The sequence below is a fragment of the Phyllobates terribilis genome, unplaced genomic scaffold, assembly GCF_046119375.1.
Source record: "Phyllobates terribilis strain yellow unplaced genomic scaffold, ASM4611937v1 Scaffold_1__5_contigs__length_1240528914, whole genome shotgun sequence".
NCBI classification, from domain to species: domain Eukaryota; kingdom Metazoa; phylum Chordata; class Amphibia; order Anura; family Dendrobatidae; genus Phyllobates; species Phyllobates terribilis.
Window position 1 is genome coordinate 780832385 of NW_027362761.1, and position 72089 is coordinate 780904473.

The following is a 72089-nucleotide window of genomic DNA, read 5'->3' on the forward strand; positions in this document are numbered from 1 at the left end:
GGTTGGAGGTAATTAAAAACAACATTTCAATGCCCCTTGGAAGAGCTGAGGAGTTCAGAGTGGTTTAACACGATCATTTTAATGCCCCTTGGAAGAGACGCGGAGGTCACAGTAGCTTAACAAGACGGTTTTAATGCCCCTTGGAAGAGACGTGGAGTTCAGAGTGGTTTAACAAGACGGTTTTAATGCCCCTTGGAAGAGACGTGGAGGTCCCAGTGGAATAAAAAGACGGTTTTAATGCCCCTTGGAAGAGACGTGGAGTTCAGATTGGTTTAACAAGATGGTTTTAATGCCCCATGGAAGAGATGTGGAGTTCAAAGTGGTTTAACAAGACGGTTTTAATGTCCATTGGAAGAGACGTGGAGGTCCCAGTAGCTTAACAAGACGGTTTTAATGCCCCTTGGAAGAGACGTGGAGTTCAGAGTGGTTTAACAAGATGGTTTTAATGCCCGTTGGAAGAGACGTGGAGGTCCCAGTGGAATAAAAAGACAATATCAATGCCCCTTGTGTTATGATCTGCTACAAGCACTAAGGAAAGACAGGAGATCTGTCCCTACAATAGAACTAAACTGGATCCCTACGATGTAACGGGGAACCTGATCCTGTGATCAGACCCGCTAAAGTCCTCGGCTAGTCTGTACGAAGACCTATAGATGCAAGGGAGGGATCCCTACAAGAACTAGGGACTGGGATAAAGTTGGACACCTCCTAGCAGAAATTGTAGCAGTCAAAGACAAACACACAACAAAGAACATAGAGGTTCGAAGACCTAGCACAACTAACAGAGAACAGTAACAGAGCACCAAGCTAGCTCAAGAGCAGTAAATACAATGAAGTCCAGTAAGGCCAGGAGGGCGGAGCCGGATTAAATAGGCAAAAATAGTCATGTGACCAGCAAACTAAAAAAAACCTAACAGGAGAGTTCTAACAGTGCCCCCTCTTCTAAGAGGATCCTCCGGATCCCCTAGGACCGGGCTTATCAGGAAACCTTCTGTGAAACGCTCTGACAAGTCTGGAAGCAGAAACATCATCCGCCCTCACCCATGAGTTATCCTCGGGTCCGAAACCCTTCCAAGCGACGAGATACTGCAAACTCCCTCTATACCGTCTAGAATTTAGGATGCGGGAAATTTCATATTCCCCGTCCTCCACCACCGGAGGAACAGTGGCAGAGGCGTCACCAACCGACACATCAGCTTTTTTCAACAGAGAAACATGAAACACCGGATTAATCTTCCAGGAGGTAGGAACCTCCAACCTAACAGCAGATTGGTTAACTATCTGAAGCACCTTAAAGGGCCCTACAAACTTGGGACCCAATTTTTTCGAAGGAATCCTCAATCGCAGATTCTTAGAGGACAACCAATCCATGTCACCAATAGCAAACGAAACCTCTTGCCGTTTCCTATCAAAGTACCTCTTAGATTTTTTGTTAGCCTCCTGAAGATTATCACGCACATCCGTCCAAACTCTCTCCAAATCACCGGAAAAACTGTCCTCCTCCGGCACAGCCGATACCAATTTGGAGAATGACCCAAAAGACGGATGTCTCCCAGTACAACAAAAAAAAGGCGAAAACCCAGCAGAAGAGGATGTATGGTTGTTAAGAGCAAATTCAGCAAGTGGCAGAAACTCAGACCACCCCTCTTGATTGTCTGCCACAAAGCAACGCAAGAACTGCTCAACATCCTGGTTCTTTCTTTCTGTCTGGCCATTAGACTCAGGATGATATCCGGATGAAAAAGACAAATGAACTCCCAACCTGTCACAAAAGGCACGCCAAAAACGAGCCACGAACTGAGGTCCCCTATCAGAAACAATGTCAGTAGGAATGCCATGTAGTCTGACAATTTCCTTGACAAAGGCCTTAGCGAGTGTCTTAGCGCAAGGCAGTTTGATGAAGGGAACCAAGTGACACATCTTGCTAAAACGGTCCACGACCACCCAGATGACCGTGAAACATTCAGAGGGGGGAAGGTCAGTAATAAAGTCCATAGCCAGATGTGTCCAAGGTGCACTAGGAACCTCCAGAGGGCAAAGCAACCCCGCAGCAGGAGCATGCGAAGACTTAGATCTAGCACACACAGTACATTGACGCACCCACTTAATGACTTCCTTCTGCCATCCAGGCCACCAAAAACTGCGACCCACAAGTCTCTTGGTCTCAGAAATTCCTGGATGACCTGCCAACCAAGACTCATGACACTCAACAAACAAATCTCTCCTAAAGGTCCTAGGCACAAACAACCTCCCATGGGGAGTGTTAGATGGGGCATTCTCCTGAGCTTTAAGAATCTCATCCTCCAAAATGGAGTCCAAAGCAGCAATCACAACACCTTCTTGTAAAATGCTCTCCTCCTCCTCCTCAGCACTGACCATGGGAGAAAACCTGCGAAACAAAGCATCCGCTTTAACCTTCTTGGTACCCGGGATGTAAGTAATGGAAAAATTAAACCGCGAAAAAAAAAGTGCCCACCTAGCCTGACGGGCATTCAAGCGCTTGGCAGCATCAAGATAGATCAGATTTTTATGATCAGTGAAAACCTGAATGGGAAATTCAGCACCTTCCAAGAGATGACGCCAGTGTTCAAATACGAGTTTAATAGCCAGCAATTCCCGATTACCAATATCGTACTTAAGTTCAGTCTCAGAAAATTTTTTTGAAAAAAAGGCACAGGGATGTACTCCATCCTTGCTTTCCTGAGACAACACCGCACCGACCACTACAGAAGAAGCATCAACCTCAACCAAAAACGGCTTAGTCACATCAGGCTGCATAAGGATGGGGGCAGAGCTGAACCTCTCCTTTAGAAACACAAAAGCTTCAATGGCCTCAGAAGTCCACTGAACCGCATTAGCACCTTTCCTAGTGAGATCGGTCAGCGGTTTGACAATAATAGAAATTTTTTTATGAATTTTCTGTAATAATTGGCGAAACCCAAAAACCTCTGTATTGATTTCAAACCAATAGGCCTAGGCCATTCCTGCACAGCTTGAACTTTAACCGGGTCCATCTCAAAACCTTCACTGGAGATAATGTAACCCAAAAAACTAATTCTCTGTACATAGAACTCACATTTCTCTAGCTTAGCAAAAAGCGAATTGTCCATTAATAGCTGTAAAACCTCACGTACGCTCCGCCAATGAGACTCCAGATCAGGCGAATAAATCAGAATGTCATCCAAATACACAACCACATTTTTGCCGATCAAAGGTCTAAGGATGTCATTAATAAGATTCTGAAAAAATGCTGGAGCATTGGTAAGACCAAAAGGCATAACCGGATTCTCAAAATGACCCACAGGAGTGTTAAAAGCAGTCTTCCATTCATCACCCTCCTTCATGCGCAACAAATTGTATGCCCCCCCGGAGATCAATTTTAAAGAACCACTTGGCCCCCACTAACTGGTTAAACAAATCAGGAATCAATGGCAGTGGGTAAGGATTGCGTACAGTAATTTTATTAATCTCACGAAAGTCCAGACAAGGACATAAACCGCCATCTTTTTTTTTAACAAAAAAAAAACCAACAGCCACAGGAGACTTGGAAGGCCTAATGTGACCGGCGGTCAAGCTTGTCTGTATGTATTCCTCCAAAGCCTTTCTCTCAGGAATAGTAAGATTAAATAAACGACTTTTAGGAAGAGTCGCTCCAGGGACAAATTCAACGGTACAATCATAGTCTCTATGGGGAGGCAAAATTTGTGACTCCTCCTCAGAAAAAACTCTCCAAAAATCCTGAATAGGTACAGGTAATTCCCCTTTTTCCACCGCAGCAATACGTCCGTTACAACACTTGTCATAACATTTAGGGCTCCAGGACTTAATTTCATTGGTAGACCAATCCAGTACAGGGTTATGCAATTTTAACCAGGGCAACCCCAATATTACTGGAGAAGGCAAATTATTCAATACTACCAAATCCAAATTCTCTTGATGAACACCATTAATAGTGAGGAGAAACTCACAGACCTTGTGAGTAACACTCTTCAAGGGAGAGCCATCAACAGAAACCACAGCAATAGGGGATGACAAAGGTTTAGGTTTTAATGTAAGTTTTTCCAAGAATCCCCCATCAATCACATTCAGAGTAGAACCACAATCCACAAATACTCGAAATTCAATTAATTCTTCCTGAGCAGCGGTAGTAGCAGATAGGAATACTCCCTTTGTATTTAAACAGGCTATACGTGCATAACTGACCATTTTTTTTTCTTTGTTCATACGAAGCACACAGTTCTTAATAAAATGACCAGAATTTCCGCAATAGAAGCACAAACCTTCAGAAAGCCTGCGGTCTTTTTCCTGAGAGTGGGGTGTCATCGCCCCAATCTCCATCGGCTCTCTTTTGTCAGCACAGACCCTCTCAAGACTCGGAGCTGACATAGCAGAGGATTTGCTCTCATTAACCCTTGCACGCAGTCTCCTGTCCACCCGTATAGCTAATTGCATAGCCTCCTGCAAGTTTCCAGGTGTGGGATAAGCAATCAGCAAATCTTTAACCCTTTCACCTAGCCCCGCAAGAAACAAACTTTTTAAAGCTGAATCGTTCCACCCCATCGGGGCAGACCACCGACGGAAGTGAGAACAATACTTTTCCACATTACCTGATCCCTGCCTCAAACGTCTCAATTCAGACTCAGCAGATGAGACACGATCAGGATCATCGTACAACAAACCCAAAGCAGAAAAAAAACTATCCACTGATCTAAAGCACGGATCACTAGGTTGGAGAGAAAAAGCCCATCCCTGAGGATCCTTGCGCAAAAGTGACATTATGAACCCTATGCGCTGTGATTCATCACCAGAGGATCCGGGTCTTAAACGAAAATACAATAAACAAGCATTTTTAAAAGAAAAAAAATCTTGTTGTTCACCAAAAAATAGATCAGGCAGACGTACCTTTGGCTCTACCAAATGTGCTCCAGAACAGCTACTCACGTGTTGTTGGAGCTCGGCCACCTCCAGAGAGAGTCCCTGCAAGCGTTGAGCCAAATCTTGAACCGAGACCATGATGGAAACTGGAGGTCTTTCCTTAGAGAATTTTTTTGGGCTGGACTTACTGTTATGATCTGCTACAAGCACTAAGGAAAGACAGGAGATCTGTCCCTACAATAGAACTAAACTGGATCCCTACGATGTAACGGGGAACCTGATCCTGCGATCAGACCCGCTAAAGTCCTCGGCTAGTCTGTACGAAGACCTATAGATGCAAGGGAGGGATCCCTACAAGAACTAGGGACTGGGATAAAGTTGGACACCTCCTAGCAGAAATTGTAGCAGTAAAAGACAAACACACAACATAGAACATAGAGGTCCGAAGACCTAGCACAACTAACAGAGAACAGTAACAGAGCACCAAGCTAGCTCAAGAGTAGTAAATACAATGAAGTCCAGCAAGGCCAGGAGGGCGGAGCCGGATTAAATAGGCAAAAATGGTCATGTGATCAGCAAACTAAAAAAAAACTAACAGGAGAGTTTTAACACCTTGGAAGAGTGGTGGAGGTCCCAGTTGAATAAAAAGACAATATCAATGTCCCTTGGAAGAGTGGTGGAGGTCCCAGTGGAATAAAAAGACAATATCAATGACCCTTGGAAGAGAAGTGGAGGTCACAGTAGCTTAACAATACGATTTTAATGACCTTGGAAGAGCTATGCAGTTCAGAGTGGTTTAACAAGATGGTTTTAATGCCCCTTGGAAGAGGCGCGGAGGTCACAGTAGCTTAACAAGACGGTTTTAATTCCTCATGGAAGAGACATGGAGTTCAGAGTAGTTTAACAAGACGGTTTTAATGCCCCTTGGAAGAGACGTGGAGGTCCCAGTGGAATAAAAAGACGATTTTAATGCCCCTTGGAAGAGACGAGGAGTTCAGAGTGGTTTAACAAGACGGTTTTAATGCCCCTTGGAAGAGACGTGGAGGTCACAGTAGCTTAACAAGACGGTTTTAATGCCCCTTGGAAGAGACGTGGAGTTCAGAGTGGTTTAACAAGACTGTTTTAATGCACCTTGGAAGAGAAGTGGAGTTCAGAGTGGTTTAACAAGACGGTTTTAATGCCCCTTGGAAGAGACGTGGAGGTCCCAGTAGCTTAAGAAGACGGTTTTAATGCCCCTTGGAAGAGACGTGGAGTTCAGAGTGGTTTAACAAGACGGTTTTAATGCCCCTTGGAAGAGACATGGAGGTCAAAGTAGCTTAACAAGACGGTTTTAATGCCCCTTGGAAGAGATGTGGAGTTCAGAGTGGTTTAACAAGACGGTTTTAATGCCCCTTGGAAGAGACGTGGAGGTCACAGTAGCTTAACAAGACGGTTTTAATTCCCCATGGAAGAGACGTGGAGTTCAGCGTAGTTTAACCAGATGGTTTTAATGCCCCTTGGAAGAAACGTGGAGGTCCCAGTGGAATAAAAAGACAATTTTAATGCCCCTTGGAAGAGACGTGGAGTTCAGAGTGGTTTAACAAGACGGTTTTAATGCCCCTTGGAAGAGACGTGGAGGTCACAGTAGATTAACAACATGGTTTTAATGCCGCTTGGAAGAGACGTGGAGTTCAGAGTAGTTTAGCAAGACAGTTTTAATGGCCCTTCGAAAAGACGTGGAGGTCACAGTAGCTTAACAAGACTATTTTAATGCCCCTTGGAAGAGACGTGGAGTTCAGAGTGTTTTAACAAGACTGTTTTAATGCACCTTGGAAGAGTGGTGGAGGTCCCAGTTGAATAAAAAGACAATATCAATGTCCCTTGGAAGAGTGGTGGAGGTCCCAGTGGAATAAAAAGACAATTTCAATGACCCTTGGAAGAGAAGTGGAGGTCACAGTAGCTTAACAATACGATTTTAATGACCTTGGAAGAGCTGTGCAGTTCAGAGTGGTTTAACAAGATGGTTTTAATGCCCCTTGGAAGAGACGCGGAGGTCACAGTAGCTTAACAAGACGGTTTTAATTCCTCATGGAAGAGACATGGAGTTCAGAGTAGTTTAACAAGACGGTTTTAATGCCCCTTGGAAGAGACGTGGAGGTCCCAGTGGAATAAAAAGACGATTTTAATGCCCCTTGGAAGAGACGAGGAGTTCAGAGTGGTTTAACAAGACGGTTTTAATGCCCCTTGGAAGAGACGTGGAGGTCACAGTAGCTTAACAAGACGGTTTTAATGCCCCTTGGAAGAGACGTGGAGTTCAGAGTGGTTTAACAAGACTGTTTTAATGCACCTTGGAAGAGAAGTGGAGTTCAGAGTGGTTTAACAAGATGGTTTTAATGCCCCTTGGAAGAGACGTGGAGGTCCCAGTAGCTTAAAAAGACGGTTTTAATGCCCCTTGGAAGAGACGTGGAGTTCAGAGTGGTTTAACAAGACGGTTTTAGTGCCCCTTGGAAGAGATATGGAGGTCACAGTAGCTTAACAAGACGGTTTTAATGCCCCTTGGAAGAGATGTGGAGTTCAGAGTGGTTTAACAAGACGGTTTTAATGCCCCTTGGAAGAGACGTGGAGGTCACAGTAGCTTAACAAGACGGTTTTAATTCCCCATGGAAGAGACGTGGAGTTCAGCGTAGTTTAACAAGATGGTTTTAATGCCCCTTGGAAGAGACGTGGAGTTCAGAGTGGTTTAACAAGATGGTTTTAATGCCCCTTGGAAGAGACGTGGAGGTCACAGTAGATTAACAACATGGTTTTAATGCCGCTTGGAAGAGACGTGGAGTTCAGAGTGGTTTAGCAAGACAGTTTTAATGCCCCTTGGAAAAGACGTGGAGGTCACAGTAGCTTAACAAGACTATTTTAATGCCCCTTGGAAGAGACGTGGAGTTCAGAGTGTTTTAACAAGACTGTTTTAATGCACCTTGGAAGAGACGTGGTGGTCCAAGTGGAATAAAAAGACAATATCAATGCCCCTTGGAACAGTGGTGGAGGTCCCAGTGGAATAAAAAGACAATATCAATAACCCTTGGAAGAGACGTGGAGTTCAGAGTGGTTTAACAAGACTGTTTTAATGCACCTTGGAAGAGAAGTGGTGGACCCAGTGTAATAAAAAGACAATATCAATGCCCCTTGGAAGAGTGGTGGAGGTCCCAGTGGAATAAAAAGACAATATCAATGCCCCTTGGAAGAGTGGTGGAGGTCCCAGTGGAATAAATAGACAATATCAATTACCCTTGGAAGAGTCGTGGAGGTCACAGTAGCTTAACAATGCGATTTTAATGCCCCTTGGAAGAGACGTGGAGTTCAGAGTGGTTTAACAGGACGGTTTTAATGCCCCTTGGAAGAGACGTGGAGTTCAGAGTGGTTTAACAAGAAGGTTTTAATGACCCTTGGAAGAGACGTGGAGGTCCCAGTGGAATAAAAAGACAATATCAATGCCCCTTGGAAGAGTGGTGGAGGTCCCAGTGGAATAAAAAGACAATATCAATGCCCCTTGAAAAAGTGGTGGAGGTCCCAGTGGAATAAAAAGACAATATCAATGACCCTTGGAAGAGACGTGGAGGTCACAGTAGCTTAACAAGACGATTTTAATGCCCCATTGGAAGAGACGTGGAGTTCAGTGTGGTTTAACAAGACGGTTTTAATGCCCCTAGGAAGAGACGTGGAGGTCACAGTAGCTTAACAAGACAGTTTTAATGCCCCTTGGAAGAGACGTGGAGATCACAGTGGAATAAAAAGACAATATCAATGCCCCTTGGAAGAGATGTGGAGGTCCCAGTGGAATAAAAAGACAATATCAATGACCCTTGGAAGAGACGTTGAGGTCACAGTGGCTTAACAAGATGATTTTAATGCCCCTTACAAGAGCCATGCAATGCAGCATATTAAAAACATTATTCCCATTATTGAGGAGTGGGTCTCCCATAGTCTTTGCCTATGCCTTCCAAGCAAAAGCTGCCAAAATTAGGATGGAGGAACTTGCAATGCCCCTTACAAGAGCCATGCAGTACAGCATATTAAAAACATTATTCCCATTATTGGGGAGTGGGTCTCCCATAGTCTTTGCCTATGCCTTCCAAGCAAAATCTGCCAAAAATTAGGATGGATGAACTTGCAATGACCCTTACAAGAGCCATGCATTACAGCATATTAAAAACATTATTCCCATTATTGGGGAGTTGATCTCCCATATTCTTTGCCTATGCCTTCCAAGCAAAAGCTGCCAAAAATTAGGATGGAGGAACTTGCAATGCTGGCAACATGGACCAAGGTCACCCTGGTGGTATAGTGGTGGTAGAGGCTGAGGATAAGGAGAAGAGCAAAAAACAGCCGAAATGAGGAAGCGTATACCCATGTGTGGGTGTGAAGTGGTGCATGGGAATACACCTCCCGAAATAACACAGTGGATTTGAGTTTATGTTAGTCTGCTGTCATTTGGTGATGATGAGAAGTCTGACCTAATCCAGCCCTTGTTCATTTTGATAAGTGTCAGCTTGTCAGCATTGACAGGCGAGTGCGCTTATCAGTTATAATTCTCCAAGCGGCACTAATATCATGTTACGATAACACGCTAGCGGCAGGGCAGGCCAGGACCTCCAAGGCATACAGAGCGAGTTCATTCCAAGTGTCCAGCTTGGATACCCAATAATTAAAAGGCACAGAGGAATCACGGAGGATGCTGGTAAGGTTGGCAAGGTACTCCCTCACCATCTTTTAAACTTTTCCACTCCTTGTGAGAGTACCCCGCGCCTCAAGGCCTGTAAGCTGGGCGGGTCTCAGAAAACTGTCCCAGAATGTTGACATTGATTTCCTGCCTCTGCTGGATTGGAGTTGCGTCTCTCTCGCCTGTACGCTTTGGTTGGGCAACGAACTGTGACCTCTGCCGCTTAGCGTGTTCAGATGGGAATTTTTTTAACAGTTCTTCAGCAAGGGTCTTCTTTTACTGCCCCATTTTTGTAGACCTCTCCACCTCAGGAATAAGAGAGTGAAAGTTCTCCTTGTAGCGGGGGTCTAAAAGTGTCACCAACCAGTAATGACTGTCACCCAACATTTTGACAACGCGAGGGTCACGGTTAAGGCAGCGTAACATAAAGTCAGCCATGCGTGCCAGACTGGTAATGGGCAAGACTTCCGTGTCCTCACCAAGATGATGATAGACCATTCTCTCCTCCTCCTCCTCTCCCCTGTCCTCAGGCCACCCACGCTGAACCGACGGTATGACAATTGTACAGGTACTACCGTCTACAGCGCATGATACCAGCTCCTGTTCTTCCTCCTCCTCCTCCTCTCCCTCATTGTCCCCCAATGCACTTTGGGATGAGATGAGGCTGGGCTGTGTGCAATCGCCCGCTATGGCTTCTTGATCCATCTCATCATACTCTGGCTGCAATGCCTCCTCTTTAATTCTCTGCAGAGAGCGTTGCAGAAGACAGACAAGTGGGATGCTGACGCTAATGATGGCGTCATCGCCACTCACCATCTTGGTGGATTCCTCAAAGTTTGTCAGGATGGTACATATGTCAGACATCCAGGTCCACTTCTGAGGTCTTATGTGTGGAGTCTGACTTGAATATCGACGGACTTGTTGCAGCTGGTACTCCACAACTGCTCTCTTCTGCTCACAAATCCTTTGCAACATGTGGAGGGTAGAGTTTCAATGTGTGGGGACATCACACACCAGTCGGTGTGCCGGAAGCGGCAAATGCTGCTGCAACACAGCAAGGGCGGCGGAAGCTGTAGCCGACTTCCGAAAATGAGCTGACAGGCGGCGTACTTTGACGAGCAGATCTGGCAACTCGGGGTACGATTTAAGAAACTGCTGAGCCATGAGGTTAAGCACATGAGCCAGGCATGGTAAGTGTGTTATCTCGCCTCACCTCAGAGCCACCACCAGGTTACGGCCATTGTCACACACGACCATGCCTGGATGTAGGTTCAGCGGTCTCAGCCACAGATCTGCCTGCTCTTTCACAGCTGTCCACAACTCACAAGCAGTGTGAGGTTTCTCACCTAAGCTTATGAGTTTCAGCACAGCCTGTTGCAGCTTGGCGGAGGCAGTACTGCAATGCTTCCAGCTTGTAACTGATGTGGTGATATCTGAGATGGAGGCTAAACATGAGGAGGAGGAGGAGTATGATGCGCAGGAGCTGTACACTGTGGTGGCAACTCTGACTGACATAGGGCCCGCAATCCTCGGTGTGGGGAGGAAGTGTTCCGTCCCAAGGTCCGACTGGGTCCCGGCTACCACTATGTTAACCCAGTGTGCCGTCAGGGAGATGTACCGTCCCTGACCACAAGTACTTGTCCACGTGTCCGTTGTCAGGTGGACTCTCCCAATAAGTGCGTTGTTGAGGGCACCGCAGATGTTTTGGGACATGTGCTTGTGTAGTCTGGGGATGGCACACCGGGCAAAATAGAGGCGGCTGCGGACCGAGTACCGAGGGACGGCCACCGCCATAAGGTTGCGGAAGGATTCCGTCTCCACCAGCCTAAAAGGCAGCATTTCCAACGCAAGCAGTCGTGAAATGTGCGAATTTAGGATTGTGGCCTGTGGGGCGTTGGCTGCAAGTTTGCGCTTTCGTTCAAAGGTCTGGGATATGGACAATTGAACGCTGCGGTGGGACGTGGACGTGGACGTTGATGCTGTTTCTTGAGAAACTGCCATAACAAGTGAAGACTGAGAGGAGGGGGCATCTTTGCATGCAGTATGGACAGGGGATTGCCTTGCATGCACAATAGGGGGTTCTCTTACACGCACAACAGTGGAAGAAGCAGTGATGACACCCGCTGACACTGGTCAAGGACCCTGGGGTTCACCCCACAAAGTCGGGTGCTTTTCTGTCATGTGCCTGATCATGCTGGTGGTGGTCAGGCTGGTAGTTTTGTCACCCCTGCTGATGCTGGCCTGGCAGGTGGTACAAATGGCCTTTTTGGGGTTATCAGCGGAGTCTTTAAAAAAATTCCAGACTCTGGAAGACCTACCGGTTGTACTGGCAACGTCCCTCGTGTTGGTGTTATGGGGAACGGTTGCCCACCTTCTGTCTGCGGCCACCACACTGCTTCTTCCTGCCTGTTGGGGTACTCTGCCTCCCTACCCCTGTGTGCTGCTGGTCTCGCTTTGCGTGTCCTCCTGCCACTTGGGTCAGTTACTAGATCATCCACCACCTCCTCCTCTTCCACTTCCGCACCACGGTCCTCCTCCTCACTTCGTGGCAATTGTGTCTCGTCATCGTCCACCTCTTGTGACAAATTGCCAGCGTCGCCTTCCTGTGGGCGTGGCTGTTCAAATATTTGGTCATCGCTACATGGGATCTCCTCTTCCACCACTTCAAGCGGAGTAGGCGAGGGGCCTAAATATGGAAATAGACCAGTGAACAGCTCTTCAGAGTGTCCAACTGTGGGATCAGTTGCTGTCTGACGACACTCGGCATGGTGGGAGGAAGGAGCATCAGGGTGAGGAGTAGTAAGCGGTCGAGACTCACGACTATTAAGACTTGACCGTGTGGAAGACAGACCGGAGGTGGTGGTGCCCAGGTGACTGGAAGTATTATCTGCTATCCAATTAATAACCTGTCCTCACTGATCAGTTGGCAATAGTGGTGTTGTGTGCTTCCCTAGTAATTTGGTCAAGAACTGGAAGCAAGAAGATGTGGCTGTTGGTTGTGGCACGTTTTCACCTTGGACAAGGCCCCGTCCTCTGCAAGCACCATCACCAGAACGTCCAGTTCCACGTCCCTTGCCACGCACCTTGCACATTGTAAATGAAGAAAAATAGCTTACACTCGCACTATCAATAGCAAAAGGGTAATAAAAAGGACATTACAACCGTGGAAGAGGAAACCACAGTTCTATTTCTCTGGCCTACACCAGAATCTTTTATGCAGATATATTTGTGTCTGAACAGTCAGAGAGACACTCAAACTGTTTTTTTTTCATGTACAAAAGGCAAAAAGGTGGATTACACCCAGATTTGAACCGTGGAAGAGGAAATCCACAGTTCTATTTCTCTGGACTACACCAGAATCGTTTAAACAGATATATTTGTGTCTGAGCAGTCAGCGAGAGAATGAAACTGTTTTTTTTTATGTTAAAAAGGCAAAAAGGTGGATTACACTCTGATTTGAACCGTGGAAGAGGAAAACCACAGTTCAAGTTCTCTGGCCTACAGCAGAATCTTTTAAACAGATATGTTTGTGTCTGAACAGTCAGAGAGACACTGAAACTTTTTTTAATGTAAAAAAGGCAAAAAGGTGGATTACACCCAGATTTGAACCGTGGAAGAGGAAAACCACAGTTCTAACTTCCTGGCATATACCAGACTTTTTTAAATCGATATATTTGTGTCTGAACAGTCAGTGAGACACTCAAACAGTTTTTTTTTATGGAAAAAAGACAAAAAAGTGGATAATGCAGAGATTTGAACCATGGAACTGCAAAACCACAGTTCTAGTTCTCTGGCCGAAACAAGACTCTTTTAAACAGATATATTTGTGTCTGAACAGTCAGCGAGACACTGAAACTTTTTTTAATGTAAAAAAGGCAAAAAGGTGGATGACACCCTGATTTGAACCGTGGAAGAGGAAAACCACAGTTCTATTTCTCTGGCCTACACCAGAATCTTATAAACAGATATACTTGTGTCTGAACAGTCAGCGAGACACTGAAACTGTTTTTTTTATGTAAAAAAGGCAAAAAGGTGGATAACACCCAGATTTGAACCGTGGAAGAGGAAAACCACAGTTCTATTTCTCTGGCCTACACCAGAATCTTTTAAACAGATATGCTTGTGTCTGAACAGTCAGCGAGACACTGAAACTGTTTTTTTTATGTAAAAAAGGCAAAAAGATGGTTTACACCCAGATTTGAACCGTGGAAGAGGAAAACTACAGTTCTATTTCTCTGGCTTACACCAGAATCTTTTAAACAGATATATTTGTGTCTGAACAGTCAGCAAGACACTCAAACTGTTTTTTTTATGAAAAAAGGTGGATTACACCTAGATTTGAAACGTGGAAAAGGAAAACCACAGTTCTATTTCTCTAGCCTACACCAGAATCTTTTAAACAGATATATTTGTGTCTAAACTGTCAGCGAGACACTGAAACTGTTTTTTTTATGTAGAAAAGGCAAAAAGGTGGATAACACCCAGATTTCAACCATGGAACAGGAAAACCACAGTTCTAATTTCCTGACATATACCAGACTTTTTTAAATAGATATATTTGTGTCTGAACAGTCAGCGAGATACTCAAACTGTTTTTTTTTGGAAAAAATGCAAAAAAGTGGATAATACAGAGATTTGAACCGTGGAAGAGGAAAAGCACAGTTCTATTTCTCTGGCCTACATTGGAATCTTTTAAGCATATATATTTTGTTTGAATAGTCAGCGAGACACTCAAACTATTTTTTTATGCAAAAACGTGGATTACACCCAGATTTGATCTGTGGAAGAGGAAAACCACAGTTCTAGTTCTCTGGCCTACACCAGAATCTTTTAAACAGATATATTTGCGTCTCAACAGTCAGCGAGACACTGAAACTCTTTTTTTTATGCAAAAAGGTGGATTACACCCAGATTTGAACCGTGGAAGAGGAAAACCACAGTTGTATTTCTCTGGCCTACACCAGAATCTTTTAAACAGATATATTTGTGTCTCAACAGTCAGCAAGACACTGAAACTGTTTTTTTAAGTAAAAAAGGCAAAAAGGTGGATAACACCCAGATTTGAACCATGGAAGAGGAAAACCACAGTTCTAATTTCCTGGCATATACCAGACTTTTTTAAATAGATATATTTGTGTCTGAACAGTCAGCGAGAAACTGAACTGTTTTTTTTTATGGAAAAAGTAAAAAAAGTGGATAATGCAGAGATTTGAACTGTGGAACCGTGGAAGAGAAAAAACACAGTTCTATTTCTCTGGCCTACACCAGAATCTTTTAAACAGATCTATTTTTGTCTGAACAGTCAGCGAGACACTGAAACTATTTTAAATGTAAAAAAGGCAAAAAGGTGGATGACACCCTGATTTGAACCGTGAAAGAGGAAAACCACAGTTCTCTTTTTCTGGCCTACACCAGAATCTTTTAAACAGATATACTTGTGTCTGAACAGTCAGCGAGACACTGAAACTGTTTTTTTCATGTAAAAAAGGCAAAAAGGTGGATAACACCCAGATTTGAACCGTGGAAGAGGAAAACCACAGTTCTATTTCTCTGGCATACACCAGAATCTTTTAAACAGATATATTTGTGTCTGAACAGTCAGCGAGACACTGAAACTGTTTTTTTATGTAAAAAAGGCGAAAAGGTGGATTACACCCAGATTTGAACCGTGGAAGAGGAAAACCACAGTTCTAATTCCTGGCATATACCAGACTTTTTTAAATCAATATATTTGTGTCTGAACAGTCAGCGAGAAACTCAAATGTTTTTTTTTAAGGAAAAAGGCAAAAAAGTGGATAATGCAGAGATTTGAATTGTGGAACTGCAAAACCACAGTTCTAGTTCTATGGCCGAAACCAGACTCTTTTAAACAGATATATCTGTGTCTGAACATTCAGCGAGACACTCAAACTTTTTTTTAATGTAAAGAAGGCAAAAAGGTGGATAACACCCAGATTTGAACCGTGGAAGAGAAAAAACACAGTTCTATTTCTCTGGCCTACACCAGAATCTCTTAAACAGATCTATTTTTGTCTGAACAGTCAGCGAGACACTGAAACTTTTTTTAATGTAAAAAAGGCAAAAAGGTGGATGACACCCTGATTTGAACCGTGGAAGAGGAAAACCACAGTTCTATTTCTCTGGCCTACACCAGAATCTTATAAACAGATATACCTGTGTCTGAACATTCAGCGAGACACTGAAACTGTTTTTTATGTAAAAAAGGCAAAAAGGTGGATAACACCCAGATTTGAACCGTGGAAGAGGAAAACCACAGTTCTATTTCTCCGGCATACACCAGAATCTTTTAAACTGATATGCTTGTGTCTGAACAGTCAGCGAGACACTGAAACTTTTTTTAATGTAAAAAAGGCAAAAAGGTGGATGACACCCTGATTTGAACCGTGGAAGAGGAAAACCACAGTTCTATTTCTCTGGCCTACACCAGAATCTTTTAAACAGATATACTTGTGTCGGAACAGTCAGCGAGACACTGAAACTGTTTTTTTTATGTAAAAAAGGCAAAAAGGTGGATAACACCCAGATTTGAACCGTGGAAGAGGAAAACCACAGTTCTAATTCTCTGGCTTACACCAGAATCTTTTAAACAGATATATTTGTGTCTGAACAGTCGGCGAGATACTGAAACTGTTTTTTTATGTAAAAAAGGCGAAATGGTGGATTGCACCCAGATTTCAACCGTGGAAGAGGAAAACCACAGTTCTAATTTTCTGGCATATACCAGACTTCTTTAAATCAATATATTTGTGTCTCAACAGTCACCGAAACACTCAAACTGTTTTTTTTATGGAATGAAGGCAAAAAGGTGGATTACAACCAGATTTGAACCGTGGAAGAGGAAAACAACCGTTCTAGTTCTCTGGCCTACAGCAGAATCTTTTAAACAGATATGCTTGTGTCTGAACAGTCAGCGAGACACTCAAACTGTTTTTTTTATGCATAAAGGTGGATTACACCCAGATTTTAACCGTGGAAGAGGAAAACCACAGTTCTAGTTCTCTGGCGTACACCTGAATCTTTTAAACAGATATGTTTGTGTCTGAACAGTCAGCGAGACACTGAAACTGTTTTTTTTATGTAAAAAAGGCAAAAAGGTGGATTACACCCAGATTTGAACCGTGGAAAAGGAAAACCACAGTTCTAGTTCTCTGGACTACACCTGAATCTTTTAAACAGATATATTTGTGTCTGAACTGTCAGCGAGACACTGAAACAGTTTTTTTTAATGTAAAAAAGGCAAAAAGGTGGATAACGCCAAGATTTGAACCATGGAAGAGGAAAACCATAGTTCTAATTTCCTGGCGTATACCAGACTTTTTTAAATAGATATATTTGTGTCTGAAGAGTCAGCGATACACTCAATCTGTTTGTTTTTTATGTAAAAAAGGCAAAAAAGTGGATAATACAGAGATTTGAACCATGGAGGAAGTAAACCACAGCTCTATTTCTCTTGCCTTCCACAGAATATTTGAAACAGATATATTTGTGTCTGAACAGTCAGCGAGACACTCAAACTGTTTTTTTTATGGAAAAAATGCAAAAAAGGGGATAATGCAGAGATTTGAACCGTGGAACTGCAAAACCACAGTTATAGTTCTCTGGCCGAAGCCAAACTCTTTTAAACAGATATATTTGTGTCTGAACATTCAGCGAGACACTCAAACTTTTTTTAATGTAAAAAAGGCAAAAAGGTGGCTAACACCCAGATTTGAACCGTGGAAGAGAAAAAACACAGATCTATTTCTCAGGCCTACACCAGAATCTTTTAAACAGATCTATTTTTGTCTGAACAGTCAGCGAGACACTGAAACTTTTTTTAATGTAAAAAAGGCAAAAAGGTGGATGACACCCTGATTTGAACCGTGGTAGAGGAAAACCACAGTTCTATTTCTCTGGCCTACACCAGAATCTTATAAACAGATATACTTGTGTCTGAACAGTCAGCGAGACACTGAAACTGTTTTTTATGTAAAAAAGGCAAAAAGGTGGATAACACCCAGATTTGAACCGTGGAAGAGGAAAACCACAGTTCTATTTCTCCGGCATACACCAGAATCTTTTAAACTGATATGCTTGTGTCTGAACAGTCAGCGAGACACTGAAACTGTATTTTTTATGTAAAAAAGGCAAAAAGATGGTTTACACCCAGATTTGAACCGTGGAAGAGGAAAATTACAGTTCTATTTCTCTGGCCTGCACCAGAATCTTTTAAACAGATATATTTGTGTCTGAACAGTCAGCGAGACACTCAAACTGCTTTTTTTTATGTAAAAAAGGCAAAAAGGTGGATTACACCCAGATTTGAATGGTGGAAGAGGAAAACCACAGTTTTAGTTCTCTGGCCTACACCAGAATCTTTTAAACAGATATATTTGTGTCTGAACAGTCAGCAAGACACTCAAGCTGTTTTTTTTATGAAAAAAGGTGGATCACACCCAGATTTGAACGGTGGAAGAGGAAAACCACAGTTCTAGTTCTCTGGCCTACACCAGAACCTTTTAAACAGATATGTTTGTGTCTGAACAGTCAGAGAGACACTGAAACTGTTTTTCTAATGTAAAAAAGGCAAAAAGGTGGATTACACCTAGATTTGCAACGTGGAAAAGGAAAACCACAGTTCTATTTCTCTGGCCTACACCAGAATCTTTTAAACAGATATATTTGTGTCTAAACTGTCAGCGAGACACTGAAACTGTTTTTTTTATGTAGAAAAGGCAAAAAGGTGGATAACACCCAGATTTCAACCATGGAAGAGGAAAACCACAGTTCTAATTTCCTGGCGTATACCAGACTTTTTTAAATAGATATATTTGTGTCTGAACAGTCAGCGAGATACTCAAACTGTTTTTTTTTGGAAAAAATGCAAAAAAGTGGATAATACAGAGATTTGAACCGTGGAAGAGGAAAACCACAGTTCTATTTCTCTGGCCTACATTGGAATCTTTTAAGCAGATATATTTGTGTTTGAACAGTCAGCGAGACACTCAAACTGTTTTTTTCATGCAAAAAGGTGGATTACACACAGATTTGATCTGTGGAAGAGGAAAACCACAGTTCTAGTTCTCTGGCCTACACCAGAATATTTTAAACAGATATACTTGTGTCTGAACAGTCAGCGAGACACTGAAACTGTTTTTTTCATGTAAAAAAGGCAAAATGGTGGATAACACCCAGATATGAACCGTGGAAGAGGAAAACCACAGTTCTAATTCTCTGGCTTACACCAGAATCTTTTAAACAGATATATTTGTGTCTGAACAGTCAGCGAGACACTGAAACTGTTTTTTTATGTAAAAAAGGCGAAAAGATGGATTACACCCAGATTTGAACCGTGGAAGAGGAAAACCACAGTTCTAATTTCCTGGCATATACCAGACTTTCTTAAATCAATATATTTGTGTCTGAACAGTCAGCGAGACACTCACACTGTTTTTTTTATGGAATAAAGGCAAAAAGGTGGATTACAACCAGATTTGAACCATGGAAGAGGAAAACCACCGTTCTAGTTCTCTGGCCTACACAAGAATCTTTTAAACAGATATGCTTGTGTCTGAACAGTCAGCGAGACACTCAAACTGTTTTTTTTATGCAAAAAGGTGGAATACACCCAGATTTGAACCGTGGAAGAGGAAAACCACAGTTCTAGTTCTCTGGCGTACACCTGAATCTTTTAAACAGATATATTTGTGTCTGAACAGTCAGCGAGACACTGAAACTGTTTTTTTATGTAAAAAAGGCAAAAAGGTGGATTACACCCAGATTTGAACCGTGGAAGAGGAAAACCACAGTTCTAATTTCCTGGCATATACCAGACTTTTTTAAATCAATATATTTGTGTCTGAACAGTCAGCGAGAAACTCAACTGTTTTTTTTTATGGAAAAAGGCAAAAAAGTGAATAATGCAGAGATTTGAACTGTGGAACTGCAAAACCACAGTTCTAGTTCTATGGCCGAAACCAGACTCTTTTAAACAGATATATTTGTGTCTGAACATTCAGCGAGACACTCAAACTTTTTTTTAATGTAAAAAAGGCAAAAAGGTGGATTACACCCAGATTTGAACCGTGGAAGAGAAAAAACTCAGTTCTATTTCTCTGGCCTACACCAGAATCTTTTAAACAGATCTATTTTTGTCTGAACAGTCAGCGAGACACTGAAACTTTTTTTAATGTAAAAAAGGCAAAAAGGTGGATAACACCCTGATTTGAACCGTGGAAGAGGAAAACCACCGTTCTAGTTCTCTGGCCTACACAAGAATCTTTTAAACAGATATGCTTGTGTCTGAACAGTCAGCGAGACACTCAAACTGTTTTTTTTATGCAAAAAGGTGGAATACACCCAGATTTGAACCGTGGAAGAGGAAAACCACAGTTCTAGTTTTCTGGCGTACACCTGAATCTTTTAAACAGATATGTTTGTGTCTGAACAGTCAGCGAGACACTGAAACTGTTTTTTTTTATGTAAAAAAGGCAAAAAGTTGGATGACACCCAGATTTGAACAGTGGAAAAGGAGAACCACAGTTCTAGTTCTCTGGCCTACACCTGAATCTTTTAAACAGATATATTTGTGTCTGAACTGTCAGCGAGACACTAAAACAGTTTTTTTTTATGTAAAAAAGGCAAAAAGGTAGATAACACCAAGATTTGAACCATGGAAGTGTAAAACCATAGTTCTAATTTCCTGGTGTATACCAGACTTTTCTAAATAGATATATTTGTGTCTGAACAGTCAGCGAGACACTCAATCTGTTTGTTTTTTATGTAAAAAAGGCAAAAAAGTGGATAATACAGAGATTTGAACCATGGAAGAAGTAAACCACAGTTCTATTTCTCTTGCCTTCACCAGAATATTTTAAACAGATATATTTGTGTTTGAACAGTCAGCGAGACACTCAAACTGTTTTTTATGTAAAAAAGGCAAAAAGGTGGATTACACCCAGATTTGATCCGTGGAAGAGGAAAACCACATTTCTAATTTCCTGGCATATACCAGTATTTTTTAAATCGATATATTTGTGTCTGCACAGTCAGCGAGACACTCAAACTGTTTTTTTTATGGAAAAAATGCAAAAAAGTGGATAATGCAGAGATTTGAACCGTGGAACTGCAAAACCACAGTTCTAGTTCTCTGGCTGAAGCCAAACTCTTTTAAACAGATATATTTGTGTCTGAACATTCAGCGAGACACTCAAACTTTTTTTAATGTAAAAAAGGCAAAAAGGTGGCTAACACCCAGATTTGAACCGTGGAAGAGAAAAAACACAGTTCTATTTCTCTAGCCTACACCAGAATCTTTTAAACAGATATATTTTTGTCTGAACAGTCAGCAGACACTGAAACTGTTTTTTCTTTATGTAAAAAAAGCAAAAAGGTGGATAACACCCAGATTTGAACCGTGGAAGAGGAAAACCACAGCTCTATTTCTCTGGCCAACACCAGAATCTTTTAAACAGATATATTTGTGTCTGAACAGTCAGCGAGACACTCAAACTGTTTTTTTTTATGTGAAAAAGGCAAAAAGGTGGATAATACCCAGATTTGAACCGTGGAAGAGGAAAACCACAGTTCTAGTTCTCTGGCCTACACCAGAATCTTTTAAACAGATATATTTGTGTCTGAACAGTCAGCGCGACACTGAAACTGTTTTTTTTTATGTAAAAAGGCAAAAAGGTGGATTACACCCAGATTTGAACCGTGGAAGAGGAAAACCACTGTTCTAATTCTCTGGCCTACACCAGAATCTTTTAAACAGATATAATTGTGTCTGAACAGTCAGCGAGACACTCAAACTGTTTTTTTTTATGTAAAAAAGGCAAAAAGGTGGATAACACCCAGATTTGAACCGTGGAAGAGGAAAACCACAGTTCTAATTTCCTGGCATATACCATACTCTTTTAAATAGATATATTTGTGTCTGAACAGTCAGCGAGACACTGAAACAGTTTTTTTTTTTTTTAAAAACGCAAAAAGGTGGATTACACCCAGATTTGAACCATGGAATAGGAAAACCACAGTTCTAATTTCCTGGCGTATACCAGACTTTTTTAAATAGATATATTTGTGTCTGAACAGTCAACGAGACACTCAACTGTTTTTTTTATGGAAAAAAGGCAAAAAAGTGGATAATACAGAGATTTGAACCGTGGAAGAGGAAAACCACAGTTCCATTTCTCTGGCCTACAGCAGAATCTTTTAAACAGATATATTTGTATCTGAACAGTCAGCGAGACACTCAAACTGTTTTTTTTATGCGAAAAGGTGGATTACACCCAGATTTGAACCGTGGAAGAGGAAAACCACAGTTCTATTTCTCTGGCCTACACCAGAATCTTTTAAACAGATATATTTGTGTCTGAACAGTCAGCGCGACACTGAAACTGTTTTTTTTAATGTAAAAAAGGCAAAAAGGTGGATTACACCCAGATTTGAACCGTGGAAGAAGAAAACCACAGTTCTAATTCTCTGGCCTACACCAGAATCTTTTAAACAGATATATTTGTGTCTGAACAGTCAGCGAGACGCTCAAACTGTTTTTTTTTATGTAAAAAAGGCAAAAAGGTGGATAACACCCAGATTTGAACCGTGGAAGAGGAAAACCACAGTTCTAATTTCCTGGCATATACCAGACTCTTTTAAATAGATATATTTGTGTCTGAACAGTCAGCGAGACACTGAAACGGTTTTTTTGTTTTTAAAAAAGGCAAAATGGTCGATTACACCCAGATTTGAACCATGGAAGAGGAAAACCACAGTACTAGTTCTCTGGCCTACACCAGAATCTTTTAAACAGATATATTTGTGTCTGAACAGTCAGCGAGATACTGAAACTGTTTTTTTAATAAAAAAAGGCAAAAAGGTGGATTACACCCAGATTTGAACCGTGGAAGAGGAAAAAAACACTTCTATTTCTCTAGCCTACACCAGAATCTTTTAAACATATATATTTATGTCTGAACAGTCAGCGAGACACTGAAACAGTTTTTTTTATGTAAAAAAGGTAAAAAGGTGGATAACACCCAGATTTGAACCGTGGAAAAGGAAAACCACAGTTCTAGTTCTCTGGCCTACACCTGAATCTTTTAAACAGATATATTTGTGTCTGAACTGTCAGCGAGACACTGAAACAGTTTTTTTTTATGTAAAAAAGGCAAAAAGGTGGATAACACCAAGATTTGAACCATGGAAGAGGAAAACCATAGTTCTAATTTCCTGGCGTATACCAGACTTTTTTAAATAGATATATTTGTGTCTGAACAGTCAGCGAGACACTCAATCTGTTTGTTTTTTATGTAAAAAAGGCAAAAAAGTGGATAATACAGAGATTTGAACCATGGAAGAAGTAAACCACAGTTCTATTTCTCTTGCCTTCACCAGAATATTTTAAACAGATATATTTGTGTTTGAACAGTCAGCGAGACACTCAAACTGTTTTTATGTAAAAAAGGCAAAAAGGTGGATTACACCCAGATTTGATCCATGGAAGAGGAAAACCACATTTCTAATTTCCTGGCATATACCAGTCTTTTTTAAATCGATATATTTGTGTCTGAACAGTCAGCGAGACACTCAAACTGTTTTTTTTGATGGAAAAAAATGCAAAAAAGTGGATAATGCAGAGATTTGAACCGCGGAACTGCAAAACCACAATTCTAGTTCTCTGGCCGAAGCCAAACTCTTTTAAACAGATATATTTGTGTCTGAACATTTAGCGAGACACTCAAACTTTTTTTAATGTAAAAAAGGCAAAAAGATGTCTAACACTCAGATTTGAACCGTGGAAGAGAAAAAACACAGTTGTATTTCTGCAGCCTACACCAGAATCTTTTAAACAGATATATTTTTGTCTGAACAGTCAGCGAGACACTGAAACTGTTTTTTTTTTATGTAAAAAAAGCAAAAAGGTGGATAACACCCAGATTTGAACCGTGGAAGAGGAAAACCACAGTTCTATTTCTCTGGCCTACACCAGAATCTTTTAAACAGATATATTTGTGTCTGAACAGTCAGCGAGACACTGAAACTGTTTTTTTTTATGTGAAAAAGGCAAAAAGGTGGATAATGCCCAGATTTGAACCGTGGAAGAGGAAAACCACAGTTCTATTTCTCTGGCCTACACCAGAATCTTTTAAACAGATATATTTGTGTCTGAACAGTCAGCGTGACACTGAAACTGTTTTTTTTATTTTAAAAAGGCAAAATGTTGGATTACACCCAGATTTGAACCGTGGAAGAGGAAAACCACAGTTCTAATTCTCTGGCCTACACCAGAATCTTTTAAACAGATATATTTGTGTCTGAACAGTCAGCGAGACACTCAAACTGTTTTTTTTTATGTAAAAAAGGCAAAAAGGTGGATAACACCCAGATTTGAACCGTGGAAGAGGAAAACCACAGTTCTAATTTCCTGGCATATACCAGACTCTTTTAAATAGATATATTTGTGTCTGAACAGTCAGCGAGACATTGAAACAGTTTTTTTTTTTTTTTAAAAGGCAAAAAGGTGGATTACACCCAGATTTGAACCATGGAATAGGAAAACCACAGTTCTAATTTCCTGGCGTATACCAGACTTTTTTAAATAGATATATTTGTGTCTGAACAGTCAACGAGACACTCAACTGTTTTTTTTATGGAAAAAAGGCAAAAAAGTGGATAATACAGAGATTTGAACCGTGGAAGAGGAAAAGCACAGTTCTATTTCTCTGGCCTACAGCAGAATCTTTTAAACAGATATATTTGTATCTGAACAGTAAGCGAGACACTCAAACTGTTTTTTTTATGCAAAAAGGTGGATTACACCCAGATTTGAACCGTGGAAGAGGAAAACCACAGTTCTATTTCTCTGGCCTACACCAGAATTTTTTAAACAGATATATTTGTGTCTGAACAGTCAGCGCGACACTGAAACTGTTTTTTTTAATGTAAAAAAGGCAAAAAGGTGGATTACACCCAGATTTGAACCGTGGAAGAAGAAAACCACAGTTCTAATTCTCTGGCCTACACCAGAATCTTTTAAACAGATATATTTGTGTCTGAACAGTCAGCGAGACACTCAAACTGTTTTTTTTTATGTAAAAAAGGCAAAAAGGTGGATAACACCCAGATTTGAACCGTGGAAGAGGAAAACAACAGTTCTAAATTCCTGGCGTATACCAGACTTTTTTAAATAGATATATTTGTGTGTAAACAGTCAGCGAGACACTCAACTGTTTTTTTTTATGGAAAAAAGGCAAAAAAGTGGATAATACAGAGATTTGAACCGTGGAAGAGGAAAACCACAGTTCTATTTCTCTGGCCTACAGCAGAATCTTTTAAACAGATATATTTGTATCTGAACAGTCAGCGAGACACTCAAACTGTTTTTTTTCATGCAAAAAGGTGGATTACACCCAGATTTGAACCGTGGAAGAGGAAAACCACAGTACTAGTTCTCTGGCCTACACCAGAATCTTTTAAACAGATATATTTGTGTCTGAACAGTCAGCGAGATACTGAAACTGTTTTTTTAATGTAAAAAAGGCAAAAAGGTGGATTACACCCAGACTTGAACCGTGGAAGAGGAAAACCACAGTTCTATTTCTCTAGCCTACACCAGAATCTTCTAAACATATATATTTGTGTCTGAACAGTCAGCGAGACACTGAAACAGTTTTTTTTATGTAAAAAAGGCAAAAAGGTGGATAACACCCAGATTTGAACCGTGGAAAAGGAAAACCACAGTTCTAGTTCTCTGGCCTACACCTGAATCTTTTAAACAGATATATTTGTGTCTGAACTGTCAGCGAGACACTGAAACAGTTTTTTTTTATGTAAAAAAGGCAAAAAGGTGGATAACACCAAGATTTGAACCATGGAAGAGGAAAACCATAGTTCTAATTTCCTGGCGTATACCAGACTTTTTTAAATAGATATATTTGTGTCTGAACAGTCAGCGAGACACTCAATCTGTTTGTTTTTATCTAAAAAAGGCAAAAAAGTGGATAATACAGAGATTTGAACCATGGAAGAAGTAAACCACAGTTCTATTTCTCTTGCCTTCACCAGAATATTTTAAACAGATATATTTGTGTTTGAACAGTCAGCGAGACACTCAAACTGTTTTTATGTAAAAAAGGCAAAAAGGTGGATTACACCCAGATTTGATCCATGGAAGAGGAAAACCACATTTCTAATTTCCTGGCATATACCAGTCTTTTTTAAATCAATATATTTGTGTCTGAACAGTCAGCGAGACACTCAAACTGTTTTTTTTATGGAAAAAATGCAAAAAAGTGGATAATGCAGAGATTTGAACCGTGGAACTGCAAAACCACAGTTCTAGTTCTCTGGCCAAAGCCAAACTGTTTTAAACAGATATGTTTGTGTCTGAACATTCAGCGAGACACTCAAACTTTTTTTAATGTAAAAAAGGCAAAAAGATGGCTAACACCCAGATTTGAACCGTGGAAGAGAAAAAACACAGTTCTATTTCTCTAGCCTACACCAGAATCTTTTAAACAGATATATTTTTGTCTGAACAGTCAGCGAGACACTGAAACTGTTTTTTTTTTATGTAAAAAAAGCAAAAAGTTGGATAACACCCAGATTTGAACCGTGGAAGAGGAAAACCACAGCTCTATTTCTCTGGCCAACACCAGAATCTTTTAAACAGATATATTTGTGTCTGAACAGTCAGCGAGACACTCAAACTGTTTTTTTTATGTGAAAAGGGCAAAAAGGTGGATAATACCCAGATTTGAACCGTGGAAGAGGAAAACCACAATTCTATTTCTCTGGCCTACACCAGAATCTTTTAAACAGATATATTTGTGTCTGAACAGTCAGCGCGACACTGAAACTGTTTTTTTTATTTTAAAAAGGCAAAATGGTGGATTACACCCAGATTTGAACCGTGGAAGAGGAAAACCACAGTTCTAATTCTCTGGCTTACACCAGAATCTTTTAAACAGATATATTTGTGTCTGAACAGTCAGCGAGACACTCAAACTGTTTTTTTTTATGTAAAAAAGGCAAAAAGGTGGATAACACCCAGATTTAAACCGTTGAAGAGGAAAACCACAGTTCTAATTTCCTGGCATATACCAGACTCTTTTAAATAGATATATTTGTGTCTGAACAGTCAGCGAGACACTGAAACTGTTTTTTTTTTTTTTAAAAAGGCAAAAAGGTGGATTACACCCAGATTTGAACCATGGAAAAGGAAAATCACAGTTCTAATTTCCTGGCGTATACCAGACTTTTTTAAATAGATATATTTGTGTCTGAACAGTCAGCGAGACACTCAACTGTTTTTTTTATGGAAAAAAGGCAAAAAAGTGGATAATACAGAGATTTGATCCGTGGAAGAGGAAAACCACAGTTCTATTTCTCTGGCCTACAGCAGAATCTTTTAAACAGATATATTTGTATCTGAACAGTCAGCGAGACACTCAAACTGTTTTTTTTATGCAAAAAGGAGGATTACACCCAGATTTGAACCGTGGAAGAGGAAAACCACAGTTCTATTTCTCTGGCCTACACCAGAATCTTTTAAACAGATATATTTGTGTCTGAACAGTCAGCGCGACACTGAAACTTTTTTTTTTATGTAAAAAAGGCAAAAAGGTGGATTACACCCAGATTTGAACTGTGGAAGAGGAAAACCACAGTTCTAATTCTCTGGCCTACACCAGAATCTTTTAAACAGATATATTTGTGTCTGAACAGTCAGCGAGACACTCAAACTGTTTTTTTTTATGTAAAAAAGGCAAAAATGTGGACAACACCCAGATTTGAACAGTGGAAGAGGAAAACCACAGTTCTAATTTCCTGGCATATACCAGACTCTTTTAAACAGATATATTTGTGTCTGAACAGTCAGCGAGACACTGAAACTGTTTTTTTTTTTTTTTAAAAGGCAAAATGGTGGATTACACTCAGATTTGAACCATGGAATAGGAAAACCACAGTTCTAATTTCCTGGCATATACCAGACTTTTTTAAATAGATATATTTGTGTCTAAACAGTCAGCGAGACACTCAACTGTTTTTTTTTATGGAAAAAAGGCAAAAAAGTGGATAATACAGAGATTTGAACCGTGGAAGAGGAAAACCACAGTTCTATTTCTCTGGCCTACAGCAGAATCTTTTAAACAGATATATTTGTATCTGAATAGTCAGCGAGACACTCAAGCTGTTTTTTTTATGCAAAAATGTGGATTACACCCAGATTTGAACCGTGGAAGAGGAAAACCACAGTTCTATTTCTCTGGCCTACACCAGAATCTTTTAAACAGATATATTTGTGTCTGAACAGTCAGCGAGACACTGAAACAGTTTTTTTTATGTAAAAAAGGCAAAAAGGTGGATAACACCCAGATTTGAACCATGGAAGAGGAAAACCACAGTTCTAATTTCCTGGCGTATACCAGACTTTTTTAAATAGATATATTTGTGTCTGAACAGTCAGTGAGACACTCAAACTGTATTTTTTTTTATAGAAAATAGTCAAAAAATTGGATAATACAGAGATTTGAACCGTTGAACTGCAAAACCAGAGTTCTAGTTATCTGGCCGAAACCAGACTCTTTTAATCAAATATATTTGTGTCTGAACACTCACAGACAAACTCTATTTTTTTTGGGGGGGGGGGGGAATACCAAAAGGTTAATAAGACGGGTATTTGTACAGTCTGACTGAGGAAAAAAAAAAAAGAGGATTTAGATGAGAAAAAAAAGGATTTTTCCTGGCCCCTGAGACCTGGGGATAAGTCTAGCAATTTGAGCAGCAGCACACAGGACTGTAATGCAGTGTTTGTTGGTATAACCACTGTGTCTCCTATACAGCCTGCCTGCCTGCCTGCCTGATATCTGGGATGGATATTAGTCCTAAGAACGACTGTTTGTTTGATTTTGCAGGCTTTAGAGACCCTACACTACCTATTTCGCAGTATAAATCTCTCTCTAGCTCAGCAGCACTCTCCCAACACTGTGTGATCCGGAGCGACTGTGTCCAAGATGGCGGCGCTCGGTTTTTAATATTCGAGGTGACGCTGTGTAGCCAGCCAGTCACTGTAATGCCCACAACTAACATGGCTGCGGCATTACAGTGACTGGCTAGCAATCCTTGCATGTTCATTGGCTCTGTAAAGAGCGCCAAACATGCAGACCCGAGCTCCCGCCCGAGTAACCCGGAAATGCTCGGTGCTCTCCGAACATCCCGAGTAGTGAGATGCTCGGGCGAGTACCGACGAGTGTCGAGCATGCTTGCTCAACACCAATGGGAACATGTCGCACTTGTTACTGTGGCCCTGCTCCATGTGTCTTTAAATTCTTAATGGGGTTTTTCCTAAAATTGTCAGCCGTTGGACTCACTGCATACCCTATAACTGTATAACAGACTCTCTCCTTTCTAATGGGAACATGTCGTACCTTGTTACTGTGGCCCTGCTCTGTGCATCTTTAAATTCTTAGTGGGGTTTTTCCTAAAATTGTCAGCCGTTGGACTCACTGCATACCCTATAACTGTATAGCAGACTCTCTCCTTTCTAATGGGAACATGTCGTACCTTGTTACTGTGGGCCTGCTCTATGTGTCTTTAAATTCTTAGTGGGGTTTTTCCTAAAATTGTCAGCCGTTGGACTCACTGCATACCCTATAACTGTATAGCAGACTCTCTCCTTTCTAATGGGAACATGTCGTACCTTGTTACTGTGGGCCTGCTCTATGTGTCTTTAAATTCTTAGTGGGGTTTTTCCGAAAATTGTCAGCCGTTGGACTCACTGCATACCCTATAACTGTATAGCAGACTCTCTCCTTTCTAATGGGAACATGTCGTACCTTGTTACTGTGGCCCTACTCTGTGTGTCTTTAAATTCTTAGTGGGGTATTTCCTAAAATTGTCAGCCGTTGGGCTCACTGCATACCCTATAACTGTATAGCAGACTCTCTCCTTTCTAATGGGAACATGTCGTACCTTGTTACTGTGGCCCTGCTCTGTGTGTCTTTAAATTCTTAGTGGGGTATTTCCTAAAATTGTCAGCCGTTGGGCTCACTGCATACCCTATAACTGTATAGCAGACCCTCTCCTTTCTAATGGGAACATGTCGTACCTTGTTACTGTGGCCCTGCTCTATGTGTCTTTAAATTCTTAGTGGGGTTTTTCCCAAATTTTGGCAGCCCTTGCAGTCACAGCATGGGCATTACCACTTATAGGAGACCCGCTCCTTTATGATGGGAACATTTTTCTTACTGAGACCCTCCTCTGTGTCTCTTCAAAGGGGTATTGTGTTACGTCAAAATTTTTGGCAGCCCTTGCAGTCACTGAATACGCAATAACAGTATAGGAGACCCACTTGTTAATAATGGGAACAACAAAGCATAGCAGGCTGATGACTCTCTAACAATAGCTAGGTCCGACTGCTCTCCTTTTAAGAATAGTAAGGGTCGTGTGATATCCCTATAAAAATAGGCTTAATGACTTTCAGAGTCCCTCCATCATAAATAAAACAGGAAGTGTCTGATGATGTGTCACACACCACATTGCCAGCTAAGGTTGTAAAATGTTAAAATGACATTTCCAGGTGAATGCATTTGTCTTAAAAAAAAACGTTAAAAAAACAAAATAATAGGATCTTTCTTTAGTATAAAAAACAGTGTCACCAATTTAACAACAATGTAATCACATTGTTCAACTCATGCATCTCCTCCTCCATCTCCGAAATGACCACATCAGTCACAAGCTGACAGCACTGCAGCACTGCCTTTGCCAAGCTGCAATAGGCTGTGCTGAAGATAACATGCTTAATGCTTAATTGACAAACCGCCCAGCACTGCAGAGTTGTTGAAAGCTGTAACACAGCAGCCTGATCTGTGGCTCTCACCGCTGAACATACAGCCAGGCATGGTCGTGTGTGACAATGGGCGGAACCTGGTGGTAGAGAAATGAGAGCTGGGGTAGATACGGTTTCCCTCTATGCCAGTCCTTTCACCGAGCTAAAGAATATGGCTGTGGTGAAATACAACTCCCACTGAGAAGCTGTTTCAGATTGAAAAACATTGTGCCCACCAGAGGATTTGATTCTGAGGGCTAACCTTTCTCCCCCGCTCAAGAGCCCCATAGCAGCTGCAAAGTTAGTGCTATCATGAACTTTCCTGAGGTAAAAGCCAAGGCACACCAGAGGATTCTCTGGTGGGACCGTCCAACCCTGCCGAGAAGCAGTCCTGGCTAAGAAAAGTGTGTGGAAAGGTTCCCGGACACTCTATGGCTACTTTTTTACTGAGGAGGAAACACACGCAAACAAGGGGAGAACATACAAAGTCCTTGCAGGTGTTGTCCTTGCTGGGATTTGAACCCAGGATCCCAGCGCTGCAAGTCTTCAGTGCTAACCACTGATCCAATGTGCTGCTGTTCACCCTCTATTATCTAACAGGCTGGAGAAACTTGCACCTACTGCCACTCTATCTTCAGCTCCTTTGTGAGAAAATGTATTTGGGCAGCCACTCAGTCTGCCAAATAAAATTCCTGAGAAGGAAATTGAGGATGGCTTCACTACTGGTACTGGGGGCAGTGATAATACCATGGCGTTGTACCATAGTTTGCTGGAAATATTCCAGGCTGGTAGGAGGCAAGCAAATTCCCCTAGAAAAGTACCAGCAGTAATGTTCAGGGACCCACGCTTGTAGAAGACGGAGACAACACCGGGAGAAGTAGTGACGGCTGGGGACCGAGTATGGACACGAGGCATGAGGCATGTGGTTGTGAAAAGCTTCCTCCTCCATGAGCCTAAAAGGCCATATTTCAAGTGCAAAAAGCTGCCCAGAAATCTGACAGTTTAGTGTTGCAGCCTGTGGGTGGGTGGGTGGCTGGCTGCATACTTGCACTTGCATTCCAAGTAACAGAAAACTAAGCAGATGGTGGCCTCTATCATCATCATGGCCTCACCTCGGCACTATGAACTCTCCTGAAGGAGAAGCCAGGGCCCGCCGGAGGAGTCTCCGGTTCTCTGGTGGGCCCTTCCAACCCTGCCGAAAAGCAGCCCTGGCTAAGAAAAGTGTGGGTGAAGGTTCCCCACTCTATGGCTGCTTTTTTAATGTTGATCGGCCATGCTTATGCATGTTATTTCTCAAACCGCATTACAGATTAGGCCATTGTCCAACTCTGTATTCTAGAAATTAAATGCGCAAAGAAAGATGTGTGTGTGTCAAAGCACCACCGACAAGGGTGAGTTGATGTTGGACGGGCTGCTATTGCTTCTGCAACAAGCTGCATTACAGGACTTCCTGTGAGAAATGACATGCAGGCTAGATAGGGTTTCCCTCTATGCCAGTCCTTTCAATACAACTGTCAGCACAAAAAAGTTGTGGACTGGCTCCATACCGTCCCTGGCCACATTCACCTGTCCACGTGTTTGTGATTAGGCGGTCGGTCCGAGTAAGTGCACTGGGGAGGGCACGGGTAATGTTGTGGGACCCGTGCTTGTGGAAGGCGGAGGCGATACTGGGAAATATAGTGGCGGCTGGGGACCGAGTATGGACACCCGGCCGCCGCTGGCATGAGGTTTTGAAGAGCTTCTACCTCCACGAGCTTAATAGGCCACATTTCAAGTGCAAGCAGCTGTCAAAAAATTGGCAGTATAGTATTGCAGCCTGTGGTGGGTGGGTGGGTGGATGCCTACATACTTGCGCTTGCATTCCAAGGAATGGGGTAGGGACAACTGAACGCTGCAGTGGGACAAGGACGTGGACGGTGATTGTTGCAAGTCTGCAATGACAGGTGCATGGCGGGAGGCATCTTCGCATGTGCCAAGGATCACTTATGATGGGCACACTTTTAGGCAGTGACCTGGAAGTCAGAGATGCTTCCAGAGGTCTTCCCCATGCTGTTCCCATGTCTTTTCAGCACTGTATGCATGTGTCTGATGATGTGTCAAACACCACATGGCCAGATAAGGTTGTAAAATGTTAAAATTACATTTCCTGGTGAATGCATTTGTCTTGGTTGAAAGCAACGCAAAAGTGCAAAAACGCATCAAAAACGCAACGTGTGAACATAGCCCAAGGTGTGGAGGAGTATTTTTGGTTTTGGTTATTTATTTTGCCTTCTATACAAGTCATTACCCTGGAAAGGATGTTCCTTAACATATTTCCCAGGAAAATCCATTTTGGTTTCGTTTTTGTATGTTTTATTGTGAGTCCGTAAAAGTGGCATAATACTCTGACAATGTTGTTAACAGCATTGACCTGGGAGTCAGAAATGCTTCCAGGGGTCTTTCCCATGCTGTTCCCATGTAATTTGAGCACTGTTCCCATCGATTTGGGCAATTTTTAGGCCCTATGCAGACCGCCGGGGTGAGCCACCTGAAAAATGCTCGAGTTTCCCATAGACTTACATTGGGCTCGTTGCTCGGGTCGAGCACCCGAGTATTCCAATTTGCTCGACCCGAGCAACGAGTACCCGAGCATTTTAGTGCTCGCTCATCACTAGTAGTTAGGATCAAAACAGTACCAATGCAGTGACATGACAAGAATCTGCATAACTAATCATAAGCTAAATAGTTGCAAGTCAAATTTATGTATGAGATAGCCAAGGTGATTGTCTATAAAATGATCGTCGTCTCACGTTCAAAGCCGTAGTGGATGGTGAGATATTGCGCCTGAAAGTCAAAAGTTAAAAACATTGTTATTTGTTATCCTTTTACTCGTCAGTGTATAAAAGATAGACCTATTGCATGTTCAAGGCCCCTAATGAAACTAAAAATGAAAGAAAAATTAATACAAATTTTAAAAAATTACAAAATAACATATCACATCGCCACTGTCACGGGTGTATCAGAGGTGACAAACAGTCGCCCTGCAGTTTGTTGCAGGAGATCTCTACATTTGGCATTAAAGACATCTTCTTAGATGAGAGGCTGTCTCTAGGACCTAGCGGCTACCTCCCTCTGGCTAATTAGTAGAGATGAGCGGTGTTCGACTCGAACTGTTCGCCAATCTCAAATTCGAGCTGTTTTGGGCGGTGTTCGAGCCGTTCGGCGAACCCGAACGATTTGAAAAAAATTCGGCTGTTCGAGGTTATGTTCGATTACTGTTCGTGCACCAAAATCATAACTGGATTTTTTCTCAGTAATGCTGAAAATTAATGTTAATACGCAGTTTGAGTGTACAGCGGGGCGGGGGGAGGGGCAGAGGATGGATCTCTGCAGAAATAATGAAGATCTCCATTTTTTTTTCTCTTTCCCGCATTTACAGTGGGGAGGTGCAATCTGTCAGCCTATCAGCAGCGCACACACGGAGCGAACTGCTTTTTTTCACACAAGCAAGGGCATGTGTCATTGGCAGTGTATGTCACATGTCCTTGCCCTATAAGACCCAGCCATTTTCCCCATCGTCACCATTTTCTCACTGCTGCAGCTGCGTGTTAGACGGCACCGCTGTTGCTGTGTGCGCTATACTTTGTTAATTTCAAGCCAATTTTCGCACAAATCTACAGATAGCTTGGGAGTAGGGAATAGTTGTGATTGCAGTCCTTTTAAGGACTAGGTTACATCATTTCCTACGACTTTTATCAGGCAGGTCTGTGCTCTTAAATAGATAGGTTGGGAGTAAAGACTAATTGTAATTGCAGTCCATTTCAGTACTAAGTTACATCAGTTCCTATCACTTTTATCAGGCAGGTCTGTGCTCTTAAATAGATAGGTTGGGAGTAAAGACTAAATGTAATTGCAGTCCTTTTCAGGACTAAGTTACATCATTTCTTATCACTTTTTGCCAAGCAGGTCTGTGCCAGTGCTGTGCAAGTTTTTTTCACAGCATTTGGCTAAATCTAGCAAAGCAAATCCTTTTTGGCCTATTGCAGAGTGTGTTAGTCAGTGGAGTAGCCTATCTGTGTTGCAAGCTACACCACCTGTGTACAGAATACAATTTTTTTTACTGCACCTAGTGAAGTACAACCTTTTGGGCATAGCATCATTCTATTAGTCCATCTATACTAACCTCCATCAGGTTGCAAATTCAATCTAATTTTTTTCTGCATCTAGCTCTGAAAAAATATTTCGGCTTCTAGCAGTGTGTGGGACTTGTTCTATTAGTCCATCTATACTAACCTCCATCAGGTTGCAAATTCAATCTAATTTTTTTCTGCATCTAGCTCTGAAAAAATAGTTCAGCTTGTAGCAGTGTGTGGGACTTGTTCTATTAGTCCATCTATACTATCCTCCATCAGGTTGCAAATTCAATATAATTTTTTTCTGCATCTAGCTCTGAAAAAATATTTTGGCTTCTAGCAGTGTGTGGGACTTGTTCTATTAGTCCATCTATACTAACCTCCATCAGGTTGCAAATTGAATATAATTTTTTTCTGCATCTAGCTCTGAAAAAATATTTCGGATTCTAGCAGTGTGTGGGACTTGTTCTATTAGTCCATCTATACTAACCTCCACCAGGTTGAAAATTCAATCTAATTTTTTTCTGCATCTAGCTCTGAAAAAATAGTTCAGCTTGGAGCAGTGTGTGGGACTTGTTCTATTAGTCCATCTATACTAACCTCCACCAGGTTGCAAATTCAATCTAATTTTTTTCTGCATCTAGCTCTGAAAAAATAGTTCAGCTTGTAGCAGTGTGTGGGTCTTGTTCTATTAGTCCATCTATACTAACCTCCACCAGGTTGCAAATTCAATCTCATTTTTTTCTGCATCTAGCTCTGAAAAAATAGTTCAGCTTGTAGCAGTGTGTGGGACTTGTTCTATTAGTCCATCTATACTAACCTCCACCAGGTTGCAAATTCAATCTAATTTTTTTCTGCATCTAGCTCTGAAAAAATAGTTCAGCTTGTAGCAGTGTGTGGGACTTGTTCTATTAGTCCAGCTATACTGACCTCCATCAGGTTGAAAATTAAAAATATTTTTTATCTGCATCTAGCTCTGAAAAAATATTTGGGCTTCTAGCAGTGTGTGGGACTTGGTCTATTAGTCCATCTATACTGACCTCCATCAGGTTGAAAATTAAAAATAATTTTTATCTGCATCTAGCTCTGAAAAATTATTTGGGCTTCTAGCAGTGTGTGGGACTTGTTCTATTAGTCCATCTATACTGACCTCCATCAGGTTGCAAATTGAATATAATTTTTTTCTGCATCTAGCTCTGAAAAAATATTTGGCCTTCTAGCAGTGTGTGGGACTTGTTCTATTAGTCCATCTATACTGACCTCCATCAGGTTGCAAATTAAAAATAATTTTTATCTGCATCTAGCTCTGAAAAAATATTTGGCCTTCTAGCAGTGTGTGGGACTTGTTCTATTAGTCCATCTATACTGACCTCCATCAGGTTGCAAATTAAAAATAATTTTTATCTGCATCTAGCTCTGAAAAAATATTTGGCCTTCTAGCAGTGTGTGGGACTTGTTCTATTAGTCCATCTATACTGACCTCCATCAGGTAGCAAATTAAAAATAATTTTTTGTCTGCATTTAGCTCTGAAAAAATATTTGCCCTTCTAGCAGTGTGTGGGACTTGTTCTATTAGTCCATCTATACTGACCTCCATCAGGTTTCAAATTAAAAATAATTTTTATCTGCACATAGCTCTGAAAAAATATTTGGCCTTCTAGCAGTGTGTGGGACTTGTTCTATTAGTCCATCTATACTGGCCTCCATCAGGTTGCAAATTAAAAATATTTTTTTGTCTGCATCTAGCTCTGAAAAAATATTTGCCCTTCTAGCAGTGTGTGGGACTTGTTCTATTAGTCCATCTATACTGACCTCCATCAGGTTGCAAATTAAAAATAATTTTTATCTGCATCTATCTCTGAAAAAATATTTGGCCTTCTAGCAGTGTGTGGGACTTGGTCTATTAGTCCATCTATACTGACCTCCGTCAGGTTGAAAATTAAAAATAATTTTTATCTGCATCTAGCTCTGAAAAAATATTTAGGCTTCTAGCAGTGTGTAGGACTTGGTCTATTAGTCCATCTATACTGACCTCCATCAGGTTGAAAATTAAAAATAATTTTTATCTGCATCTAGCTCTGAAAAAATATTTGGGCTTCTAGCAGTGTGTGGGACTTGGTCTATTAGTCCATCTATACTGACCTCCATCAGGTTGAAAATTAAAAATAATTTTTATCTGCATCTAGCTCTGAAAAAATATTTGGGCTTCTAGCAGTGTGTGGGACTTGTTCTATTAGTCCATCTATACTAACCTCCATCAGGTTGCAAATTGAATATAATTTTTTTCTGCATCTAGCTCTGAAAAAATATTTGGCCTTCTAGCAGTGTGTGGGACTTGTTCTATTAGTCCATCTATACTGACCTCCATCAAGTTCCAAATTAAAAATAATTTTTATCTGCATCTAGCTCTGAAAAAATATTTGGCCTTCTAGCAGTGTGTGGGACTTGTTCTAATAGTCCATCTATACTGACCTCCATCAGGTTGCAAATTAAAAATAATTTTTATCTGCATCTAGCTCTGAAAAAATATTTCGCCTTCTAGCAGAGTGTGAGACTTGTTCTATTAGTCCATCTATACTGACCTCCATCAGGTTGCAAATTAAAAATAATTTTTATCTGCATCTAGCTCTGAAAAAATATTTGCCCTTCTAGCAGTGTGTGGGACTTGTTCTATTAGTCCATCTATACTGACCTCCATCAGGTTGCAAATTGAATATAATTTTTTTCTGCATCTAACCCAGACAATAGTTTTGGCCTAATACCACAATTTGGCCACTCAGCTCTGTTCGGTTCCCATCCATTGTTTTTTTGTGCAAACAACTCCAGAGTTGTGAATTAGTTAACCACCAAAATGAGTGGAAAAAGGCCTGCTGCTGGTGGAAAGGGGAATAGGCGTGTTGGGAAGGGGAAAAAAGGTTGTGTCCGTGTGGTAGGTGTTAAAGCAACAGTAACATCTGCAGAAGAAAGACCATCTTCCAGCCAAACTAAAATGTCTACTTCTTTTAGCGAACAATGTGATAAGATCCCTTTCTTACGGCCACGCCAATCGCTACAAATTCCAGATGAGGCACAAATACAGCAGGTGCTTCATCGGATATCAAGTGCTCCTTTAAGTGGGCTCTTCTCCACATCAACTTCAACATCACAAATACTCCAGTCCTCAGAGGTGTCACCCCAATCGCACTTGCTTCCTCACAGCTCCCAAATCTCCAGCTGCCCGTCTGAGTATGAGGTAGAACAGATGGTTGAGTCTGCAGAGCTGTTTACTCATACTATAGCCTGGGAATCAGAGGTCGGCTCCAGCGCTTCTGTGAATCCAGACGAGGTAATGATCTGCACTGATGCCCAGAATCTTTATGAGTCGGATCCAGGACCAGACGCAGAAGGTTCCGAACATAATGTAGACCCTCATTCCCAAACTGTAACTCCTGTTGGTGGAGACAATGAGGAAGACGATGATGAGACTCAAATACCTGATTGGAGCGACAACTTAAATTTTTTGTCAGGGCAGGAACAGGTTGGCTCTGAGGACGACGGGTGTGATAACACACAGGGTGATGATGATGAGGTTGGAGATCCCACTTACTGTCAACCCACAGTCAGCCAAGAGATGAGGTCAGCAGAGAAGGTGGAGGAGGATGCTAGTGACGACGAGGTCAGGTTGTGCCTTCCTGGACAGAGACGTAGTACTGGAAGCTCGTCAACAACTGCATCCTCAAACACAACTCTGCCTCTGACCACAAGTCGTGGTGGCTCTTCAGGTCGCATGGGTGCTAAGCCTTGCATAGCCTGGGCATTTTTTCAGATCGATAAAGATGACCCAACTTGTGTTATCTGTAACATTTGTCAACAAAAGCTAAGTAGAGGCCAAAAAATACATAGTTTGAGTACTTCATGCATGAACCGGCACATGGACATGAAGCATAAGTTGCAGTAGGAAGCTCACTGTGATACAATGCGGCCTAGCCACCGTCTGCCCCATCTTGTGCATCTGCGGCCTCTTCATCCTCTGTGACTGGGGGGACAGCAGTCACACCTGTTTTGGGACGCAGACCTGCCACCTCTTTACCCGCAACAGCCAGCGTGATTGGCAGGTCATCATTTTCTTTGGAGGTGGTAACACCAGCTGGTGTTGAGCGCTGTCCGACATCGATAGCACCACCTTTGGATCAAGGCAACCTAACATGTCCGTCTGCATCTTCCTCACAGACCGGCAGTTTGCCGGGGACACCATTATCAACCCCGTCTAAGCACAACAGCAAGCCCTCGGTCCCTCAGACGTGGACAAGTAAAAGACCATTTCCTCCTAGCCATGAGAAAGCTAAGAGGTTGAATTTCACCATCTGCAAGCTCTTAGCTACAGAAATGCTGACTTTCCGCCTGGTGGACACAGAGGATTTTCGAGACCTTATGTCCGTCGCAGTGCCCCAGTACCAGATGCCCAGTTGGCACTACTTCTCAAAGAAAGATGTGCCTGCGCTCCACCAGCATGTCGCACACAACATCAAGGCTTCTTTGAGAAACTCTGTGTGTGACTGGGTGCATTTCACCACAGACACTTGGACGAGTAGGCATGTACAGGGGCGTTACATGTCGCTGACTGGGCACTGTGTAACTATGGTGACAGCAGGACAAGGGGCTGCTGTCCAAGTCTTGCCGTCCCCACGAGTTGTGCGTCAATCCTCTTTATCTCAAAGTTCCTCCACTGCTTCTGCCTCCTCAACCTCCTCTCAGTCCTCCACCTGCACCCAAAGCCTGTCTGGTCATGCCACAAGCTTTCTAACTGCGCAGAAGGGATCCTGCACACCTCCTTACTATGCTGGCAGTAGGGCTCAACGTCATCAGGCGGTTTTTACTTTGAAATGTCTGGGAAATGTGAGTCACACAGCTGAGGAGTTGTGGTCAGCTCTGGAGAACCAATTTCATGAATGGTTGTCTCCACTGGACCTGAAACCAGGGAAGGCCGTGTGCGACAATGCTGCAAACCTGGGAGCGGCCCTTCACCGGGGCAATGTCACACACGTGCCTTGTATGGCTCACGTGTTGAACCTGGTTGTCCAGCAATTTTTAGCCCACTATCCCGGACTAGATGGCCTTCTGCAGAGGGCACGGTCGCTGTGTGCTCACTTCCGCAGTTCGCATCCCGCAGCTCAGCGACTTACATCTCTACAGAAGTCGTTGGGCCTGCCACTTCACCTGCTAAAATGCGATGTGCCTACCCTGTGGAATTCAACTCTGCACGTGTTGCAGCGACTGTGGCAGCACCGACAAGCCCTGGTGCAATACGTTCTGACGTATAGCCTGGGCCAACGAGATCCAAAGGTGGGGCAAATCACGCTGGAGGAGTGGTCTCAGATCAGGGACCTATGCACCCTTCTGCACAGTTTTGAAATGGCGACGAAGATGTTTAGTGCTGACGATGCCATTATCAGCATGACTATTCCGGTGATTTACATGCTGGAGCACATGTTAAACAGAATTCGGAGTCAGGTGGTGGCACAAGAGGAGGTGGAGGAAGTAGAGGAGGAGGAGTTGTATGCGAAAGGGCTAACATCTGCAAGGTCCAGACGGTCGGCAGCACCAAGGCGGCAGGCATGTGAGGGTGGGGGAGATGGTTTTACCAGGGCGCATGGTAGCAGCCAAACTAGTGAGGAAGGTGCAGGAGCCCAGGAAGAAGTGGAGGACGAACTGATGGAAGACTCATCAGATGAGGGAGACCTTGATCACATTTCTGTTGTGCGAGGTTGGGGGGAGAGGACAGAGGAAGGAAGCATGATTGTTACCTCGCCACCAACACAACAGGGACTTGGTGCTCCTGGATGCGCAAGACACATGAGTGCCTTCTTGCTGCACTACCTGCAACATGACCCTCGAATTGTGAGAATTAGAAATAATCCTGACTACTGGGTTGCCACACTGTTAGATCCCTGGTGCAAAAGTAAATTTGCACAAATTATTCCTGCCATAGAAAGGGATGCACGCATGCAGGAGTATCAGCAGAGACTGTTGCAGAATCTTACATGTGCTTTTCCACAAAACACCAGTGGTGCACGTAGTGAATCTCACAGTTCCAACTTGCCAACCGTGGGACCGTCGAGTGTTCAGCACTCAAACCGTAACAGAAACACAGTATCTGCTGGTAACATCAATTTTGCGGAATCATTTCACCACTTTTTTAGCCCATCCTTTGCAAGGCCACAGGAGACAAGAAGTCTGACACATAGTCAACGCCTTGAGACGATGGTACAGGAGTATCTCCAAGTAAACATTGAGGCCATGACTGTGTCACTGGACCCTTGCTCTTTTTGGGCTTCCAATCTGGATAAATGGCCGGAGCTCGCCACTTACGCCTTGGAGATCTTGTCATGCCCCACAGCCAGCGTTCTGTCTGAACGTGTGTTCAGCGCTGCTGGTGGTGTGCTGACAGATAAGCGCACCCGGCTCTCCACTGATAATGTAGACAGACTCACGTTCATAAACATGAACAAATCATAGATCCGAAACGACTTTTCTACCCCTGTGTCATCCTGGGGAGAGTAAAAGCTTGATGATTGGTTAAAATCACCTCACCAACCGTTTTAAGCTTTCAAATTACTAATCATTTTTATCTGTATCTTGGCTGGAAAATAATTTGGGCTTTGTAGCAGTGTGCAGTACTGATTCTATTAGGCCATCTATACTAAGCTCCACCAGATTTAAAATTAATAATAATTTTTAGCTGCATCTAGCCCGGAAAATAATTTTGGGGCTCCGAGATGCGCAAGACACATAAGTGCCTTCTTGCTGCACTACCTGCAACATGACCCTCAGATTGTCAGAATTCGAAGTAATCCTGACTACTGGGTTGCCACACTCTTAGATCCCCCACACTCTTCGATCAACCTTTTCATTTTAATAAAGACCAAAAAAATGTTAATTTTTAAAATTATAAGCATTAGCAGGTTATTGGAAACTGAAATCAAACAGTTTTCAACTCAAAACTTTATTCTAGGTTATGTTACATTTGCACATAGGACCCCTTGTTCGAAAGGAGCTTCTGAACTCTCTCATCCATTAAATTTGTCAGGTTTTGGATGGTTTCTGCTTCAATTGTTTTATATGAGGACAGAATACCCTCCCAGAGCTGTTGCATAGATGTGAACTGCCTCCCGCCATCATAGACACTCCTTTTGATGATGCTCCAGAGGTTCTGAATGGGGTAGAGGTCAGGGGAGCATGGGGGTCACACCATAAGTTTGTCCCCTTTTATGCCCATATAAGCCAGAGTTGCAGATGTGTTATGTGCAGCATGAGACGGTGCATTATCATGCATGAAAATGATGTTGCTGTGGAATACACGGTTCTTCTTCTTGAACCATGGCAGGAAGTGCTGTTTGAGAAACTCCACATACATTATGGAGTTCATCTTTACCCCTTCAGGGATCCTAAAGGGGCTGACAATCTCTCTCCTCATGATTCCAGCCCAAAACATTACTCTACCTCCTCCTTGTTGGCGCTGTAGCCGTGTTTGCGTGGGGTGTCCATCAACCAGCCATCTCCACTCCATCCATCTGGACCATCGAGCGTTGCACGGCACTCATCCGTGAACAAAACAGTTTTGAAGTCAGTCTTCATGTATTGTTTGGCCCACTGGAGCCGTTTCTGTTTGTGTGCAGTGGATAGAGGAGGTCGACAGGATGGCGTACGCACAGCTTCAAACCTCTGAAGGACCCTGCATCTTGTTGTTCGGGGGACGTTGGAGGCACCAGCAGCTTCAAAAACTTGTCTGCTGCTATGACAAGGCTTTTTTGCCGCTGTTCTCTTAACCTGATGTAATTACCTGTAAAAAGAGTCCTCAATTTGCCCTTATCAGCACGCACATGTGTGTACTGTGAATCAGCTACATACTTCTTGATTGCCAAGACACTTCATCCTGATCATCGCACAATGTTGATTGTAGTCATGCCTTGACCTAAACACTCCACAATTTGTTGCTTCTCAGCAGCCGACATATCCTTTTTCTTTCCCATTTTGGCAGAAAATGTAGGCTGCTTAATAATGTGGGACAGCCTTCTTAAGTAGTCTTGCCGTTCATTGGACACACCTGACAAACTAATTAGCACAGGTGTCTGCAATTGCTTACAGTGATATAAAGAGCCCTGACACACATCACCATCAATGAGTTTAACTGACAAACAAATAAATTCTCCCCTTATCACTCCTAAACACTTTTTGCATAATAATTTGGAACACAGTGTACATGTGCTTTTCCACAAAACACCAGTGGTTCACGTAGTGAATCTTACAGTTCTAACTTGCCAACAGTGGTCTGTATGGAGTTATTCAATAAAGGGCCCAAAATTAAGATAACATAGACGGGAGAGGTCTCTATGAATAGGAATTCCTAAGAATTTGATACCCTGTGAGGGCCAGGCAAAGGGAAAGTTGGACTGGATGGAATCCTGTATGGATTTGGGGAGGGAGACATCGAGGGCCTCAGACTTCGCTGTATTGATTTTAAAATTTGACCATGTAACAAAGTGATCTATTTCAGCCATAACAGCAGGGATGGATATATGTGATTGAGTGATATATATATAGGACATCATCAGCAAATAGAGAGCACTTGTACTCGGTGCCTCCCACCTCAATCCACCTAATATTGGGGTTATGGCGAATTGATGAGAGCAGGTGCTCTGTCACTAGGATGTATAAGAGAGGGGACAGAGGACATCCCTGCCTTGTCCCATTGGTGATTATGAAAGGTGATGAAAATGTTCTGACGCGCCCCCTGGGCCTTGGGACATCCGGAGCCGGACCCTTTTTGGTGGATGCTGGTGGTTGTAGTCTCCGTGGCGGCGACCCGGTTCCGTGGCTCAGGGCGGTCAAAGCAGTGTCGGAACTATTTATGTGGTTTTGATGTTTAAATGTCCGACTACGCCACCCGTGGATTGCGGTCAGAGTGAACCGCCGCTGCAGGGCAGACCGCTGAGGCTGGTGTTGTGGGTGCAGCAGAGCATAGCATAACTCCCCACGGGAGGAGTATAGCCTCAGGGCAGTGTATGCGGAGGATGGGGGTGATGGTGCAGGGCAGCAGCAGTAACGACACGGAGTCAGTGATGTTGTCCAGGGCCTTTACTCACAGTTCTTATTATCCAGACCACTTCTGCAGGTAACAGCTGCCCACGTCGTACTGTGCTCACCAGGTGAGGGGCTCAGACAACTCCCAGATAACTTTGGAGCGCTTCACAGGACCCCCTTTGTGTGTCCTTTGTCTGGCCTTTCTTACCAACCTGTCCGGCTGCCTCGGGCCTCCTCTTGGTAAACTTGGCGCCAGTTTCCCTGACCCTATGTGCTGCCCTCCTAGCGGGTGTAGCGAGGGGCTGTGCCACATAAAATGTCACAGCCTCCGGTTTCTAGCTGAGGGTCATTTCCCGCCTCCACTAGTTTCGGGGACCGGTCTCCCCCTTTGGCCTGACCCCTCCACGCAGGTGGATTCGGGCGTGCGGTGGCGACTCGCCCGTCCACACCCCTGGGATCCCTTCGTTCCTCGTTCCTGGAGCCTTCTCCGCTCCTCTTCCTTCCTTCTCCCTCTTCCAGGCCTGGGCCTCTGTTACTAGGCCCGCCTCCGGAGCAGAGCTCATGCAGAGCCCCTGCTCCCTGCCACTTCTGCTCAGACTTCTCTGCACTGAACTAAGATGGTGCCCACCTTTTATACTCCCTTCTCAATGCACCCAGGAACTGCTTCCTCCCTGCTCCTGCACTACAGGGTTCCCCTTCCTCAGTGTTCCCTCCCCCCACTCCAGCCAGGGAAAAGGACTGTCGTGCTCATCTCAGGGGCATATTGGTCGCCCTGCCCCACGGCAATGTGGTGTAATGCATGCAGGTGTCGGGTCCTGATCCACACTCCATCCTTACCTGAGAGTGAGATATCACACCTCTGGGTGAGGTGCAATACCTCTGTAGCAACCGAGCCCTCGGGGTGCTACAGTTCCATTTATCTTCAGCCTAGGTGACGTATTGCGATACAGGGCCGTGATTTTGGCTATAAAAGGGTCCCCTAGACCCCTACCCCAAGCTTTTTAAGAGAATAATATATGGCGTGCCAGGAGACTCTATGGAATGCTTTCTCAGCATCCAACGAGAGTATCTAATTACAAATTTTTAACTGCATTTAGCCCAGGAAATACTTTGTGCCTAGTAGCAGTGTCTGCTAGTCAGTGGATTATCCCAGCTGTTAAGCAAGCTACACCACCTGTAGTTTGGACACTTATTTTTTTCAAAGGAAATGCTTCGGAACCACGGGATACTCAGTGAAGAGCATCAGGAGGCACCCCAAGGCATAGGGGCTGGGACTGGCGGTAGGACGCCTTGCGGTGGACAGCCGAGCTCGATCCTTATAAAAGCTTTTTAACTGCAGCAGCTTTAGTGGACGCTACTGGAGCTGGAATTACACGGCTGCTGGCATGAGACTTGCCCTTCAATAGATCCTTGTAAAAGGATTTAAAGTGTATTCATTCAAATTAGAGAGACAATTTAAATTAAAAAGCTTAAAGCTGCCTACACCACAGGGGGGCTCGTTCGACCCACCAGCGGACAGGCACCAGTATTGGGAGAGGGGGGCTGGCCGCCAGGGTCCACCGCGGCTCTGGCACAAACCCAGCGACACGGAGGTGGCACGGGCTGGAACGGACTGGCCATGTCGGCTTCTCATTTTTTGGATTTTAGAAGGGCATGACATGCCTATATCTGTGTCTCCCACTCCTTTTACTCCTCCACCTCTTTTCTTTTCGCATGACTATATGTACTTGTCACTTTTCCATGTGCTAGTTGTGTCTTCGGAGCAGTTTGTCAGCTTTTGGACACCTTTGAAGGTGTTTTCTATGTGTTTCTATGTGTTTTTGTTTGCCTGCCATTGGTTTTAACGGTGTTCGAAGGTGTTCGACGAACAGTTCGACGAACAGTTCGGCGAACACAAGGGTGTTCGACGAACCGAACCGAACTCGAACACTACGGGGGTGGCTCAACACTAGTCTCCACTTCCCGCTTTCCCTAGAGTCTGGGCTCCCTTTCCCTCTTCTTTCTGTGTTCCACTAAGTCTTTCCCACACCTGGCATGACTGCTACACAGTTAGTATGAGGCAGATTCTCATGCAGATCCGTGCCTGGCTCATAGTCTGGAACAACTCACTTACATACAGTCACAGCCAAAAGTTTTGGCACCCTTAAAGTTGTCCCAGAAAACTAAGTTTTTTTCCAGATAATTATTACAATTACACGTTTATTGTTTAGTTCCTTTGTGTGTTTTGGAACAAGACAATAAAACAGAGAAAAAAAAGCAAATTGGACATAATTTCACACAAAACCCCAAAAATGGTTTGGACAAAATTGTTGGCACCCTCAACTTTATATTTGGTTGCACACACTTTGGAATAAATAATCTGCAATCAATCACTTCCTAGAACTATCAACAAGCTACACTTTCAACTGGAATTTTGGATCACTCCTCTTTTGCAAACTGCTTCAGGTCTCTCATATTTTAAGCGTGCCTTCTCCCAACAGAAATTTTAAGATCTCTCCACAAGTGTTCAATGGGATTTAGATCCGGACTCATTGCTGGCCACTTCAGAACTCTCTACTACTTTGTTTCCATCCATTTCTAGGAGCTTCTTGAAGTATGTTTGGGGTAATTGTCCTGCTGGAAGATCCATAACCTAGGATGCAAACCCAGCTTTCTGACACTGGCACTACAAAATACCCCAAATCCTTTGGTAATCTTCATATTTCATGATGCCTTGCACACAGTCAAGGCACCCAGTGCCAGAGGCAGCTAAACATCTTTGAACCTCCACCATGTTTGACTGTAGGTATTGTGTTCTTTTCTTTGTAGATTTCATTCTGTTTTTGGTAAACAGTAGAATGATGTGATTTACTAAAAAGCTCTATATTGGTCTCATCTGTCCACAAAATGCTTTCCCAGGAGGATTTTGTCTTATGTACATTTCGGCAAACTGCAGTCTAGCTTTTTATTTCATTCAAATGTTGACGGATAGTTTGCGCTGACACTGATGCACCCTGAGTCTGCAGGGCAGTTTGAATTTCTTTGGAACTTGATTGCGGCTGCTTATTCACCATCTGGACTGCCCTGTGTTGCAACCTTTCATCAATTTTTCTCCTCTGTCCTAGTCCAAGGAGATTAGCTACATGTAGAATTTACCTACAAGGAAAGAAAGGGTTTATTTTCATTGCACATTGTGGGCAAAGGAACATCATGCTCTCTAGAGATGAACTTGTAACCTTGAGATTGTTGATATTTTTCAACAATTTTAGTTTTCAAGTCCTCAGACAGTTCGCTTCTCTTCTTTCTGTTCTAAATTGCTTAGTGTGGCACACACAGACACACAATGCGAAGATTGAGTAAACTTCTCTCAGTTTTACAGTATCTGGTTTGAGGTGTGATTTTTATATTGCACACATATGTTACTTGCCACAGGTGAGTTTGAATGAGCAACACATCCTTGAAACAAAGTTGTTTACCCACATTTTTGGAAAGTGCCAACAATTTTGTCCGGTCCATTTTTGGGGTTTAGTGTAAAATTATGATCAATTTGCCTTTTTTTCTATGTTTTTTGTGTTGTTCCAATACACACAAAGCAAATAAACATCTGTATAACAAAACATGTGCAATTGAAATATTTATCTGGGAGAAATTTTATGGAACAATTTCGGCCATGACTGTATAATAAAAAAGTGGATTTCTCTGGAATAAGACATCGGTTCACAGATATCAAGGTATCATTTTATTCAGCTTCCTATGACTAACATTCCCATATAGATGGCATATGAGGGTTAATCCTACTGACAGATTCCCTTTATCAGTTTAAGCCATAAAATAAAACCCAACAAATAATCCCCCCGCCAATTTTTTTTTGCATTACAGCAACTCGTACTGCAAAAAAACCTTCATACAGCTAAATACTTATGTATTGAAAAAAAAAATGTAAGAGTATTAATAATGACGCACTAATTAGTAACTATGTTTATACCACATAAATTGATAGATTTCATTTTAAATATGTGTAATTGTTGTTTGCCATACATAGAATAAATTAAATTATTAGTTTTAAATGAAGTAATTAAAAATAATTTTATGTGTAAAGTTGAATCCAAACTAAATAAAAAGCTAATTTGTAAAACAAGAAAACTCTTCTAGTAGAAACAGAAAAACTGAAATGTAAAATATTTGAAAAAGTTAATTTTTTGCTAGTATTAAAATTGCCTAACAAAATTACATTTTTAAGTCCATGTATTGTTAAAACACAGTTTAATTATAAAGACTATGGAACGAAACCTCTGATACTTTTACCATATTAGAAATTTGGAATGGAGAGTATTGAAAATAATGTTTTATTTAAAAAACAAAAACTCTTAAAGATTAAATTAAAATTGTGTTAAATATTCAATTACTGTATATAGCAATTTAAAAAAAGATAAAATCTATTCAAGTGCAAACTCTTATTTTTTTATGTTGCTCTGGGGAAGAAATAAGGAAGCGCTATGTAACATAACTGCAAAATTTCCTCATCCTAGGATCAATTTATTATGTTTTACAAATCCTAGTCTGAGGAAATTCATTAATGCTAATTTCACTTTATACCTTTATAGGATGACAAAGTTTTCTTTCAAAATTCTAACATTTTTCTATCACACTTTTGGCTCTTAAGTGCTATTGAAAATTGGTAAAAGGTCAACAATATATATATTGTGATAATTGCCTTTTGTTTGCATGATACAAAAATGTTGTTTGTGTTAGAAGCCCCAAGAATATATGCAAAAGCTTTAGACAGAATTTCCTAATATGATCTATTACTCTATTATGACCTACTACCATAATTAAGAGAGAGTATACAGACATTGCAGCATTTTATTTAAACACATCCAATTGTGGAAATTATTATTATTCCAAGGTCTATTGATTAAAATGTACTTTTGTTAATGGGAAAACCCCTTTAAGGACCGAGGGATTTTTCATTTTTCCCTTCCCCTCTTCCAGTAGCTGTAACTTTTTTATTTTCCGATTGTCAAAGCTATATGAGGTCTTGTTTTTTGTGGAACTGGTTGTATTTTGAATGACACAATTAATTTTATCATATTGAGTGCTGGAAAAATGGTTAAAAAAATTCCAAGTGAAGTAAAATTGCGATAAAATTCCATAATTATTTTTTGTGTTTTGTTCTCTCGGTGTTTATTCCGCAGTAAAAATGACACGTTGATAAGAAATATGTGTGTGTTTTTATTTATTTTTTACATTTCTTTATTATTAATTGTGATAATGGGGGGTGATAAGTCAAATTTTTATTATTTTTGTATATTTTGAAAAACCTTTTCTTTACTTTTTTTATTACTCCCCTCATGGGACTTGTACTTGCAATTGTCTTTATTTATTATGCTTTGCTTATATAGCACCATCATATTCCACAGCACTTTACAGACATTATAATTGCTGTCCCCAATGGGGCTCACTATATAATATCCTTATCAGTATGTCTTTGGAGTGTGGGAGGAAACCGGAGAACCCAGAGGAAACCCATGTAAACAGAGGGAGAACACACAAACTCCTTGCAGACGTTGTCTTTGGTAGGATTTGAACCAAGGACCCCAGCGCTGCAAAGCAACAGGGCTAACCACTGAGCAACCGTGCTGATCGCTTTTACTGTATAGAGCAATACCATATGAATGCCCTATGTAGTAAAAATCACTGTTTTCTGTGATGCCCAGATACAGGCTGGATGCATAGAGAAGATCAGATAAGAGGTCCTTGGTGGGATATGTACCCAGGACCCTAGCACTGCAAAGCAACAGGGCTAACCACTGAGCCAGAGTAATGATCACTTTTACTATATTCAACAATACCATATTAATGCTGTATGTAGTAAAAATCACTGTCTACTGTGATGCTCAGATACTGGCTGGATGCATAGAAAAGATCAGATGACATGCACAGGGGCGTACAGCCAGCCCCGACTGTAATAGCAATTTATCAGCTTCCTGCAATCAAGTCGAAGAGAAGCCAAGGACAGAATTGTGTTGCTTAAATGCCTCTTTTTAGCAATTTACTTTAACATTTAAGAGGTTAACAGCAGTGGTTATCGGTGCTGTTAGAGGCAGATGTAGGCTATATACTATAGCCTACATCTGCCCTGTGTTGAGCAGGCTCTGCTTCTTAGCCTGCTTCAATGTCCCTGACATGCTTCATGATGGATATATCCATCATGGGGCATAAAAGGGTGAAGAAAATGATAATCCAAAACTGTTTGGTTGTTTGTACATGTGAAATGTGAACCAAGTGGTACTTGTTCCAACAACTGCTTTATCGAAAAAGTAGAGAAAGCCTTCAAAATATTCTAAATGCAGTGTCTTCTTGAGAGAATTTGGAAAAAGGTTGAAGAAATGCAACATAATCCTACATAATAGGTTTTGAGGAGCATGTGCATCCTTTCATCAAGTTAGAGAAGGGACTTTATACTAATGTGTAAAAGATTTTGTCACAATAAATATAATTTGAAAGGGTAAAATTGATAAAAGATTTTTTTTAGATAAATTTAGACCACTGTATAATGGTTGGTATAACAAGTCCATTCAATCCTTTTCACATGCGACTTGATTTTAATCCCTTACGCTTGTATGCTAAATTGGCCTAAATGTGGCGTGATAGAAATGTGAATACCTTTGATGCGTCCTTGTAAAATAGTTTAAACTGTAAGGTGCTAATTAAAACAAACTGATGGTCTGGTTTCAATATGTTGTGTGATGTTTTATGTGGAACAGCTATTGTTTGGAGATCTGGTCTAACCAAAACCTTTCTTCAGGGAACATAAAAGCATAGGAGAATCAATTGCAGAAAAATAGGATAATAACAGTGATTTGTTGAGGCTAACAATCTACTGCATTTCCGTCTTTGAACCATCAAAGTTAACTAAGATTAATAAGTCTGATTACTTCGATGTCTAAGGGCACAATTTTATGAAAAAAGTGATGACAGTTTTAATAATCAGCAGCTGTTCATCCCAGAGCAATTCAATTTCTGGATTAAATTCTATCCTATATATATGACATAACAAGGTGATAATAGGTCAGCTGTTATATCTAGATTTTGGGCAAATATTAGCCTGGCTGGACACAATTGCAATTAGAGGCAAGATCCCTTTTGGTTATTAATATATTATGTTCACATTGTATGGATATCTGCTAACATTCAGTGTACAATGTAGTTGTAAGAACCAAACAATATTGAGTTTGACATGTTTAAAGAACATCATTGGCAGTCCTTGGTGTATTTATGTTTGTATACAATCATCATGTGCCATCTTTCCCATGAAAATCTGCAACAGCTTTTCATATGAAGGTTATTAGCATTCAGTGTCAAACTGTGAACATATCCTTAGGCACAGAACAATGAACAGTTTTCAGGGTAGACTTTATTGAGAGCAGACCTCCAACAGTCAACCGGGTCCTATTAGAAGAAATCAAAATCAGACTTGACACATTAAGTAGTTGATTTGGACAAACTTTGAAAAACCTAGTCAATCCAGATCAACAGCCAGTTATGAGAGACTATGTTTGGTTGGACATGTACCATACAAATTTAGATACAGTCATAATGATTACAAGATCAACCATAGCTGAGATAATGTACACCCCCTTGAGAAAGCACAGCGTGAAACGCGCGTCAGGGCTGCTGTGGTGGGCTTATCTAAATCCTCCCGTGCTATGGGTAAGCACTGTGATATCCATTGAATTGCACATGGCTCTTTAGATCTTGGTTATTTTTTAGCTGCTATTTATATATAGCACTCTGCATGCTGTTTCGTAAGCTCTGACTGGCACTTGATCTATGTGGTGCATTTCCATTTTGCCACATATGTATAGCTTTGGATTCAGATTTTTCCTCCCACCTGCATATCCTCCCTATTTGGACCTCCTTTTGTTATATCTTTGTGATATAATTTTTAAACGTAATTAATAAAAGGAACACGTTTTTTATTCTATTCCTTGGTCTGGTGGTTTCTGGCTACTCCAATTTTCTCTTTTTATCTCGGTTTTCAAATCAGTATGGGAGTACTCCACTATTCATTCTATATACCTATTTAGGGGGGAATATACTTTACCCTTTCCCTGACCTGGATTAACTGTGTGTCTTATGAACATTTCTGTACTCATAGCCGAGATAATGTCTTGTGCAGCACCTTTTAACGATGCTCACCTACATTGCAACATAAAGCAGCAATTTATACAATGCAACAGTCCGCCAATGTCCATACTAAAAAGTTCAAAAATAAAATTGCCATATATACAAATAATGCCAGCGTTACCTAAAAAACATTACCAATGCATTTATGGATAAATCTTAATCATCTGGTAATCAGGGCTAAAGATACCCCCACTCTAGTAGTGACTAGAGATGAGTGGATCAATCCGAGGAGGATCAAGTTCACGTTGAATTTCCTGAAATTAGCAGTTTCATGCGAATTCAAACATTTGGAGATTTGATTTTCTGTTCTAAAAAAAAAAACCTCCCCATAAAGCCCTGCAGCTATTAGCTCTTACAGATTATCAAACCTTGTGTACAGTGGTGGTCAGTACCTGGGCCATTACCGATTAATGGTTTCCAGTGGAACCCGGTTTATATAGCAGAGTCGTTTTCCTTTTTCCATCTCCAGAGTCACTGGGTCAGTCTCTCTCTTCTATAGAGTTTAAGCTTTTATGGTCAGCAGGGTTCTCTCTTTCTCACCTGTAGAACATAAGCTCTTATGATCAGCAATGTTCTCTCTCGCCTGTAAAGTTTAAGCTCTTATGATCAGCGGGGTCGTCTCTCTCCTGTAGAGTGTAAGCTCATATGATCTGTGCAGTCCTCTCTCTCCTGTATAGTGCTAGCTCTTATGGTCAGCGGGGTCATGTCTCTCCTGTATTGTGTAAGCTCTTTTGGTCAACAGGTCCTCTCTCTCTCCTGTATTGTGTAAGCTCTTATGGTCAGAGAGGTCCTCTCTCTCCTGTATAGTGTAAACTCTTATGGTCAGCGGGGTCCTCTCTCTCTCCTGTATAGTGTAAGCTCCTATGGTCAGCGGAGTCCTCTCTCTCTCTCCTGTATAGTGTAAGCTCTTATGGTCAGCGGAGTCCTCTTTCTCTCTCCTGTATAGTGTAAGCTCTTATGGTCAGCTGGGTCCTGTCTCTCTCCTGTATAGTGTAAGCTCTTATAGTTAGCTGGGTCCTCTCTCTCTCTCCTGTATAGTGCAAACTCTTATGGTCAGCGCGGTCCTCTCTCTCTCCCCTGTATAGTGTAAACTCTTATGGTCAGCGGGGTCCTCTCTCTCTCTCCTGTATAGTGTAAACTCTTATGGTCAGCGGGGTCCTCTCTCTCTCCTGTATAGTGTAAGCTCCTATGGTTAGCGGAGTCCTCTCTCTCTCTCCTGTATAGTGTAAGCTCTTATGGTCAGCGGAGTCCTCTCTCTCTCTCCTGTATAGTGTAAGCTCTTATGGTCAGCTGGGTCCTGTCTCTCTCCTGTATAGTGTAAGCTCTTATAGTTAGCTGGGTCCTCTCTCTCTCTCCTGTATAGTGCAAACTCTTATGGTCAGCGCGGTCCTCTCTCTCTCCCCTGTATAGTGTAAACTCTTATGGTCAGCGGGGTCCTCTCTCTCCTGTATAGTGTAAACTCTTATGGTCAGTGGGGTCCTCTCTCTCTCTCCTGTATAGTGTAAGCTCTTATGCACAGCGGGGTCCTCTCTCTCTCTCCTGTATAGTGTAAGCTCTTATGGTCAGTGGGGTCCTGTATCTCTCCTGTATAGTGTAAGCTCCTATGGTCAGCGGAGTCCTCTCTCTCTCTCCTGTATAGTGTAAGCTCTTATGGTCAGCGGAGTCCTCTCTCTCTTGTATAGTATAAGCTCTTATGGTCAGTGGGGTCCTGTCTCTCTCCTGTATAGTGTAAGCTCTTATGGTAAGCGGAGTTCTCTCTCTCCTGTATAGTGTAAGCTCTTATGGTCAGTGGGGTCCTGTCTCTCTCCTGTATAGTGTAAGCTCTTATGGTTAGCAGGATCCTCTCTCTCTCTCCTGTATAGTGTAAACTCTTATGGTCAGCGGGGTCCTGTCTCTCTCCTGTATAGTGTAAGATCTTATGGTCAGCGGAGTCCTCTCTCTCTCTCCTGTATAGTGTAAGCTCTTATGGTCAGCGGAGTCCTCTCTCTCCTGTATAGTGTATACTCTTATGGTCAGCGGGGTCCTCTCTCTCTCTCTCTCCTGTATAGTGTAAGTGTAAGGGTAAGCGGAACCGGGCTTCTGTAAGATGCTGGGGGTAGTAGTGGCAACCCGATCCCGTGGCTCAGGGTGGTCAGACCAAAGTTGTGGCAGTCTATTTATCAGTGTTTTGAATGTCCGACTACGCCACCCGTGGATTGCAGTCAGGGATAACCGCCGCTGTGAGGCAGACCGCTGAGGCTGGTGTTGGTGTGCAGCACAGGGATAGGATAACTCCCCACAGGAAGAGTGTAGCCTCAGGGCAGTGTAGGTGGATGCTGGGGGTGATGGTGCAGGCACAGCAAAAATCACACTGAGTCCAATGGTGCAGTCCAGGGTTTTTACTCACAGTTGTTATCCATGTCACTTCTGTCAGCAATGACTGCCCAAGCCGTGCTGCGTCCACCAGGTGAGGAGCTCGGTCAACCCCCAGGCAATTCAGGAGTATGGCCCAGGATCCCCTTCTGTCCTTTCTCTGGCCTCTCGTGCCCCACTAGTGACCAAACTTCTGTCCAGCTACCGCGGACCGTGTCGGGTAAGTGTTGGCCTCCACTTCCCGCTATCCTATATGGTGCCTTCCTAGCAGGTTTGGCGGGGGGGGGGTTGCACCAATAAATGATCACGACCTCCGGTTCTTGGCTGAGGGATAATTTACCTCCACCAACTTGGGAATCCGGTACCCTTCCACAGCCTGACCCTTCACCCGATATAACGCGGGTTTGCAATGGTTGCTGTCCGTTCTGCTCTCTTAGGATCCCTTCTGCCTTCTTGTTTCTGGAGCCTTTCTACTCCTCTGTCTCTTCTCCTTCCTTCCTTCTCCTTCTTCTCTTTTCCTCTCTGGCCCCGGCCTTCTCTCTAGGCCTGCCTCGTGGAGCTGAGCTCAGGCTGAGCCTCGGCTCCCTGTCAGCTCTCTCCCCCTTCTGAACCCACTGACTCGACTTCTCCCTTGACTAAGATGGCTCCCACCTTTTATCTGCTTCTCTGTGTCTGAGCTCAGGTGACCTGCACCCAATGAGCTCCTTACTATGCTCCAGAAACCGTCCCCTTATGCTCCTACATCACTGGGTTCCCTCCTCCCTCCCCACTCCAGCCAGGGACATGGTCAGTTGTGCCTGCATAAATGGGAGCACCGTCGAGCTGTCCCCCGGAAATGGGGTGAGTGTGTTTATGCAGCTAACTGAGCCCTGGTCCACACTCCATCCTTATCTGGGAGTGGAATATCACACCTCTGGTTGAGGTGCAATACCCCTGTAGCAACCGAACCCTTGGGGCGCTACATAAGCTCTTATGGTCAGCGGGGTCCTGTCTCTCTTCTGTAGAGTGTAAGCTCTTATGGTCAGTGAGGTCCTCTCTCTCTCCTGTATAGTGTAAGCTCTTATGGTCAGCGGGGTCCTGTCTCTCTCCTGTAGAATGTAAATTCTTATGGTCAGTAGGGTCCTGTCTCTCTCATATAGAGTGTAATCTCTTATGGTCAGTGGAGTCCTCTCTCTTTCTCCTGTAAAGTGTAAGCTCTTATAGTCAGCAGGGTCCTGTCTCTCTCCTGTAGAGTGTAAGCTGTTTTGGTCAACTGGGTTCTCTCGCTCTCTTCTCCCCCAAGTGTATTTTCCAAAGAATTACAACTTTTCAGTATTTAGAGTCACACAAATTTATTTGCAAGAAATTGAATTTTGGAGGAAAATTAGCTGAAGTCGGCGAATTTAAAAGATCCACTCATCTCTAGTAGTGACAAGTGTTATGTCCTTTTTAAATGTACAAGTTGCAAGTTGCACGCCTCTTAGGCCAATCTTAACATAACATAACAGTGTGAAAAGTCCTTGCATACGGAGGATGAGCCTGCCGAGATAATGCTGCTTACCTCAGACTCACCTTTGCTGTCTACCACATATCCAGTGTCCTGAAACTTTAGAACCAGCTTGGATCCTGAAACAACTAAAAACTAAATCCTAAAAACTAAGTATCATGAAACTCTTTATGTTTGATGAAATGGTAAGTAGCACATCAGTTATAAACTTAACTTTTGATTCTGTGCTTGCACCTTGTACCCCAAACCCTGATTTTAAAACCCTGAGGCTGTGTGCCCACGATGCGCTTTTTAAGCGTTTCCGCAGCGGCAAAAACGCTGCAGAAACGCTTAAAAAACGCATGGTAGTAGGCCTGCCATGTTCCCCAATGATAATCCGCATGTGCTGTGCACACGCTGCGGAAATTTCCGCTGCGGATTATCATTGCGGAAAAAAATGCACCAGTACCAATTATTTTGTGGAAGTGCTGCGTTTTCGCCGCCATTGACTTGCATTAGAACGCGTGCATTCCGCTTCACTAGATAAGGACTTGCGGAATGCACGCATTATAATGTGCGGATGGTACCCAGGTCTAGAGGAGAGGAGACTCTCCTCTGGACCCGAGTACCATATAAACTTTGAAAAAAAGAATAAAATAAAAAATAAAGATTATATTTACCTTCTGGCGGCCCCCGCTCTCCTTGTCTTCACTTGCCGGCAGTTAGGACTCAAGGACCTGCGCTGATGTCATAGTCATGTGACGGGTCACGTGACGCTGACGTCGGCAGGTCCTTCAGTCTACCGCTGCCGGCAAGGGAGAACGGAGGGAATCAAGACACCAGGGGCCAACGGAGGGTAAGTATATATTTATTTTTTTATTTTTAACCATTCTTTTCGGTCACACTATATAAATCAATGCCGTTTGCATGGATTTATATAGTGTGACCAAGTTGACAAGCACTTTCCAAGTGATGCTAAAATCACTTGGAAAGCGCTTGTCAACCCGCATGCGGAAATGCAAGTGAAGAACGCTTCACTTCCACATGTCCCTGGCAGGAAAAAGCATGTACAATCCACATGCGTTTTTTTCTGCCAGGGAGATGCAGAAACGCTCAGGAAAAAATCCTGAGCATTTCTGCATCGTGGGCACATAGCCTGAATCTGAGTCTGTGTTTTTGAATCCTGAGAACAAGCCCGGCTGCCGTGGACTGAGCACCCATATCTGTCCCATGTCCTGTCATGTTCTCTGCTTTGCTGTTCATGGACATGCCTATTAGTGTTGAGCCACCCCCGTAGTGTTTGGGTTCGGTTCGGTTCGTCGAACACCGGGATGTTCGAGGAACTGTTCGTCGAAGACCTTAGAACACCGTCGAACACCGTTAAAAGCAATGGCAGGCAAACAAAAACACATAGAAACACATAGAAAACACCTTCAAAGGTGTCCAAAAGCTGACAAACTGCTCAGAAGACACTCTCTTTAAAAAAGCCGGTCGGCAATTCAGCAGCGGCAGACACCGGTACCCGACAATTTAGACAAGAAGGAATAGAGCATCACACATAGATTAGATAGATAGAAACATGTCAGTCACACATATAAGAAACACTGTGACAGTGTTGGTTACTGTACTTGTCATTTAGTGTAAAGGATTTATTAAAAAAAATATTAGTGTTTTCATGCACCGTCTCTTTAAAAAAGCCGGCCGGCAATTCAGCAGCGGTACCCGACAATTTAGAACAGAAAGAATAGAGCTTCACACATAGATTAGATAGATAGAAACATGTCAGTCACATATATAATAAGTACAGTGACAGTGTTGCTTACTGTACTTGTCATTTAGTGTAAAGGATTTATTAAAAAAAATATTAGTGTTTTCATGCACCGTCTCTTTAAAAAAGCCGGCCTGCAATTCAGCATCTGTACCCGACAATTTAGAACAGAAAGATAGAGCATCACACATAGATTAGATAGATAGAAACATGTCAGTCACATATATAAGAAGTACAGTGATAGTGTTGGTTACTGTACTTGTCATTTAGTGTTAAAATAAAGGATTTATTTAAAAAAAAATTGGCGTGGGGTTCCCCGTAATTTTAGGCTCTAGCAGAGGTTAAGCAGACGGCTGGGGCAGATGTTTGAAGCCTGGGAAGGGGGTAATACCCATGGAGCTTCCCAGGCTACTAATAGCAGCCCCCCGCTGAATACCTAGCCTTTAGTAGCTATTAAAATGGGGGACCCCCCCAAAAAAATGACGTGGGGTCCCCCCTATTTTAATAGCTAGCAAAGGCTAGGCAGACAGCTGGGGGCTGATATTAATAGCCCAGGAAGGGTGCCATGAATATTGGCCCCCTCCCAGGCTAGAAACACCAACCGTCAGCCGCCCCAGAAATGGCGCATCCATAGGATGCACCAATTCTGGCACTTAGCCTCGCTCTTCCCACTGCCCTGTAGCGGTGGCAGTGGGGTAATAGGGCTGGGGTTGATGTCAGCTTATAATGCCAGCTGACATCAAGCCCAGGTTAGCAATGGAGAGGCGTCTATAAGACACCCCCATTACTAACCCCATAGTCAAAGTTAAAAAAACCCCACAAACACCCAGAATAAAGTCCTCTAATTGAAATAAACACACAATTCTTTATTGTTCTAAATTAAACCATACTTACCATCAAACCCATTCCAGCTGAATCCAACGATCTCCTGCAATAAAAGAAAAATAATAAAGCAACATCAACCTTACCTTTCCATGGTTCCCACGACAGCTTCAGCTTTGCTACATCGAGATGACAGGCTGGACCGCAGCAGAAAGCTGCCATCCAGCCTGTCATCCCGCAGACACTGAGAAGCGCAGGCATGCTTGCGCTCCTCAGTGTCTGGCTGTGACGGCATCCAGATGAGCCGAGGTCATGTCCAATGAACTCGGCTCACCTCATGCACGTCACTGACAGCGTGGGAAATTTCTCCTGCACTAAGCGCTTCAGCGTGAGAACTTTTCCACGCTGTCAGTGACGTGCATGAGGTGAGTTCATGTCCAATGATCTCAGCTCACCTGATGTACGTCACTGACAGCGTGGGAGAATTCTCACGCTGTAGCGCTGAGTGCAGGAGAATTTTCCCACGCTGTCAGTGACGTGCATGAGGTCAGCTCATGTCCAATGATCTCAGCTCACCTCATGTACGTCACTGACAGCGTGGGAGAATTCACACGCTGAAGCGCTGAGTGCAGGAGAACTTTCCCACGCTGTCAGTGACGTGCATGAGGTGAGCCGAGTTCATTGGACATGACCTCGGCTCATCTGGATGCCGTCACAGCCAGACACTGAGGAGCGCAAGCATGCCTGCGCTTCTCAGTGTCTGCGGGATGACAGGCTGGATGGCAGCATTCTGCAGGTCCAGCCTGTCATCTCGATGTAGCAGAGCTGGAGCTGTCCTGGGAACCATGGAAAGGTAAGGATGATGTTGCTTTATTATTTTTCTTTTATTGCAGGAGATCGTTGGCTTCAGCTGGAATGGGCGTGATGGTAAGTATAGATTAATTTAGAACAATAAAGAATTGTGTCTTTATTTCAATTAAAGAACTTTATTCTGGGTGTTGTGTTTTTTTTTAAATACTTTACTAGAAATTCATGGCGGTCATGTCTAATATTGGCGTGACCCCATGAATTTCGGGCTTAGGGGCAGCTGATAATACCAAGCTGGCCCTAACCCCTTTATTACCCAATGAGCCGCCGCACCAGGGCCCTGGATGAGTTGGATACAGCGCCAGAAGATGGCGCTTCTATGAACGCGCCATTTTCCGGGGTGGTTGCGGACTGCAATTTGCAGCGGGGGTGGCCCAGAAAGCTTGGGTCTCCCTGTGCTGCGGATTCCAGCCCCCAGCTGCCTAGTTGTACCTGGCTGGACACAAAAATAGGGCGAAGCCCCACGTATTTTTTTTTAAATTATTTCATGAAATTCATGAAATAATTAAGAAAAAAAAGCCTTCCCTATATTGTTGTGTCCGGCCAGGTACAAATAGGCAGCTGGTGGTTGGGGGCAGCCCGTTCCTGCCTGCTGTACCTGGCTGGACACAAATATAGTGCGAAGCCCCACTTCAATTTTTTTCAATTATTTCAGGAAATTCATGAAATAATTAAAAAAAAATTGACGTGGGGCTTCGCACTATATTTGTGTCCAGTCAGGTACAGCAGGCAGGAACGGGCTGCCCCCAACCACCAGTTGCCTCTTTGTACCTGGCCGGACACAACAATATAGGGAATCCCTTTTTTTTTTAATTCTTTCATGAAATAATTAAAAAAAAATTGACTTGGGTCTTCGCACTATATTTGTGTCCAGCCAGGTACAGCAGGCAGGAACGGGCTGCCCCCAACCACCAGCTGCCTATTTGTACCTGGCCGGACACAACAATATAGGGAAGCTCTTTTTTTTTAAAATTATTTCATTAAATAATTAAAAAAAAATTGACGTGGAGCTTCTCACTATATTTGGGTCCAGTCAGGTACAGCAGGCAGGAACGGGCTGCCCCCAACCAACAGCTGCCTATTTGTACCTGGCCGGACACAACAATATAGGGAAGCCCTTTTTTTCTTAATTATTTTATGAAATAACTTAAAGAAAATTGACGTGGGGCTTCGCCCTGTTTTTGTGTCCAGCCAGGTACAACTAGGCAGCTGGGGGCTGGAATCCACAGCGCAGGGAGGCCCAAGCTTTCTGGGCCACCCCCGCTGCAAATTGCAGTCCGCAGCCACCCCGGAAAATGGCGCGTTCATAGAAGCGCCATCTTCTGGCGCTGTACCCAACTCATCCAGGGCCCTGGTGTGGTGGCTCACTGGGTAATAAAGGGGTTAGGGCAAGCTTGGCATTATCAGCTGGCCCTAAGCCCGAAATTCATGGAGTCACGCCAATATTAGACATGACCACCATGAATTTCTAGTAAAGTATTTAAAAAAACCACAACACCCAGAAAAAAGTCCTTTAATTGAAATAAACACACAATTCTTTATTGGTCTAAATTAAACCATACTTACCATCACGCCCATTCCAGCTGAAGCCAACGATCTCCTGAAATAAAAGAAAAATAATAAAGCAACATCATCCTTACCTTTCCATGGTTCCCACGACAGCTTCAGCTCTGCTACATCGAGATGACAGGCTGGGCCGCAGCAGAAAGCTGCCATCCAGCCTGTCATCCCGCAGACACTGAGAAGCGCGGCTTGCTTGCGCTCCTCTGTGTCTCTCTGTGACGGCATCCAGATGAGCCGAGTTCATGTCCAATGAACTCGCTCACCTCATGCACGTCACTGACAGCGTGGGAAAATTCTCCTGCACTCAGCGTGTCATCTCCCACGCTGTCATTGACGTGCATGAGGTGAGCTCATGTCCAATGAACTCAGCTCACCTCATGCACGTCACTGACAGAGTGGGAGAATTCTCACGCTGAAGCGCTGAGTGCAGGAGAATTTTCCCACGCTGTCAGTGACGTGCATGAGGAGAGCTGAGTTCATTGGACATGAGCTAACCTCATGCACGTCACTGACAGCGTGGGAGAATTCTCACGCTGAAGCGCTGAGTGCAGGAGAATTTTCCCACGCTGTCAGTGACGTGCATGAGGTGAGCCGAGTTCATTGGACATGAACTCGGCTCATCTGGATGCCGTCACAGAGAGACGCTGAGGAGCGCAAGCAAGCCTGCGTTTCTCAGTGTCTGCGGGATGACAGGCTGGATGGCAGCGTTCTGCTGCGGTCCAGCCTGTCATCTCGATGTAGCAGAGCTGAAGCTGTCGTGGGAACCATGGAAAGGTAAGGATGATGTTGCTTTATTATTTTTCTTTTATTGCAGGGGATTGTTGGCTTCAACTGGAATGGGCGTGATGGTAAGTATGGTTTAATTTAGAACAATAAAGAATTGTGTCTTTATTTCAATTAAAGGACTTTATTCTGGGTGTTTGTGTTTTTTTTTTAACTTTGACTATGGGGTTAGTAATGGGGGTGTCTTAGACGCCTCTCCATTACTAACCTGGGCTTGATGTCAGCTGGCATTATAAGCTGACATCAACTCCACCCCTATTACCCCACTGCCACCGCTACAGGGCAGTGGGAAGAGCGAGGCTAAGTGCCAGAATTGGCGCATCCTATGGATGCACCATTTCTGGGGCGGCTGACGGCTGGTGTTTCTAGCCTGGGAGGGGGCCAATATTCATGGCACCCTTTCTGGGCTATTAATGTCAGCCCCCAGCTGTCTGCCTAGCCTTTGCTAGCTATTAAATTAGGGGGGACCCCACGTCATTTTTTTGGGGGGGTCCCCCATTTTAATAGCTAGTAAAGGCTAGGTATTCAGCTGGGCGCGGATATTAGTAGCCTGGGAAGCTCCGTGGGTTTTACCCCTTCCCAGGCTTCAAACATCTGCCCCAGCTGTCTGCTTAACCTCCGCTAGAGCCTAAAATTATGGGGAACCCCACGCCAATTTTTTTTAAAATAAATCCTTTATTTTAACACTAAATGACAAGTACAGTAATCAACACTGTCACTGTACTTCATATATATGTGACTGACATGTTTCTATCTATCTAATCTATGTGTGATTCTCTATTCCTTCTATTCTAAATTGTCGGGTACCGCTGCTGAATTGCCGGCCGGCTTTTTTAAAGAGACGGTGCATGAAAACACTATTATTTTTTTTAATAAATCCTTTACACTAAATGACAAGTACATTAAGCAACACTGTCACTGTACTTCATATATATGTGACTGACATGTTTCTATCTATCTAATCTATGTGTGAAGCTCTATTTTTTCGGTTCTAAATTGTCGGGTACCGGTGTATGCCGCTGCTGAATTGCCGGCTTTTCATGTTTCACTGTGAGCACTGTTCCCATCGATTTGGGCAATCACTGTAATGCCACAACCACCATGGCTGTGGCATTACAGTGAGTGGCAGACAATCACTGCATGATTGGTGCTCTAAATAGCGCCAGACATGCAGGACACGCTTTTGGTGCACGAACAGTTATCGAACATAACCTCGAACAGCCGAATTTTTTGCAAATCGTTCGGGTTCGTCGAGCAACTCGAACACCGCCCAAAACAGCTCGAATTTGAGATTGGCGAACAGTTCTAGTCGAACACCGCTCATCTCTAATTCCTATATGTACTCACTTTTACAATATCTGGACAAATTCAGATCAGCTACAGTGTTGGGCAAAAGTATTGGCACCCCTGCAATTCTGTCAGATAATACTCAGTTTCTTCCTGAAAATGATTGCAATCACAAATTCTTTGGTATTATTATCTTCATTTAATTTGTCTTCAATGAAAAAACACAAAAAGAATTGTCCTAAAGCCAAATTGGATATAATTCCACACCAAACTTAAAAAAGGGGGTGGACAAAAGTATTGGCACTGTTTGAAAAATCATGTGATGCTTCTCTAATTTGTGTAATTAACAGCACCTGTAACTTACCTGTGGCACCTAACAGGTGTTGGCAATAACTAAATCACACTTGCAGCCAGTTAACATGGATTAATGTTGATTCAACCTCTGTCCTGTGTCCTTGTGTGTACCACATTGAGCACGGAGAAAAGAAAGAAGACCAAAGAACTGTCTGAGGACTTGAGAAACCAAATTGTGAGGAAGCATGAGTAATCTCAAGGCTACAAGTCCATCTCCAAAGACCTGAATGTTCCTGTGTCTTCCGTGCACAGTGTCATCAAGAAGTTTAAAGCCCATGGCACTGTGGCTAACCTCCCTAGATGTGGACGGAAAAGAAAAATTGACGAGAGATTTCAACACAAGATTGTGCGGATGGTGGATAAAGAACCTCGACTAACATCCAAACAAGTTCAAGCTGCCCTGCAGTCGGAGGGTACAACAGTGTCAACCCGTACTATCCATCGGCGTCTGAATGAAAAGGGACTGTATGGTAGGATACCCAGGAAGACCCCACTTCTTACCCCGAGACATAAAAAAGCCAGGCTGGAGTTTGCCAAAATATACCTGAGAAAGCCTAAAACATTTTGGAAGAATGTTCTCTGGTCAGATAAGACAAAAATAGAGCTTTTTGGGAAAAAGCATCAACATAGAGTGTACAGGAAAAAAAAGAGGCATTCAAAGAAAAGAACACGGTCCCTACAGTCAAACATAGCAGAGGTTCCCTGATGTTTTGGGATTGCTTTGCTGCCTCTGGCACTGGACTGCTTGACCGTGTGCATGGCATTATGAAGTCTGAAGACTACCAACAAATTTTGCAGCATAATGTAGGGCCCAGTGTGAGAAAGCTGGGTCTCCCTCAGAGATCATGGGTCTTCCAGCAGGACAATGACCCAAAACACACTTCCAAAAGCACTATAAAATGGTCTGAGAGAAAGCACTGGAGACTTCTAAGGTGGCCAGCAATGAGTCCAGACCTGAATCCCATAGAACACCTGTGGAGAGATCTCAAAATGGCAGTTTGGAGAAGGCACCCTTCAAATATCAGGGACCTGGAGCAGTTTGCCATAGAAGAATGGTCTACAATTCCATCAGAGCATTGTAAGAAACTCATTGATGGTTACCGGAAGCGGTTGTTCGCAGTTATTTTGGCTAAAGGTTGTGCAACCAAGTATTAAGCTGAGGGTGCCAATACTTTTGTCTGGCCCATTTTTGGAGTTTTGTGTGAAATGATCAATGATTTGATTTTTGCTTCATTCTCTTTTGTGTTTTTTTCTTGCAAGCAAATTAAATGAAGATAATAATACCAAAGAATTTGTGATTGCAATCATTTTCAGGAAGAAACTGAGTATTATCTGACAGAATTGCAGGGGTGCCAATACTTTTGGCCACCACTGTATGTTTCTGGGTAGTGTTTCCTAAAGTTTGTGTCTAACCCAATCTAGAGACTGCACTGGTAACCTAAATTCTGTATCTATTTGTTAACGTATATCTTTTTTCTGTATACGAGTATGTGTCTGAATAAAAGAACTTTGGCTTCAATTCATCAAAGCTTTTATTCCAGAAAACATTTAAATTGCTTTAAAAAAAGTCATAACATTTTTGCACAACATGGACTTATGCAAAAATGTCACAGCTTTTGCCATTTACACACCAGTTTTAAGCCCTTTCCGAAGAGGTCAGTAATAGTACATAGCTGCGCCCTGGTCCTTATGGACCAGCTACGTAACATTACGCTCGCTACGATCGTGCTCACACACAAGTGGTGCGGGACGGTCGCCACAGGGTGTCAGCTTAATGTTACAGCGGACAGACGGTGCTATGTGCAGGTAGTGGCACATTAATACCCGAAATGCTGCGATCGAAGTAGATTGCAGCATTTCGGGAGCAAGGGGAGGTAAGCGTCGATACTTATCTCCTCTCCGGCATCCTGCACTGTCTGAGCCGGGTCCTGGATGTTGTCATGGTGACCTGATGTCGTCATGACGACATCCGGATCACCATGAGGCAAGAGGTTACTTTGGTCCTGCACAGTGCGCAACCAAAGTAACTTCCGCATGCAGCGCTGACAGACTGTATATAACATAGAGATGCTGCTGCATCTCTATGCTATAAAAGCGATCAAGTTGAAAAAAGTGAAAGTCCCATAGAGGGACATAGTGTACAAATAAAAAAAGTGTCAGAAAGTAAAAAAAAAAAGTAAAAATATAAAAAAAAAAATGAAAAAAATAATCCACAAAAAATAAAAATATACTGTACCCATAAATAAATATTATAATGAAAAAAAAATAAACCAATAAAAATACACATATTTAGTATCGCCGCGTACGGAACAACCTGACCTATAAAACTGTCCCACTAGTTAACCCCTTTAGTGAACACGGTAAAAAAAACAACAAAAAAAAACAAAGCAAAAAAAACACGATGCTTTATCATCATACCGCCAAACAAAAAATGGAATAAAACGCGATCAAAAAGACAAATGCAAATAATGGTACCGCTGAAAATGTCATCTTGTCCCACAAGAAACAAGCTGCCATGCAGCTCCATCAGCCAAAAAATAAAAACGTTATAGCTCTCAGAATAAAGTGATACAAAAAAATAATTTTTTCTATAAAATAGTTTATATTTTGTAAGAGCGCCAAAACATAAAAAAATATAAATGTGGTACCGTTGTAAACGTGCTGACCCAAAGAATAATGCTGCCTTATCAATTTTACCACATGCAGAACGGCATAAAAAAAAAAAAAAAAAAAAATTCCTGAATTGTTGTTTTTTGTTTATTCTGCCTCCCAATAATTGGAATAGAAAGCAATCAAAGAAATGTCCGTGCCCAAAAATAATACCAATGAAAACGTCAACTCGTCCCGCAAAAAAAAATCCGTCACATCACTCTTTAGGCCGAAATATGGAAAAATTATAGCTCTCAAAATATGGCGAATGGTGATGCATAAAGTAGTCTTTGCAAAAAAAAACGTCTTTTAGTGTGTGACAGCTGTCAATCATAAAAACCCGATATGAATCTGGCATCGCTGTAATCGCACCGACCCGAAGAATAAAGTCGTCTAATCACTTATACCACACAAGGAAAGGCGCAAAAAATAAATTCTAGGGTTAGGGTTGTGTTAGGGTTAGGGTTGTGCTAGGGTTAGGGTTGTGCTAGGGTTAGGGCTGTGCTAGGGTTAAGGTTGTTCTAGGGTTAGGGTTAGCATTGTGCTCTGGTTAGGGTTGTGGTAGGGTTAGGGTTGTGCTAGGGTTAGGATTAGGGTTGTGCTAGGGTTAGGGTTGTGATAGGGTTAGGGTTGTGCTAGGGTTAGGGTTATGGTTGTGCCAGGGTTAGGGTTAGGGTTATGCTAGGGTTAGGGTTGTGCTAGGGTTAGTGTTGTGTTAGGGTTGTGCTAGTGTTAGGGTTGTACTAGGGTTAGGGTTACGGTTGTGCTTGGGTTAGGATTAGGGTTGTGCTAGGGTTAGGATTGTGCTAGGGTTAGGGTTAGGATTGAGCTAGGGTTGGGATATTTTCAAAAGTAAAGAAAAAAAAATGATGACGATATGGTGACCAGTGTTGAGAGCATGTGCTCGCAACTTGAGTTTACATCGGGTGCTCGGGTATGAACCAAGTATCGCGGGTGCTCAAGTGACATGCTCGAGTCTCCGCCCCATATGCTTCGTGGCCAATAAAACGTTGCATGGATTGCCTGCCATGCACGAGTGATCCCCGCATGTTTTTTTTGGGTGTCTAACAACCATGAAACATGTGGGGTGGGGACTCGAGCATGTCACTCGAGCACCCACGATACATGGTGCATACCTGAGTACCCGATGCAAACTCAAGTAGCGAGCACTTGCGCTCAAGACTAATGACAACTTATTCAATATGATGACCTAATGTTATCAAATTCTGTGTCGCACCTCTGGGTTCAAAATGTTTGCTATACCCCTTGATAAAATCCTTGAGGGGTCTAGTTTCCAAAATGGGGTCACTTGTGGGGGGTTTCCACTGTTTAGGCACATCAGGGGCTCTCCAAACGCAACATGGCGTCCGCTAATTATTCAAACAAATTTTACATTCAAAATGTCAAATGGCGCTCCTTCCGAAACCTGCCGTGCACCCAAACAAAGGTTTTCCCCCACATAATGGGTATCGGCGTGCTCAGGAGAAATTGCACAACAAACTTTTGGGTCCATTTTTTCCTGTTACCCTTGCGAAAATAAAAAAATTGGGGTCTAAAGTAACATTTGAAAAAAGTTAAATGTTCATTTTTTTCTTTCACATTCCAAAAATTCCTGTGAAGCACCTGAAGGGTTAATAAAGTTCTTGAATGTGGTTTTGAGCACCTTGAGGGGTGCAGTTTTTAGAATGGTGTGTCTTTTGGGTATTATCTGTCATAAAGGCCCCTCAAAGTCACTTCAAATGTGATGAGGTCTCTAAAAAAATGGTTTTGTAAATTTTGTTTGGAAAAATGAGAAATCGCTGGTCAAATTTTAACCCTTATAACGTCCTAACAAAAAAATTTTGGTTTCAAAATTGTGCTGATGTAAAGTAGACATGTGGGAAATGTTATTTATTAACTATTTTGTGTGACATATCTCTCTGATTTAAGGGCATGAAAATTCAAAGTTTGAAAATTGCAAAATTTTCAAAATTTTCAGTTTTTTTCACAAATAAACGCAAGTCATATGAAGAAATTTCACCACTATCATGAAGAACAAGATGTCATGAAAAAACAATCTCAGAATCAGGGGGATCCATTGAAGCATTCCAGAGTAATTACCTCATAAAGTGACAGTGGTCAGAATTGTAAAAATTGACCTGGGGGGTAAAGGGGTTAAGCAGTTCTGCTAAAATGGGGGTTTGCTGGAAAGGACTTCGGGCAAGATGTGGCATGGCTACCCCGCTTGTAAATTTAGCAAAACCAACTGCTTTATGCCAGAAATGCTGCTCTAGTCTCTGAATGGAGTAACATTTGTGGTAAGGCTCACAGAGATGCATGCCACTGAGAAGATGCACTAAATTCATTAAGCGGTGTATGCCTCTTAAGTAATTTAAAGCATCATACTCCAGTGGGCCATTCATTAAGACTGGCATGAACACTACTATATTGGTGGTCAAACAATGGTCTGAAGGAACATGCATTTTGGATTTTGCTGCCAGAAGTATGTGACATTCAATTGGCATGAAGTTCATTGATCAGATTTCATCCTAGGTAACATCATCAATACCACCCACTGCATTAAAATGTGGCACACTAGCCAAGTGGATGCAACTCAGGGCAACTAAGGACAGGTTCACACAAGCATTCAGAGTTTCATCCAGAAAATTAGGATGATTTTTTTCTCACATGTCATCCATGTGCAATCCGTTTTTTTCAGCAGCAGCTATTAATCATTTACAGGACCATTTACAATTTCCTATTCTACAAATTGCAATGTATCCATAAAAATTGGATGCTGTACTGTGACTTCATATGGCATCTGATTTTTTTTACCCATAGATTTGGATGGGTGAAACTAGATTTATGTTTGAAACTATTGCTTTCTGCCATTCTTTTCACATGCAGATTCAGTCAGTGAAAAAAAAACGCTCATCTGGACTGCCCTATTGAACAAAATTGGTCTGAGCGCTGTCCATTTTTTCCATGGATAGCACATGGACCAAAAAAATAGTGTGACTGAAGCCCTAAATATACCACCTGTCCAATGTCATAGTAGGTCAGATAAAAATGCCAGCTCTGCAGCTCAAAAGCTTCTGAGTAGTGATGAGCGAATTTGTTCGAAATCTGATCTTTCAACTTAAAATAAATAAAATAAAATGTTCCCATGCTGAGATAATCTTATAAATGTGCCCCTGCTGTGTACTGTGTAATGGCTGTGTCTGACTGTACAGGGACATGGTCTGATCATACCACAGCTCCTGGGCAGGGTGGGAAGCAAAAGAGTATACAGACATTACAGCACGGGATCACAGCTGATTCTTTCTGTGAGGTAAAACATTTCCCTGCCTGTTTTTATACAATGTTTTACTTTAAAGAAAGAATTGGCTGAAATCCCGTGCTGTAATGTCTGTATTGTCTTTTGCTTCCTTCCCTGCTCAGGAGATATGGTATGACCAGACCATGTTCCCTACACGGTCAGACACAGCCATTACACAGTACACAGCAGGGGCACATTTATAAGATTATCTCAGCATGGGAACATTTTATTTAAACACATACAATTTTGGAAATTATTATAATTCTAAGATTTATTGATTAAAATGAACTTTTGTTCATGGGAAAACCACTTTAACCCCTTAACAACATTTGACGTTCTAATACGCGTCTGTGCCCTGGGACTTAAGAGCCAGACCCGTATTAGTACGTCATGGCGATCGCACACGCACACAGGCTGTGTGGGCACGATCGCCGCCGGGTGTCAGCTGATTGTCACAGCTGACACCCGATACTATGTGCAGGGAGCGGTCCTGCACCGCTCCCAGCACATTAACCCCCGCGATGCTGTGATCGAAGTCGATCGAAGTCGATCGCAGCATTGCGGGGGCAAGGGGAGGTGATCGGCGATACTCACCTCCTCTTCCGGCTTCCAGCGCTGTCTGCAAAGGCTTCCCGGGTGTTGCCATGACGACCCGATGTCGTCATGACAACATCCGGGTCACCAGACAGCAGGGAGATTGTTTGGACATGCGCAGTGCATCTCCAAACAATCTTCTCCCTGTCCAGCGCTGACAGCCTGCATAGCACAGGGAGGATGCTGCATTCTTGTGCCATGCAGGCGATCAGAGAAAAAAAAGTGAAAGTCCCAGAGTGGGACAAAGTAATAAAGTATATAAACTTTCAGAAAGTGAAAAAAAAAAAAAAAATTGCAAAAATATAAAAAAAATAAATAAAAAAAATAATCCACCAAAAATAAAAATATAATGTACCCATCAATAAATATTATTATAAAAAAAAACAAAAAAAACAATAAAAGTACATATATTTGGTATTGACGCGTCCGGAACAACCTGACCTATAAAACTGTTCCACTAGTTAACCCCTTCAGTGAACACGGTATAAAAAAAAAAAGCAAAAAACAATGCTTTATCACCATACCACCAAACAAAAAATGGAATAACACGCAATCAAAAAGACAAATATAAATAAAAATGGTACCGCTGAAAATGTCATCTCGTCCCGCAAAAAACAAGCTGCCATACAGCTCCATCAGCCGAAAAGTAAAAAAGTTATAGCTCTCAGAATAAAGCTATGCTAAAAAATAATTTTTTCTATAAAATTGCTTTTATTATGTAAAAGTGCAAAACATAGAAAAACGATATAAATGTGGTACTGCTGTAAACGTACTGACCCGAAGAATAAAGCTACCTTATCAATTTTACCACACGCGGAACAGAATAAAAAAAAAACAAATAAACAATTCCTGAATTGTTGGTTTTTGTTTATTCTGCCTCCCAAAAATCAGAATAGAAAGCGATCAAAAAATGTCACGTGCCTGAAAATGGCACCAATAACAACGTCAACTCATCCCGCCAAAAACGAGCCATCACATGACTGTCTGCCAAAATCTGGAAAAATTATAGCTCTCAAAATATGGCGATGCAAAAACTAGATTTACAAAAAATGGGTCTTTTAGTGTGTGACAGCTGTCAGTCATAAAAACCCCATATGATTCTGGTATTGCTGTAATCACACCGACCCGAAGAATAAAGTCGTCTAATCACTTATACCGCACGAGGAACGGCGTCAAAAATAAACTCTTGGGTTAGGATTGGGCTGGGGTTAGGGCTGGGTTTGGGGTTAGGGTTGTGCTAGGGTTTGGGTTGTGCTAGGGTTAGGGTTGTGCTAGGGTTAGGGTTGTGCTACAGTTAGGGTTGTGCTAGGGTTAGGGCTGGGGTTGGGTTTAGGGTTGGGGTTAGGGTTGTGATGGGGTTGGGATTTTTTTCAAAAGTAAGAAAAAAAGATGACAATATGGCGACTAGTGTTGAGCGCAAGTGCTCGCTAATTGAGTTTGTATCGGGTGCTCTGGTATGCATTGAGTATCGTGGGTATTTGAGTGACATGCTCGAGTCTCTGCCCCATATGCTTCGCGACCAAAAAAACTTTACGGGGATTGCCTGCCATGCACGAGCGGTCCCCGCATGTTTTTTTTTGGGTGTCTAATTACCGTGAAACATGCGGAGCAGGGACTCAAGCATGTCACTCGAGCACACGCTGTACATGGTGCATACCTGAGTACCCGATGCTAACTCAAATAGCGAGCACTTGCGCTCAAGACTAATGACAACTTATTCAATATGATGACCTAATGTAAACAAATTCTGTGTCGTACCTCTGGGTTCAAAATGTTCACTATACACCTTAATAAAATCCTTGAGGGGTATAGTTTCCAAAATGGGATCACTTGTGGGGGAGCTCCACTCTTTAGGCACATCAGGGGCTCTCCAAACGCGACATGGTGTCCGCTAACAAATTGAATGGAAAATCGGCTCAAGTTGTTAGCGGGCGCCATGTTGCGTTTGGAGAGCCCCTGCGTGCCCAAACATTGGAGCTCCCCCACAAGTGACCCCATTTTGGAAACTAGACCCCCCAAGGCACCTATCTAGATGCATAGTGAGCACTTGGAATCCCCAGGTGCTTCACAAATTGATTCATAAAAATGAAAAAGTGTTTTTTTTTTCAAAATTGTGCTGATGTAAAGTAGACATGTGGTAAATGTTATTTATTAATTATTTTGTGTGACATATCTCTCTGATTTAAGGGCATAAATATTCAAATTTTGAAAATTGCAAAATTTTCAAAATTTTCGCCAAATTTCCGTTTTTTTCACAAATAAACGCAAGTGATATCGAAGAAATTTTACCACAAATTTTACCACAATCATGAAGTACAATATGTCATGAAAAAACAATCTCAGAATCAGGGGAATCCGTTGAAGCGATCCAGAATAATTACCTCATAAAGTGACAGTGGTCAGAATTGTAAAAATTGGCCTGGTCATTAACATGCAAACCACCCTCGGGGCTTAAGGGGTTAAATGCGAACAGAATGTGGCACATTCGGATTCGTGATCAGAAAGGCGAGCAAAATTTCTTAAATTCGGGAAAATTGGTAACGTTCGG